The sequence below is a fragment of the Anser anser genome, assembly GCF_964211835.1.
Source record: "Anser anser genome assembly, chromosome: Z".
Taxonomy (NCBI): Eukaryota; Metazoa; Chordata; class Aves; order Anseriformes; family Anatidae; genus Anser; species Anser anser.
In genome coordinates, this window is record NC_139723.1 from 87404815 (window position 1) to 87465762 (window position 60948).

Consider the following 60948-nt stretch of genomic DNA (forward strand, 5'->3'; position numbering starts at 1 on the left):
CGCAAGGGGCACGGGCTCTGTCCCCGCTGTGCGCACGCAGCGCTCCCTCCTGAAGCAGAGGTTTCGCCCAAAAAGTGCACTTTTCACCTGTCCAGATGGGGAGAGGTTTGGGATCCTTGCCCTGCACGCTGGCGCTGCCCGACCAGGGGTTAGGTTGGGAGGAATAAAGGTTTGCTGGCCATCGAGGAACCGATGGCCGCGTGAACCTGCGGGGCCCGATGCCCTCTGCCTTCCCCGGCTCCTGGCAAGGAACCGTCAGATCTCCCCGCGTCACTGGGACTCGCTGTAAAGCGAGGCACTGCTCAGCAGGAGCAAAAGGTGATGTGAAGAAACTCTTTAATGATTCAGGTTTGATCTGGAAATAGAAGCCTTTCTTAAAAACGCATTCCCAAGCCCCCTCCCTTTCTTTTAAAGCAATGTTTTTATAATTCGAACCAGTTCTGAGGGCTCCGGTTACACATCTGCCTTCTGCATGTGATGTTGCAGTCCATCTTAGCAAGCAGTAAAAGTACAGGTGTTTCGGTTTTAAAGTAACCATTTTAAAAATAAACTCCGAATGGGGCCTCAGATGATTATTTTTTACGGCTGGCCCCGCTCCCACTGCAGCCCGTCCGCTCAAGGGTTAAGCGGCGGCGAAGAACCGCTCGTGACTTCATTGCTCTTCCATCTGGTGGGAACCCTGAAAACCATTTGTAAATTAATTTTTTACTTTGAATGCATGCTGCCGCATACAGTCATTGCTGGATCCTGCACAGACAGCTTGCACTGCTGCTTCAACATGTCTCCAGCGACAAGCTCGGCTCCCACTGACTCTGAATGCAGGAGAATAAAATCATTAAGTATGTATGTCCATTCTGCCCGCATGCTTCTCCCCATACTTTATGCCATAATTATCATCACATTAGTTTAGTAAATAATGTTGACACATGGTTCCATAACAGCTGTAGAGTGTCCATCTGACACCCGCGCAATCAGAAGTTCAGCTCTTCGAGAAAAAGGACAGATTGAGCCGCAAATTTCTTCCTCTACACTTCTCCTTGCCTGCCTTCGGGAGGCTCGCGAGGAGGACGCGGGTTCCCCGCTAGCCCTGTCACAGATGAGAAAATCTATTATTTCCTATTAAATCCCTTCAAATAATCCATTCATCTGATCTTTGAGAAATGCAAAGCGCTCATTAATCATACAACTGGTGAGCACTGATTTACAGATTAATCTAATTAGACCTCATTTGTTTCAGGTGAAAGCAGCTATATTAACAACCGCTGCCCAGCGCACAAAGCCCCGCACATGTGGCTCCGTGTAGAAGTCAGGATCAATTACAGGATTGACTTTGTGGAGCTCGCGCTGCTCTAGTTGAGGGTCTGTCAACATTTCCATTACAAATTCAAACGCTGCTTTTAAGGGATTTATTACTCAGCCAGAACATCGGGTTGACTCTTGGCATCCGAGATCTAAGCCCCGAATCGCTGGGTATTTAGCAAAACCACTCGACCCGTTGGAAGCCCCCGGAGGGGGCAGGGGCAGGGCGAATCAGCGGGGCTGTGGTGTCTGGTGCGGGGCTCCGAAGTAAGGCTTTGTCTTAGCAATGCCGATTTTGTTGAATTAATTTCTGGATTTCAGCCCCACGGGCAGTCTCCGACTCACCCCCACGGGGACAGGCCCCGGCGAGGCGGCTTGCGGGCTGGGGACAGGCCCAGGTACCGCGTCCTCGGGTACGGCTGCGGGTGCTGAGCTGCTCCGGAGCAGCCAGATGCCACCCGCAGCACCGCCGTACTCTGAGCATTTGCTGAGTGCCCGCTGTCACACGAGCTTGCCCCTTGCTCCTGGGGAATGCCCCGGCTCCCAGGTGAGCAGAGCAGGCCCTGAATAAGCCCTATTGTTCGGACTTCTGTTATGTGGCCTGAAGAAAAAAGGCTATCGGTGGCGCTTCCAAATGAGCAATTTGTATTTTTAGCCTTTTAGTTTAACAGATGTGTGCTTTGGACTAGCCACTAGATTAGAGTGGAAACCTGAGCATTTAACTGACAAGGCAAAAAATGCTAAGCCTGTTTGTGGGATGCAGAGAAAAAACCTGCCAGGGAAAAAAAAAAACCACACCAGAAATGCTTCCTATTTATTTTCATCAGCATCTAGGTAAATACATTGTAATGGGAATATTTAAAGACCTATAATCTTATTTACATTCTAAGCATGAATGCAGTTCCCAGTACATTGCAGACATCTGTCAGACAAACAGACAAGACTCTGCAAAGATATTTAAAACGCTCTTCTCTTAAACAGCAAGGAAGCTGTTTGGGGATTTTGGCAGGATAGCTGGGATATGACATGTCTTTTTTTATTCTTTTTCTTCTCCCCGTAGCAAATGATTTCTTCAGCTCCTTACAAGCAGGCTAAAGAAATTCTGTTTGATAAGGTATTTACTATGAAAATTGAAGTGATAACTCATGGACCGATCTAATTTGTCAGGTGTTTTCACTTCGAGGGCTGTCCTCTACCTCAGGTATATTTTAAGGGTTTTTCTTCCCCCTGTCATCTCAATACAGAAATAGCACGGCACAGGGCAGTCACGTCAAATACCGTCAAACAAAGTTAAGTCTATTTAACGCACCACATCCCGAGAGGCAAACGGAGGGCTTAGCACGCGGGGAATAAGCTCGCCTTTCTGCGGCCTCTTTCGCAGCCCAGCCCTCTGGAAGCTGGGAGAAGCTGAGAGGAATTTGCCTCGTCTGTGGCCAGGAGGTTTTTGTTCCTGCGGCCTTTACCTTCCATGGCACAACCACCAGCACCTCCTGCCCGCTGGGGGGATGAGGACCGGCAGGGGGGCATCACTGTTCCCCGCCGCGCTTCTTCTCGCTGCAACAGCTCAGAAAATAAGCGCTATTTTGGCACCGCGGCTGTGTGTCCCTGCTGAGCCCTGTGCCAGGCCTGCTGTGTGCAGAGGTTCCCCAAGGCCGCTGGCGTGCCCACAGGGCGCTGGGGTGCCTGGGGTGGCCCGGCAGGCCTGGGCTGCTGACGATTTTGCCGCGCTCCTCGAGATCTCCTCGGCGCCTGTTTTCGGCGGCTCGACACAATATTGCTGCATAATTTGGAAGTGTCTCCTCTTCGTTTTTTGGATGCGAGACTTAGCAACAGGGAAAGGTGCTAAAGAGAGACAAAACTTGTGTGGGTGGCTGGAGATTAGCCATTTGGAAATCCACCCTTGTCTTTGTACCACAAGCTGTTCCCCTGCTTCCACTCCAATTGCTGCGCCCGGGAGCAGCCGCCGAGCCCCGGGGCGCTGCCGGGAGCGGTGGGGCTGACGGGCCCCTCACGTTTCGGTGTCCCCACGGCGCCGACCGCCGGGTGCCCATCGCCGCCCGCGCTCGCTGCCCCGTGCTGGGACGAGGGATGTGCTCAGCCTGCGTGCCCCGCGCTCGCCAGCCTCGTTGGTATGAAACCCAGAGCTCCTCTTGTTAAACACCGCCGAACGTTCCCTTCATTTCCAAAGACAAATATGAACAGAAACACAACCAAACATGTACTGTATTAAAATCATTGATTCACAATATTTAAATTTCCAGCTAGCCTCCAATTAGCAGGCTTTCCAATATTTGAACAGAAGACCATTTTAATGCAATTACAAACACATTTTAGGCATCTAAATTTTTTGCATAATTAGTTCCCCATTAAACTATTTATGTAGCCCTTTTTCCATCAGAAACAGAGAAAGCAGAACAATTTTATTCCTTACTGTTACAATAATTAACTATGCAAGTAGAACAGCATATTAATAGAGTATAATTTGTTTACATTTAAAAGAAAATTGTGTTAGATTAGCATAGCAAAAGACTATTTCCATATCCAGGCAGTAATATGCAGGCCTAATAGCAATTTACAGTGTAGTTAAAGAATATTATTAATAAAGTAATACAGTGTAATTCTGTTTGCCCCCACCATATTTCACAATGTCCTTAATTACAGCTAATTCCATCGAGACTAATTTGGGTGTTATTAAGCAGTAGACACAGGAATCTTAAGCGCAACCTTTGTTAATCACGAAGTTGCAAAGTTACCAGGGAGCCCCCTCCCGCAGCCCGAAGCTTCATTGTCACGGCCACTTGTCCCCTGCAGCAGCTGGGCCCCCAGTACCCCGTGCCCCACTCCCCAGCGGCACTGCTCCGCTGGTGCTGCTCCTTGTGCTTCCTTGCACCCACTCTTATAACCGCTTTCTGGCTCAAAACTCATCCAGCCAATACATTGCCAGAGTTTCAAGCCCGGTAGAAGCAGGCTATCGGCTCCCCGTCCCTTCTTGCAGCAGCGCGAACCCTCTCCCAGGAGCAGCCAGGTCACCGCAGACGGTGCTGGCACGAAAGCGGCTGTTCCCAGTGGTGCCTGCTCCGGTAAGGGCTCTTATTTGTGCCGCAAGCTCAGCTCAGTACATGCAGTGTGTGTTTCCGCTGTGAGTCAGCTCTTCATCGTGAATCATCTTTCACAAAAAGTCCCCTGCATGTCTGTGCGTTCTTCCTGCCTCTCCTGCCTGCTCCCACCTGGTCTCACCCTGCTTCTTGCACCAGGGTCAGGCCACCCAGGTAAGCTGGGGTGCGGCAGAAGTATCACAGGGGTGACTTTCTGCAAGGGCCCAGCCATCTCATTCTTCCCTGGTGCAGGTGGGAGCCGTGGGGGCTTGGAGTTTATCCTTTGCTTTAGGAGGAGCTGAATGTCCCTGCTGCCCTCGCAGCAATGTGCAGTGGTGTGCTGACCCCAGCCGTGCAGGAGACACCGTGGGTACCCACCGCATGTGCAACGTGGGCCTGCATGGGGTTTCTCGCCTCAGCGGGCAGTATGAGCTATAGCTGAGTGATGATGAGCTTCAGAAGTGCAGCTGAAGAGCCACGATGGCGAAAAGCACCTCAGAAATAGGGACGGGAGCTGTCGGCTGGCCCACAGCAGCACTGACCGCCTGTTCTCGGCGGTAAGACAGCTAAAAGTAAAGCGATCAATGCCACAGCCACACACCAAAAAAGCTACATCAATGTGATCTGCTATTTCTGTTTAATGAGACCTCTCTGTTGCACATGGGATAAAAACCCCAGTAAGGTTAGCCGGGAGAGAAGACGGTGGCGGTGCCTGGCGTGCCGGGCAGTGCTCGCCCTTTGGGGTGGGTCCCGGGGGGGCTGCGTGCTGCCGGGGCTGCTCTGCGCTCTTGTGCTTCGTTTAGGCAAAGCCTTTTACTTCCTTGAGCAGCTGCCCCGAGTGCTTAATTGGGTGAGGTGGGTTTAGCATGGGTGTTGCAAGAGTCCCAAGAATTCCCCCAAATTCCTTGTGTATTTATGATAGGAGGGACATAAACCAACAACCCATTTCCCTCCTTCTCTCTATATATATCCTCACAAAGGCAATGGAATTACAGGGAGAAACATTCCCTTTGAGCATGGTTTTTGCCCAGAGAAGGTTATTCCTTCTATGGGCAATCAAGATGTTTTCTATTCCCATATTTAGATGCACATCAATGCACTGGATTAAATTTCTCCGCATGCCAGTATGCCCCAGCATATGTTTTCAAGGCACAGCGTACACATCCCATCATGCTAAAATGATTTGTGGCAAAATCGCACAAAGCCCAAGTAAGCGATTTCTTAATTGCGCTCTTGAACTCAATTACACTCTTTCTCTGCAGTCGCTGCAAGCCGGCCGGGGCCGCTCGGCTGCGGGAGCCCCGGGAGCAGCTCCGGCCTTCACCTGGGCCTGCTCCAGCTGCCGGCCACCACGGCAGGGCCTGAGGGGCTGCCGGGGCCCGACGGGCTGCTGGAGCCCCACCGTCTTTCGGTGACAGCAGCCCCGGGCCGGGCACTGCTCCCTCACGGGCCCTCTGCCCTTGGCAGCGCCGTGGGACTGCGTGCCGGGCCGGCCCGTCCTCTCCGCCAGGCTCCTTCCAGGCAGAGCTGACGGCCGCAGGGAGGGGGCTGCGGGCAGCTGTAGGTGCAGGGAGTTTCGTCTGCACAGACACAATTAATTTTGGTGAGCTAAAAAGCGCATGATTAATGCCTTGCGAGTTAGGCGTATATATTTAGTCATCCCAACCATCCAGATAAATGACCTTTGTTTCAACACGAGAGCCAAGCTCCCATTCAAGTACAGGATAATCCAAAGCTCAGATAAACTCTTTATATCAGAACTGCCGTTATCTGCAGCACATTTCTCTCAACATAGCTTTTAAACAGTTTTCTCTTTTTCCTTTTTTTTTTTTGTGTGTGTGTTATTATCTTACTCTAAGTAGAATTTTCCAAACAGAGCTCTGAGATGTTCATCTAAATCGAAGACCAGAGAGACCACTTGTAAACATGGTTCAGCAATTACTTGATTCACCAAAAATGAAAAAAAAAATTAAAAAAAAGGAAAGAAAGAAAGAAAAAGCAGAAAGAAAAAAGAAGAAAAGAGGAAAAAGAGGAGACAGAGAAAGAGAGAAGCCATAGCTGTGTCTTCATATCCTGCAGATGGCTAATATTCATATGTAACTGTCAGGCGTATCACAATGCCAAGCTCAAAAGCAGAGTGCATCAGCTTGTTCTTGCATCTGAGCCATTAAACCCAATGGGTCTCGCGCAGAAGGATCGCAGGCTGCACCCGGAGCTGGCAGCCTTGCACCTGCAGCCGCTTCCAACAGCTCGGAGGCTCCGGAAAATGGGAGAAGCCTAAGGCAGCGTGAGGCTGGGGGAGTGCTTCCCGCGCTGGGCTGTCAGGAGAGTCTGCTCTGGGAGGTGGGAAATTCAGGAGAGGAGAAGAGTTTCGATCCATCCCCGCCTCCACCTTTAGGATTCCCAAATGCTGCCGCATTTTTCAGTGCTGCCAGCCTCACCTGCCTGCAGCACGTTGCACAGGGGGGTTCATTTCTCTCAGCCTCCGCTTTGTTTTATTTGTGGCCCTTGCTTTGGTGACACGTGAAGTCAATAAATCCTGCCTTCCTGAAATAATGATAGTGAAATAGAGAACGGGACCAATCTGGTAACAGGAAGATAGAAGAAAAATAGAAGAAAAACACACAAACGCTTTGCTGCAGCAAGAGGACATGCTTCCTCACTCCTCCAGGGAGAGGATGCTGTCCCAGCCTTTGTTTCCTCCTTACATTTTAAAACTGTCTTAATATGGGCCTTAGACCTTATTTCTGGACTAGTGCTTTATCAACTTCCCTTTGTATATCTCCACTGTGGAGAAAATGCTCATGTTAACCAAAGTACGGTCATCCAGCTCATCTTCAATGCCACCGTGGCCTTCCTTGACCTTGTGCCGTGAAGTCACAGCACCAGACGGCTCAGTAGGGTGAAACGCTCAGGATGTGGGCTAGGAGGATGCTGGGGAATTCCCCCTCTCTGTCCCTGTGGGCCTCCCTGGCCATGCTGGCTGTGTTGAGGAGCTGCTTTGTCCCACCACAGTGCAGGTGGCAGCAGGAGCCCTTCCTCCTCCTCCTCCTCCCCCTCCTCCTCCCCCTCCTCCTCCTCCTCCTCCTGCTCCTGCTCCTGCTCCCAAGGCACAGGGACCTTCCCCAGGCGGTGCTGGTCCTGCTGCCCACCCGCAGGCGGCAGAGCAGGGCGAAGCAGGGCGCAGGATCCACGTGGCTGCAGCCCCAGCACCGCGGGTGTCGGTGCTGCGTGGTGTGGGGACGCTTCAAGTCCCAACATTGCAGGGCTAGCAAAATATTGCTCATTCCTACAGCCCAGATTTCCCAGGGTTCGAAGTGGCTGCTGCAGCCCCACCTCTATCGGCTCTCCGGTAGCCGCCAGCTTTTACAGGAGCCCGACACCATCTTTCTCCAATAAATTCTCCTAACAACGAAATTTTAATCGCACTCAAAACAATAGGCGCAATTTTCTTTTTTTTTTTTTTGCTTTTCATAGTGCCCTGTGTTGCACACATCCAGCACAAAAGCCGCCTTTGTGTAAACGCTGGCAGCATCTCCGCAGCCGGCAGGGTCCCTGACACCCTCTCCACCTGCACGGGCGGCCAGACAGACGGACAGACACCCGGACAGACCCCGTCCCAAGGTGATGTGTGCGGGCAGCCACAGCGAGGGTGGGCAAGTCCCCGGCAAACAGCGAGCACCTCGGCTCTTGGACACAGCCTTCGAGCTCCCCGTGTCCCCTCCTGCTGATCCCAGTTGCACCATTTTCACGGGGGGAAAAGTCCCACCACAGCAGGGCACCTGGGAAGTCGCCGACACGAGAAACCCCCATCCACTGCTTTGAAACCTGAGCGGCCAAATGCCCTCGTGGTGCAGCACACCGCGTTCGGTGGGGCTTGGCCGGGGATGAATTTGGCCTCACACCTCTTTGTCAGCGTGAGTTACTGAAATAAATTTATCTCTGTTTTCAAGTTCTTTCTCCCTCTCTTTAAAAAATTATTTCTACGTTGTGATGCTAAAGGTTTGCAGCCGTCATAATTGCAAAAGTATAAGAATTAATGAGGAAAACGGAGAGCTAATGTCCACATTTTGTCTTTCACAGGACTGAATTGAAATTCATCACGTGGCTTTGAAAGTAATTTATCTGGATTGAAAACATGGAAACAAACCAAAACCAGGAAACCCACCTCAGCTTCTTCTCAGCTCAGATTCTTAGGGTATTTTATGCCCTATATTTTTTTCTTTTTTTCTTGGTGTATAAAGACTTAGAATATGGATTGGAAAGGTTGAATATGTGTTGAAAAAGTTGTGGTTTTTAATCTTTCTAGTGGATCTAGTCAACATGATTTCTGTGGTTTGGGATTTCTTTTTTTTCAGGCAAAGAAATGTTGGGAAGACTGGGTTAAGTGTTGCCTTTTTGCATCCAATTTACGTTACAAAGACATTTCTAAATAATGTACGCCAATTGATATGATACTTCAGCATGCATTTTGCCACTGTCTTGTGGGCTAAAAAATTGAATTACCTTTTGGTAATTTGATACATCCTTAATTAGCATCGCCGTTTAATCCAACAGCACAGTAACATGACAGTGTCTCTTCTCTGGTGAGAGCAGATCTAAAGACATACTTAGTCCACATCTTTCTCATTTTTTTTTTTGTTGATGCACCACAGCATTTTTTTTTCTTTATAAATACCTAGGTGTGATTCAAACCTTGCCTCAAAAGGCAGAACCACTGCAAATAGCCACTGCTCCACCAGGTGCTAAAGCACATTATGAAAGCCATGCAATGTGTCATGAAAGAGTAATTTGACATAAGCTTAGGAGTCCAAAAGACCTTTCTGATGGCCACAGATAAAAAATCCGACACAAGTAATATTGGCGAGGGCTTAGAGACCCAATCCTGCAAAGAGCAGGTGCCCGCAGATAACGATGCTGCCTGGAGGGGGCTGCTGCCGGAGCGCTGCGCCTCTGCCCCTGCCCGAGGTGCACAGGTCACAAATCCTTCCCTGCCTCCGCTTTTACCCACCAGCCGTGAGTCTGCTGCTGCACCAAGTTATTCTCGTCTTCTGTGCTGCTCCAGAAGTACAAATAAATCCAGGCGGAGGCTGGGCTCTTTAGAAGCCAGCGATGTGTTAAGTAGTCTCTCAAATGCACACAGGCACTTAGAGAAAAGCAGTTGTTTATCTTGCCCTGTTCCTTCGTGGGACAGAGCCTGGAGGCCCAGCCATCCCCAGAACGGTGCTGGGCAGGATGGTGCTGGGCAGGGTTATTTCAGTGCCGCCTGCAGCAGGGGAATCGAGGGGCACAGAGGGGCTGCGAGCACTCGGAGGCAAGTTTGTTTCCCGCTGTACGGCAGCCAGAAAAGCAGGTGATTCCCCAGGCACCAGGTTGCTATGAAGAAAATTAATAATTAATGCCGCAGAACAATTAATGCTGTGGTGGTTGGAAGCACTGCTGTCGCGGGTGGCACTGCCGTTATCAGGGGGACGCAGCGCCGCAGCGGCTCCTGCCCGCAGCGCCCAGCCGTGGGGTGGCAGCTCTGCAGGGAGGAGGTGATGCTCTCCTCTCCTCTCCTCTCCTCTCCTCTCCTCTCCTCTCCTCTCCTCTCCTCTCCTCTCCTCTCCTCTCCTCTCCTCTCCTCTCCTCTCCTCTCCTCTCCTCTCCTCTCCTCTCCTCTCCTCTCCTCTCCTCTCCTCTCCTCTCCTCTCCTCTCCTTCCTGGCCCCGTGTTTTGGCCGCTGTGTTCCATGGTTTTGCTGCCTGTGGCCTGTTATTTCCCTGGGAGCTGGAGCCTGGCTGACCCATCCCCAGCAACTCTGTGCTTCCCCTGGGGAAAAGGGGGACCCTAGCGGGATAACTTCCCCCCTCATTCAGCATTTTCTAATAACTGTAATCCTTCCTTCCCTGTAGAAGGTTTTTCTGGATGCCAGCATTGCAAGTCTCTTCTTTCTTTCTTTTTTCTTTCTTTTATTTTTTTCTTTTTTTTTTTTCCCCCAAAAGATGCTTTGAGATACGCCGATTCCTCCCAGTGCCAGTTAAAATCTGCCTCTGGCAGCAGCACTTCCCCAGTGACATTTTCAAATGCCTGAAGAAGAGTCACCGCACCGCCTGTCAGATTTCCGCGAGTGGACGCCATCAGCAGCGCGACAGAACATCTTTTATTCCCAATAAAGATGTGCAAAATTATCAAGCCCAAGTTAATGTGTAGGTTGGAAATACTTGTCCCGAATAACGGGATAGTTTACAACCCGTCTCTACTTTTGACATGCTGATATCCTCAAATAGCAACAATAAAGCTTCTGTCTTCTTTCAAGATATTTGTCATCTTTTGATCTTAAGCCAGAAAAAATTGAATTCTGGGAGATCAAAACTACAAAACTGATAGCTTATATCCTCAGCAAGTGCTTATCAAGTGTAATCCAGAAAGATGGCACATTTCAAAAGTGACAATGAATAAAGTTCAGCTCCCTGCAAAAAAAGTAAACAAACTTCAAACAGAAGTAGCTTTAGCAGTCCGTGAATTTCCTTCTAATACTGTGCTAAATAACGGCTCTTTTCTCTTAGTCTGACTCGCAGGAATTTTCAGTGAAATTAAGGCCACCAAAGCCGCATAACGCATGATTTCAAGGAGGAGATGCCAAGTGAAACACCGCGTAAACCCACCCCGCTCTGCCACAGCCGCTGCCCTGGGGGCCGGTGGCCTCTGCCCACCTTGCTGACCCGGTTCTGTGCAAGCGGCACCGTTCGCTATGGGACAGCCCGTTTGGAAATCCTTGGGCTAAAACACGCTGGGATGAGTCCTTCCCCTCCCTGCTGGAGGGGTGCTGGGCTCGGCAAGCAGCCTGGGGACAGCCGCTGGGGCTGTGGGTGCTGCCCCTGCCCAGCCCCAGCCCCGCTCCTGTCTCCAGACTGCACGGGCCAGCCCTCGCCCAGTGGCCATCGCTGGTCCCCGTTCGCTTCTCTCCTGCTGACCCCGGTGTCCGACCGTTGACTGCACCTGGAGAGGGTGAAAAAAAAACGACATGGGAAAACGGCATTAAAAAAGTCTAAGGATTCTTGAAACCCTTTTTATCAGCGCTAAGGCTACGAGGCAGACAGAGGAAAACAAAGTCAGCAGTGGTTGTAAATTGTCTGGAAACCATAAATTAAAATTAAAGAGTTCAAATATGATATAAAATCATTTAATCTGGATGATTTATGCTCATTCTCAGATGCAATTATTTACTAACGCTTCTGTTTATTGCTCTTTTGACTTTTTTAATTACTGTATTCCAAAAATTCAATTACCGAGTGTAGTATATATTTCAAGCAATAGTATTGTAAATAAAAAGAGAACCAATTAATAATGTGCTTAGTCTAGCAAAGCTAAATCAAGTGTAATACAAAGTGCCTGGGAACTTGATCAAGGGCTGAACGCTGATAGAGAAGACCCCATCCCGCGGCGCAGGGGCTGCACCCGGGGGGCTGCGCTGGGTGAGCAGGAGCCTGGGCAGTGCTCGAGGAGCTGGGACGGATGATTGGGGTTTTGGGTGCTGGCCACCCCACGGGCTGCCACGGGCTGGGGCAGTGCCCCGGTGTCTGTCCGGTTGTCGGCAGCCCTGAGCGTCCCCCGTGCGTGGGGACAGCTTGGGGCAGGGTTTAACTTTGGGAATGTTTTCATAATAAATGTTTTTTCTTTTTATCTCGTTCTGTCAACAGACTTTGACATTACTAGAAAAATCAATTTCTAGTCACCTCAGGAAGATTGTTCAACAAATATCTCGTCTGAGACCTTTGCTTGTAAATGATATTTGCTTTCTCTCTCTATAAATATATACACACGCTGGTACAACAGAGACAAAGGCGAGTGTTTATGCTGCACAGAATGCTATAGGTGGGCCCAAGCTGTCTGATATAACATTGTTATGAAAGAAAAGCCTGACAGAGTATTTTAAAATAGGAAGAATGCATTTTTCCATAGCCTCTTTCTCAGAAATGGCTGAATTTTTTTTTTGACCCTTGGTGCACGTGTGTGCATGGGGATGGGGGCTCGGGGACCGGCCCCGGCTGACCCCAGCTCGCTCCCATGCCTCAGGTGATCAGCGCTGGCAGCGGCCCCTTTTCACCTAAAAAAAAAAAAATTAAAAAATATTTACTGCCTTGTGTAGAGCTAATTTCTCTTTCTGCATCATGTGCCCAGTAAATCTATCATCCCGCAGTCTAGCAGCTCCAGTATTTCACATGTAACACGGTACGAGAAGTAGTGATTTGTGAAATGCGATAGCTGCTCTGTCTGCAAGGCTGCAGCTCACATAAAACTGGGGAGTTTTAAAAGCCATAAGTAAAGCTTCAACCAGAACAGGAGAAAGAAAGTGCTCTCCAAATCTTCTTCTGTCCTCAGGACAAAAAAAAGAAAAAAAGAAAAAAAAGAAAAAAAAAAAGCCTTATAAACTGGAATTGATTCTTGTAAAACCTTCATAAAAAATAAATCCAAACATTTAGGAACATCTGTTGTGGAGCTCAAGATTTCTTTGAATGAGTCCATCCTCGGAGGTGTGTGACTGGGCACATCCTATAACAAAGCACCTTCCTACTGGATTCTGGTCTTTGCAATATTAATTAGGATTAATTTTTAACTCATAAATAATTGTGTGATGTATGAGAACGGCATCTCTGCAGCGAGCCTGTCGGGCTGAGGCATGTGCAGGGGTGGGCGGTGGGATGCTGTAAGGTTTTTCCTGCTTGTGGTGCATGTAGCCATGTGTGTAGGGGACACGGATGGGACGCAGCCCCGCAGCCAGCACGGCCCAGCCCCTCCGTGTCCCTGTGTCCCCACGTCCCCATCCCCTTCCCTGGGGCCAGCTCTGCGGGGAGCCACCCTCACGTGGCTGGATGGGGACACTGTGAGCCCGGGGCTACGTGGAGCTTGACCCCAAACCCAGCGCTACCCACAGCCTTACAGCAGGCACACATCACTGCCGTATTCAGGTGCCCAAATCTCCCAGGTTCCTGCTTTTGGGGGGTCTGCAGGGTGTCAGACCACGGGAGCAGAGGTGGGTTTCCTGCACCTCCTATTTATTAATGGGAGTCATATGGCCGAATCCCTGCGTGCCGCGCTGCCCCCTGCATATCCATATGGTCCCGAGGACTCCAGTACGCCGTGTGTCTGAAGGTACTGAACGGCTTAATTAGAATATTAAACTGATTTACAGTTCCTAAATAATAGGTATCATTAAGCTAACTCTGCTCAAAAAGGGGTTTGACACATGTACACTTCTAGCTATAACATATGGAGCAAAATCCCGAGCAGTCAGCAAAGAGGCGCAGCGGCAGCTTGAAGCCGGACATCGCAGCCCCGCAAGATGTATGGATGCAGGAGAGCAAAGCGAGCCGAGGTGAAGGGCATCCTGCGGAGAGAGCAACCTCAGGTGCTTGCTACCGGTGCATTTTGTAAGGACAGGGGAAGGGCAGCGCATAGCGCCGGCGGAGGTGGGCACGCTGGGTTTGTGTAGCCGTGGGGCGCATGGGCTGCCCCAGGTGCTTGGGGGGTTTTCCCCCCGAGGAACAGCTGATCCCATAGGCAGGGTTGGCACAGGACAGTGAGGTGCACCAAGGGCTGCCAGGGAGCAAAAAGAGAATTGTTTGCAGAATTTCCCTCTCCCTCGCTATTTCTCCCCAGAACTGCTCACTCCTCTTTGGAGTCCCGTCACGATGCAGAAATGTATTTAATTTTTTCACACACATTAGCTAATGCCGCATCAGAAGACAGCAAGACTGACTTTTTGAACATTTCAGCATGAACATTTATTCTTCCAAATTAAATTTTAAAGGTTTAGCTCCTCATGCAGAATAAGCCCCTAAGGGATGTTTGCACTAAAGGAGAAATTTTTATGGAAAAAGTGTTTCTCTTCTGAACTTTGAACAGAAACTAGAAGAGAAACCTGGAAGGGGAGGGGGAGGGGAAGTGTCACCGACTACTGGGCCTTGGTGCAGAATGCCGAGAGCCCTTGGATCCTCATCTTCGATTAGAAAATTTAACATCGAGGCCCTGCATTTGCATTGCGTGCCTGGTAAAACCCAGCGCTACCAAGGGGGAAAATGGAAAAAGTGAATTTTAGCAATGGTTTGAGGATGTCTAAGGGTGGAGGGGGGGGGGACTGTAGGGTTTTCTTTGTGTTTACACGAAAACCGTTCCAGATGGTGGTTAGGAGGAATTTACACCCAGACCAGATGCAGCCTGGTTCGTCTAGACTTGTTTCTGCTGCGGGACAGACGCAGGAGCTTGTCGTAGGAAAGAAGTCCCTGAACCAAGGATTTCATTACAAAAAGTTATTATCAACTAAATAGTAAACGTGCTACCTGGCTAGAAGAAAGTATTAAAAGATATTTACACTTGAAAAGAAGTAATTAGTAGTAGTTCAATCTCTACAGAAAGTGCCGGGACAGGACAGAGGAGTGAGTGTAAATAGATAGAGACAAGAGAGATTTATTATTAAATTAAAGTCACTTAATTACTGCAAATGTTAAATATGCAGTTTTCTGACATTTAAATGATATTTTTCACCAAAATTAAAATGAATTGTCCACTCTGAATTCCCACTTCTTAGACAGCATGTAAATGTCAGTCCTAAATTAAAGTTAACTAGGATCGGTGTCTGCTATCCATTTCAAAAAAAAAAAGAAAAGAAAAAAAAAAAGAAAAAAGAAAAAAGAAAAAAAAAAGATTTAATTAGAATCAATAAAGCACTTTTTATTGAAGTTTCCAGCCTGTGCTGGATTCCGAGCACACGGGAAGCCGCTAACGCCAGCCGCCCGAGGATCTTAGCAGCTTCGGGTCAAAGGCGAGCGCTGCCGCTCCACCTGCGCCGGCTGCGGGGCTCTGACCCCCGCCAGCACCGCCGAGCTGCTGGACGGGGACGGGGACGGGGACGGGGACGGGATGGGGATGGGGATGGGGATGGGGATGGGGATGGGGATGGGGATGGGGATGGGGATGGGGATGGGGATGGGGATGGGGATGGGGATGGGGATGGGGATGGGGATGGGGATGGGGATGGGGATGGGGACGGGGATGGGGACGGGGGCGGTGGCAGGGGTGGGGGTGCTGGGAGGAGCGGATAAGTGAGAGCAGACCCTCGGCGGGACCAAGCCAGCAACGCCGCGCTGATTTACACCAGACGAGAATCTGCTCCCGCGCCTTTTTTCTTGCTGTGTGTTTTTGGATGGGCTCCATTCAAGCTGTGAGGTAAGCACACTGCCTTTTGACTTGCAATTAAAAACACTATTTTTAACTTAAATACATCCTCTGAACTCCTCAGAGTGTTTTCATAAAAAGAAATCAAAACATATCTACCCGTGCTTTCAGTTAAAAATGATGAAAAGCCCTTTAATCCGCAAATGTATATATGTTACTAGGGCTTTGATTAAACAGTCTGTCCCTGTTCAGAACGTTTTTCCCCAAATGTTCTGCTGACTGGAGGTGTGCTCGAGCACACATGGGCACGTGCTGGCCTGGGAGGGCGAGCAGCGCCCCGTCCTCACAGCTCTTCCTTCAGGCACAAGCTCACCTACTCACGCCGACATTTCAGCAGAGCAGCTTTTTCATGTTGCCAGTCCGCTTTATTTTTTTTTTAAATCATTTCTGTGAGCTGCACAACTACTGTACTCATAATCACCGCTGCGTGGAAGTGATTATATTAAAGGCCTTTTTACAGTGCATGCACTCAGATCGAGATGTAATATGCATTTCATATCCCCTGACTCCCTGTCCTAAAATAGAGACAAAACATTCTGTAATGTCAGATTGCTTTGAATTAGTTTTAATTTGATTAGAAATATCCCACAAGGCTGCCCTCGTACGTAGAGATTATGTATAATTAATGCTGTGATCAATTAGATCTGAATTGTTAGTCCATCAAGAAGCAATAACATGGGCTCTGATTTTCAAAGAGTTTTCCCCTAATCGTCTTGTTCTAGGGCTCTTTATGATGAGACACAAAAGCTCCTAAATTAGGACAACACGGTCCCGCACACATTCAGAAGAAGCGTCCCCCGGCTTGATGCTGACGAACACATACGGGATGTGGCAGGCCAGCCCCGACTCCTCGCACAGGGATCTGTGCCCAGCCAGCCCTGCTGGGGCCCCCTGCTCTGACTCCATCACCGGTGCACTTCCAGAGTGTTTGTTAAAGATTAAAATTCATTTCATTTCCCCTCTGTCGGAGGCTGATGCTTGTGGCGCGGCCTGACCTGACCCGAAATCCTGGTGCCGTCCCCAGGTCCCTGCTGCCCGTCCCCTCGTGCCAAGGCGGGCGGGCAGCTGTTGGAGGTGGCAGTGGAGGGACACGGTCAGAAGCCACCCGATGGCATGGCTGGGGCAGGCATGAAGTGGGTGATGAGGACAACCCCGTTTTCTTAATCAGTGAACCCACATGTGGAACCCAGTCACGCTGTCGGGTGACGCAGCCACTCGCGGAGTCCTGTCCCTGTACTGCAGCAGCCGGCTGGTGCAAGGCTTCGTGGCCTTGGCCGTGCCTGCGAATGCTGCTCTGATGTCCCTCATGGGCTCCCCAGGCCTTCTCGTGGCTGGGCCGTGCCGGCTCCTGTCTGACCGGTGACCGCAGGGCTGGCGGCGAGCGGGGCAGCCCCAGTCTGGACAAACACACCGCGAGCGGCCTAGGCCGGCCAGCAGCTGCTGGCAGCGCACCCCAGTCGTGTGTCAGACATTTATGACTTACGAAGGGCAAAAGATGATCAATCCGAATCAAACATCGTACACGAGTAATTCAGTCAGCTCCTCTGGCAGCACGATCGTGCTTCTGGTGCACCCCACACCCCTCTGTGGCGAGTGCCCCCTCTTGCTGCCTGCAGCAGCGGCTCGAGGTCGGGGATGCGCGGCGGGGAACGCGCCCGGCTGCCTCCCGCGCGTTTCACAAATGCAGCAGAAATATTTCATCTTGGATTCACAGATGGTGGAGGAAGCCTACACCTGGTCTCCGCTGGGATTTAAACCTGTGACCTCGGAGACGTGTGAGAAAAATATGTCAGCACTCTTCCGCCGAGGCTATCACGAATAATGCGCCAAGCTGCCACACGGCGAGCAAGGTGCAAGATCGCCCTTCTGAAGTTGTAATAAAGTTGTGTACTTTAAAACGCGGATCAAGGTGGGAATTGTTTTCCAGTGTGCTACACGAAAAATCTCTAAATAATTCATAGGAATTTATTATTCAATGAGTAATTCCTACAAAAGCTAAAATCAGGCAGTTGAAGCCCTCAGGAATGTTTTCCTCCTAACTGCTACACATGTCAGTCTGCGAGCCGAGGTATGAATATTTTAAGTACGACAACTTTTTTTTCCCTTTTTAACAGACTGTATGTGTCACTGCAGGCCATAGCCAGAACTGGCCAAAACTCTTAATTTACACTCCATGAGGAATGATAACGTTCTGACACTTGCTCCAGGCTGGAAAAAAAAAAATGTATAAATGTTTTTAAAATTTCTCAGGAAAAGGGGTTTCCCCACCGACTCTTATTTTTTGGACTCTCCTCTGTTTTTCAGAATTTCACCTCAGATGTTGTTTTAATTTCTGTGTGCATAAGACATGTACTGCTTACACTGCACCGCTGATCTCAGTCGCAGGACCGTGTGTCAGCGTTGCCTGTGGTGGTTCCTCTGTGTCCGTGAATCTGCAAATTCAACGCTGCGTGTTTGGGAAGGTCTGGCCTTTTGTGAGGAGCACATCAACCCAAAAGATCGTGTAATCGGCTGTGGATTCTGGAATAAAACAATAAATGAGGCTTTCAAATCATTTTAGAGTGATGAAAAGTACATTGTTCTTGGGAGGATAAAATGTTTCTATTGGTATCTATTTGCAAATTTCCTTGATGATTAATAAGCAGGATGCAAACAAAAATAATAATAATAATAATAAAAATGCTATACTTGATTCTATACTGACAAACTAAGTGCTAGTATGTCACACCATTGTGATAACAGGAACACAGAAGAAAAGCATTAGAAAAATTGAAATGTTTAAAATAGCAGAATAAAACTTTGAATGTACATTTTTGTTTCCAAATGTTTTTTCTTTATAATTTATTTTTGCCAAGTGTGATGTCCTGACAAAAATGGTTTTATTCAAACTGTTCTTTCCTGTAAGAAACAATTTCAGTCAGCATTTTCCTGCCCAGCCTCAGTCACAACGTGTCGTGCTCTCAGAGCTTGCTTAAAATAGGCAATAAAATATTTCACTTGAGGCTTTTGAAGCTTGCAGCTGGTTTAAGAACACCTTTCCGTGGTGCAGTGCTAGCGGCTGTGGGCTGCACCCCGCCACCAGGGCCACCCCGTGCAGGCAGGACCCCGGCACCCAGCTGGCCCTGCAGCCCCCGCACCGCTTTTGCCTGCGAGGAAATTCTTTCCCTTTTCTTGTTTATTTGCTTCTTCATTTCATTTGTTTTGGTGTTTTGGACAGCACGCACAAACGGCATTTAATCAAGCATTTCCTGATTATGTTTTTTTTTTTTTTTCCATTTTTTTCCCTTTCTCTTTCAAACCCCGTCAGAAAGGCACTGCCCCGTGCTCGTTTCTCACGGCCTGCTGGTGTGCCCAGGCAGGCTTCGGGCCCTGAACCTCCAGGAGCCGGGGTGGTGCTGCCCTTCGGCTGCAAGGTGCCGTGGCCCTCACAGGGCTGCTCTCAGCACCTGCCCTGGGTCCTGCAGGAGCTCGCCCGGCATTTGGTGCTGGCAGGGGACGTGCCACCACGTGCTGCGGTTTGCTCTGGGGGCTGCTGCTGCAAGCCCAGCAGGAGGACAACCTGCCTTGCTGAGGGTGGCCCTGCCCCAAACGCCCTGAAATCGCTGCTCTGCGAGCAACGACATATCTGCTGACGTGCAAACGTATCGGGTCGTTCTGGGGGAGATGCAGGTTCCACGTGTTAGAGGTGGAGGTGCGGGAGGTCCCATCCCGAGGACACCCAGTGCCGGAGCCCTCTGTCACCTCCCTGGGTAATTCCCTCCTAGGGGGAAAAAAAAAACCTCCCGGCACACACACACAGAGCCACTTTTCATTATTTTGTGTCACTCATTTCTCATTTGTTGCTATGCATATTGTGCCATTATAACAGGAAATTACATTTGCATCTTGTGTGGCACAAGCATGTTGTGAATATCATAAAAACACATATGGTCATAAATGGTTTAAAAAAAAGGCGATAAAACTGACATTTAGAAAACAGCTTTTGAAAAGAGAAAACATGTTCATAGAGCTTTTGTACATTTCTTCTATGTGAAAAATTCTCCGGTCCCATTTCAGAAGCTTTTTAGGCAAACTTCTTAATTTTTTTCTTCATATTAGTTTCAATGGTTTGGAAATTCTACTTTGTCTTTTGAGTTCGAATATCCTAAAATTGCACAAAAAAAAAATCTGAACAAGTCCAATGAGCCTAATTTCGTGTTGCAAGTAGACTTTCTGTTTTCTATGTAACTGCCGTGCACATGTCTGATTTTATTCAGGGGTGCGCGGATTTGAACACAGTTTTAAGCACAAGTCTTTAATTTCAAGCAAATCTGGAGGGTGGTGGAATGCAGCTGCAACGTGTTTGCGTGCTTGGGAGCGGGGTCCCAGCCGTATTGACGTGGACAGGTTGGCTGTGGGAGCTGAGCTTGAGCCGAACTTCCCTGAATCCTGCCAGTGTCAAGGGCGGGTTAGTTCATATCAGCATCCTTTCGTGGAAGGCCCGAGGAACAGCAGAAGTCAGTGCACAACATAAGATGGCAACTTTAAGAAAGAAAAAAAATTACACAGGGAAACGATGTGCACTACGAGTCAGAGGTCTTGGATTAAGAACTCTGTCTCCAGATTTATTCACGTGTTTTTCAGCCATTTCACGGTGCCCCTGACTTTTGCCAGGGCACACCCTCGTGCTGTCCCTGCCGGCCCCTGGTGCTCGCCATGCGAGGCCGTGGGCTGTGGCACCACCGCTGCTCACTGTCCCCCGAGGTTTTGTTTCTCGGTGGCTGGGTACATAACCATCTTCTCGAAGCTGTTTTTGCCATCAGTCAGCTGTGGCTCTTGGTCCAACTTAGTGTCTGAGGGAAGATTTCTGCTAGTCATTGCGCTGTGCTCACAGCAGGGAATTCATTCTAATTTTCCAGGGCTGTAAACTGCAAACCTTTTATCTGTAGCCTTTAACACGATCTGTGACAAGCAGATCCGATGTTAGCATGCTATGCTATAAATCCTCCTGAAATGTTCCTTTACACAGAAATTATGGTACTGATTCATGATCCAAATACGGATTTTCAGTGTGGGCCTTGCCAAGCCGCCAGCTCTACCTTCTGCTTGAAATGCTCATGAGGACTGTCTACCAAGCAAACGAGCTTTACACCAGGGGAGGAGGAAGCCTTACAAGCAGCACCAAATCTTCTGCTTTTCTGACCAGTCGTGGGAGAGGGCTTCGCTGCCACGGGGCCGTGTCCTCTCCTGGCAGATGCGGCGTGGCAGTGTTGGGAGGCAGGCGGCTGCACACGCTGCCCAGCGCCAGGACGCTCACCTCGCACGTTTCTGCAGGTTTCATGCAAACTGAGCCTGGTGCCCACCCCTTGAGCACCGGCTGCCCGCGGGTCCCCCTGTCAGGGCAGGGGCCGATGGCACCGTGGGGACCCCCGCCAGCCTTGTGGCAGCCCAGTGCCCGCAGCCCCGCGCTCCCGGCGGCTGCACCCAGCTGGGGCTCCTCCGGTGGCACGAGGGGGCCAGCGGTGTCTGCGGCCTCCAGGCACCTCATCTGCCCGACTGCGGCCCTGCCACCCCCATCCTGCGGCAGGAGCGATGGGGGAAAGGTGAAGCCCCCTGCTGCTCCGCCTGCGTGCCTCCGGGCTGCCCGCAGGCACCGAGGGAGCTCCTTGGGCAGGGAAGGCTCCCGCACCCCCCGCTCCCCTGGAAGCGCACCAGCCTCTCCGAGCCGAGCATCTGGCCTCATGTCTGAGACGCAAATAGACATGGGGAAGGCTGGGAGTCTACACTCGGGTTTCTAAATCCACAGTTAGGCACACACTGACAAAGTTGTGACTTGCAGAAGCACAAGGTAGGGAAAGGAAGAAATTTCAATCCCCGTGCCAGCTGCCTGTTTATCCGCTGCTCCCAGCCCGGTGTAATTCTTCCCCCTAGTTTTCAATAACGGAATAGTTGACATTCCTTTCAGCTCAGAAACTGCGACTGCAGAGCCGTCCTGATCCTCCTGCCTCAGAGAAACACCCTTGCTCTGAAGCACCCTCGCCACGGAGCACGTTAGGTTGAAAAGGAGCTGGTGAAGGAAACAAAGGGGAAGGAGGAAGGATGGGAGCGGGGGCAGCAGCCAGCCCTTGGAAAGGCCTCGGTTGCCTGACGTGACACAGATGTCCTACACAGCTACATGTGAACCATCGGCTCCTCCGTGACTCATTTCTTCATCTGCTGAATGGAGGCAATTGTTACATTTCCATAAAGCAAATAAAATCAGCAGACACCCACGAATCTGCCTTCTCCCCATCTCCATGCACTCCTCCCCATCCTTTTCACACAGTGCGGCTCCGCGGCGACACCTCCACCTCTGCCCAGTGCTCCCCAAGTCTCAGCAGCCTCCTCCCAGCCCCGTCTGCTGCCCCGGGCACGGTGCCGTGGGGAGCAGGAGGGAGAGGAGCAGGAGATCGAGGAGGAGGAGAAGGAGGAGGAGGAGGAGGAGGAGGAGGAGGAAGAAGAGGAGGACAAGGGTGAAGACGAGGAGGTCAAGGCTCAGGAAGGAGTCCCGTGGAGAGCGCAGTTTCCCCACTGCTCAGATAACAGAAAGGGGTTGCAACGTGTCAGTGGGATGTAGGGCAATATTTCACCTCTTTTAGCCTCCCACAGCTCCGCTTGTATCAGAGCACGTAGGATTTTACCCCACATTTATAAGAGGTGCTGCTCAGAGCCGGCTCGGTCAGCTGCGCCTCGCCCTCATCTGATGTGGTCTTCGCGTCTGCATTTTTTTCTGCCATTCAGCCTGATTTCTGATTGCACATTCTCTTTTAATATGAATATGAACATTTTGTACTTCCTGAATTTAGATAGGTGTCATATTTGTTGCTGAGCACCCATAATTTTTGGAAGAGTGTTTGTACTGAAAATGGAAACCTGTCATTTCTCTGCAGCTCCCTTCTACATTTAATTACATCAGCTATTGTATCTGAATGTTTCACATCTCCTCTGTTAAATTATGATAATGTTGCTCAGATTAAAACTAACATGCATATCAAAAATTCTATAACCGTATACAATTTTCCCCATTCTTTTTAAAATTTCCGCAGGCACTGATCGCTCAATGGAGTTGTACCTCTGATCATAATAAACCATCAAAAATAGGTGACTGATACAGAAACTTGAATATTAAGTCCCCATTTAAGCAAATCGCTTTTATTCACCCTCTGCCGAGAAAACCTAGGAACTGGAAGCACTGATATTTTGGAGCCAAACATTCAGCATTTGATAATTAGCATAAATTAAGTGGGTGGGAGAAAGAGAGAGACCTGCGGTGGGGACAGACGTGTCCCTGCCCCAGAGCAGCGCTGTGGCAGACGCTGCCACCGGCTTTGCCAGCGACCGTACCAGATTACAAACAAACAAACAGAAAATTAAAACATTTTGGAGCCTCTCGTGGAGGAGTTCATATCGTATTGTTTGTGGCAAAGCCGAAGTGTGACCCTTGATGTTTTTTCCTGCAGGATGCTTTGTAAGGGGCGTCGTGGTCTTGTGGTTGGACTCGATGACCTTGAAGGTGCTTTCCAACCTAGATGACTCTATGAAGACCTGAACAGCGCTTGTTTGGGTGTGTATGCTTTGAAAATGAGGTTGAAAAAAAAGTCCCAATCTTAGTCATATGTTATGTCCAGTAGACATACGATCTGTATTTCCAGGGAGCCGAGGGTTACTGCAAATCATCCCAAGGTTCACAGCGAGCCTGTTCTTCTTCTTATTTGTCTTTTGGTCATCCCCAATTAAAAAATGCCCTTCCTGGGCAAAGTAGTGCTCGCTCCCACATTGGAAAGTTTCTGTGCAAAAAAAAAGCTAATTATTCACCACAAAAAGAAGAGGCCGGCTCTTAGTCCGGGCCCAGCAGCCGCGGAGGGGCCGGTGTCACACCGCCGGGGCCGGGGCTGCCGGCGGCCGCCTGGTTGTCACTGCTGGGTGGCTTCGGGAGGCTGCGGTGCCGGGGTGCTGGGGATCTGTTGGAATAAAGCTAAAAGCACAGTCCCTGCAGAAAAGTGAGCGTGGTGCCCGTCAGCTCTGCCGGCGTGTGCAGGGTCCCGATGGCAGAGGCACCTTTGCAGCTCTGACCAGCACACAGCAACAGCCCGAGCCACCTGCCATAGAAAATCAAATAAAACCCAGGCTTGCTTGCGTGTTCTGTCCTGTGGCCTTTACTGGCACATCCTGACAACGCTTAGCTGTTCAGGCTTCACTGGGGAAAAGGCCTGTGAATATTTGTCCATGCAGTCACTGAAAGCAAATTATCAATTTCCAGAAAATTCCCCAAACGTTTTCCTGAAGGAGAAATTCACAGCTCCAGCAAGAGGCTGGCTGTGTGAGTCATTCGGTGGCGTTGCTATTTCCTGACGGCTGCCTTATGCAATCCCTGGTGTCAGCGCCGGCTCTGCGGGAGCTGTCCCGGGCCGGGGGGCACGCAGCCCCATCCCTTGGGGCGGCCGTGGGGCTGGCGCGAGCCCCCGCTGTTGGCTGAAGCCATGGGTTTGGCGGCAGTGGGACCTTTCTGCAGGACTAAGGGTTGCCACAGCGCTGGGCAGCAAGCCCCCTGCCCCAACAGCTGAGGGCACCTCCCCTCTCGTGGGCATGAGGCGAGGCCAACGCCTGCCCCCTGCCCATCGCTAGCAAAATGCTCAAACGCTGCAGAAACCAGCTGATTCTCCCTGCCTTTGTCCCTGCTGTGCCACAAAGATGGATCTGTCTCGCCGACACTAACAGAGTCCTCCAGCTGCCCTCCCCGCTTCCCTCTCGGTATTTTTAAGAATTTAAAATTAACACTGTATGACTAAATCCAGCCCTGGGCCCAGAGCCAAATGTGCAGCATGACACTCGGTGCAGAGCCGTGCGCTGAGAGCGCCTCTGCCATCCAGCAGCACCCTCCTCCTCCTCCTCCCCGAGCACCCAGAGCACCAAGGGGCTTCTGGTGTGCGCAGGGCAGGGGCTGGGGGAGCAGCCCGGGCTGTATGGGAGCAGGAAGGGGCCCTGGCACTTGCCAGGTGCCGTGGAGGTGCTGGGGATGCTCACGAGCAGCCCCGCCGCACGACTCGCAGCCAGGGGACCCCCAGCGCGGGAGCTGCCCCCGGCGCTGGGACACGGCCACCACCCAGCCAGGGGGAGAACCAGGCGGGGGGGGAGAAGGGGCGAGCGTGGCCGGGCTCGGGGTTGAGCGTGAGGACACAGCTGCGTCCCCTGGAAGGACCAGAGGCGGTTGCCTTGTCATGTATTAATAGAAGTTTTCTGTTTTAAATAACAAACACGGTAATCAACTTAGGTAACCTAACTGATTCTGCTTTGTTTTTTCAAATGCCCTGGAAATCGGATCTAAAGCAAAGACCCAGCAAGGAAGATGAATCATCTGATCAACAAGCAGAGCTCCAACCCACCCGTGGGCAGGCGTACCCAGGGCCTGTGCTCGCCAAAGCCCCGGCCCCACGAAGCCACCGCAGTGCCACCCGCCCCGGCCGTGCTGCAGGCCTGGGCTGCACTCGGGTGGGAAAGGGATGCAGGAATGGGATGCAGGGCTGTGCCATGGCACAGGGAACCCTCCACAGGGAAACTGGAACCAGGGTTTCTTCCATTTGTCAGAGCTTGGGACTGGGAGGATTTTAGATGATTTTTTTTTTTTTTTTTTGCCAGGAACTTCTCTTAGTAGCATAATGCAGCAACTTACAACCTAATAATAGCATCATAAATATTTATTAAAATACAAAAAATAATAAAGCAGGCAAAACCACCGTGCCTTACAACAAAAGCAGTGGCACTCAGTATCCCCAGAAAGCCACCACGCACCGGAGGCGTGAGGCTGAGCTGTAGTCACCCTCGGGCCGCGTCCCCTCCCGCGGCCAGGGAACGAGGCTGTCACCGCCACGGTTTGCTCTCCTCTCCCTTCGCTTTGGCAAGGAAGGCAGCTTGTGTTGTGGAAAGGGAGACACCATTTCTCCTTCATACAGCTCGATTTTTGGCAGGCCCTATAAAGTGGCAGGGCAGAAGCCTCTGCAACTGCCCCTCTCCGCCCTGCGGACGCGAGCAGCACCACCGACACGAGTGAGAGAAGGGAGCTCGCTCCCCAGCGCACAGACACATCCATTTTTAAAACCAGGCCTTCTGTGCTCTTTTTTTTTTTTTTTTTTTTTTTTCAGCTGTGTCTCTCCAAACCAAGCAAAAGATGTTCTCAGCTTAGTGGGATTAAAAAAAAACAAAGTACGGTAGAAGTATTCTGGCAGGCAAGGCGGCGTTTAACTAAAATGGTCTGCCACAGGCACATCTGAAATTAAGTTAGGCTTTAATGGCAAACAAAAACGGGAAATGGCTCTGCAAAAGAAAAAAGCCAACCACCCCAAACCCCATCATTTTTCTGGTGCCGCGAATCGCCTGAGGAGAGGCAGGTCCCCACGGCCACATGGCCGTGCGCTGTGCAGCCGCGCGCGGAAGGCAGATGCAGAGGATGAGGACGGAGCTCTTCCTCCCCGCACGAGGACAGGCAGCCCGGCCGGGGGCAGGAGGAGGGTGCGATGCGCAGCTCAGCGGCTGCTGCTCGGCTGTCCCCGTGCCAGTGCTGCCCGCTCACTCCGTTATCGGTGGCTTTCGCTGCTGCTCATAAGCAAAGCGCTCCCAATTCCTGTTCCAGAATTTGGAACTGGAGCAGAGAAACAGAAACGGGATGAAAATGACATGAGAGAAAAAACAGAGAGCACTGGTGCTTTGGAAGCCTGTTCAAGCCTATGATCTCCGGTGGTGTCTGTACTGAGAGAACAAACCCATGCTGGGCTCCGGGCGGGGGGGCAATGCCACCGGCCGGGCTGGGTGGCACGGGCTGCCCGCAGCCACAGCACCTCGGGCTGGGACCCTGCCCCGTGTCCCTGCCGGCTCCCCGGGGAAAGCTGGCAGTGCCGCGGCAGGGATGCAGGAGCCTTCCCTCCCAGGGAGCAAACCCCAGCCTGGCAGAAAACGCGCAGTGTGACGCTACCGTCCCCCACCTGGAGGCTGCTCCTGCGCAGGAAGCTAGGTGCGGCCTTGAAACTGCCTTTTAATAGTTGTCAGAGAAAGAGAAAAAGGCCGTTTTTTACTATCCGTTCTGAAAGAAGAATTCCCTTCAGTTCTTAAATGACGCGAGGAGCCACAGCACAGCTTTTCCCAGCTCCTGCCTCAGAGGCTGTGCGCAGCGCCCCGAGCTCTGCTGGGGAAGGGCCAGGGGGTGATGCTCCGCCGCGTCACGGTGAAACTGCACAGGAAGAGCTTTGTCGGTACACAGGAAAGCGATGTCTTCTGAGACAGGCATCCCTAAGCGCCAAGCAAGTGTTCAGCCAGTTATCGTGGTATCTACGGAGCATTGTAATGTTTCCGTCGAGGGAACACGAATTCCTGTTGTGTTTTGTTTTGTTCCTTTCCAGAGCAATGTTGTTTTTATAATGGTGTCTCAGGAACTTCTTTTGGACATCTGCAACATTGCACTTTCCCGGTTACCAGCCAAAGCACTTTTTATTTTTTTAAGCACAGTAAGAAAATACTTAATCAGACACATGCTGACAGACAGATTTGCTTTATCTTCATTGGGAAAACCCAGTGGAAGCAGCATTCCCGGCGACGGAGGAGATTTGGAGAGGGGACGGAAATGGAGCGGGAGGAGGCTCGGTCCCAGGCTGATGCTAACAATGCTCTTTCAGAGGTTCATAATGAACCTATTGAGAACACGGAGTTATTTGGAAAAATCCTCAACTGTGAGAAATATGCGCATGTTGCAGTTGAGTCACAAGTTGGCACAAGTGACACCAGAACATATTTTTTTAAGTGTACTTTTCTTTTACAGATTCAGAGACAAGGAACCATTATCATCATTTAATTTAATCTAAACCCCAGAATAGCTGCATCCAGCACAGTCCTGCTGCCGGGCTAGAACAGCCCTTTCATAAGGATATCTGTCTTGATTTTAAGACTTGAAGGGACAGACTTTCCATTATGTTTCTTGCTAGATGCTTCCAATGGCTAAATTTTCATCCCTGTTGAAAATTTGTACCAAAACCTGCTTATCTCTAGCCTGAAAGTATTTGGCTGTGACTTCCGCCATGGATCTCGGTAGCTTCCTGCCCGCAGGATTAAGAGACCCGTTCAAATCTATTCCCTGGCAGATATGTTAAGGCCTCTGGTTTCTTGTACCCTTCCCCATCCTCTTTGTTAAATTAACAGGTTTTCCACACAAAATATAGCTGCGAATATGCAGGATCTGAAGAAGGGTTTGTGCGCCTCAGAGCTGGGCTGGTTTTTGTCAACTGGAAAAAGCGATGGGTATGCCCTGAACCTTACCTGGGCTGCGCCATGTCCGATGCCCTGGACAAATTGCATTTTTACTGGAAAAAGTGGTTTCTTTACAAAGCATGTGAAACCATGCTGTTTTTTGAACAGTAGTCATAAAAAGAGGTGAAGGAGAAGGTATGTGGTTTGGTTTCTTCTTGATGTAATCATCTCACCCATTTTTCTCACATTTTTTCTCATATTTTCTCATATTCTCATATATATGTTCGTATATATTCTCATATATATTCTCATATATATTTTTCTCATATTTTTCTCATGTTTTTTCTCATATTCAGCCCTTCTGGCCGGACGCAGCCTGGGTGTCGTTGCACCAGCACCTTGCTCTCTGCAGGGCCGCACCGGCTCATGCACAGAAGGGCCACGATCCCAAAGCCAGCTGAGAAGTTCCTTTTTGTGTTTTACCTCCCTCTAGGGAGATTTGGATGTGCCGGCATGGCGACTGCCCTCTCGACGTGGCACTGACCCCTGGCTGCCTCGCAGGCTGGGCTTTGAGCAGCCGATCCTCCGCGTCCCACAAGCATCTACCCGAGCGCGCTGCGTTTCTGCTGGGGAGCGCGCGGTGCGGGCGGTGGTGACCTGCCAACGTATTGTTGTGGAAGTGCTGATCAGATCAGGCACAGATGGGCGACACAGAGCTGTCATAATCAGCCTGGATTTGAAAATGTTATAATTGGGATGGTAAACAAGTTCACAAGGGCCCCATTGAGGCAAGGGATTGCCATGGTAACAGACCAGAAAAGTCTGGGAACGAGGAAGGTATCGATAAGTGGGGGCAGCGGGAGGGAAGGTGCGGCGGGCGCCCCGGGGACGCTCCTGCGGCGCGGGTCCCTGCGGGCATGGCAGCGTGGAGCAGGGCTGGGTGCGGGCCACCGTGCCACCGCCACCCTGCTCTCCGGAGCGACGCCGCTCCTCCAGGCATCGAGCTTCCCCAGGACCCGGCAGGCGCGAACGGTTTCAGCCTGCGGGCCAAGCTCGGGAGAAACCCGCGGAGCACGTCGGCCGCTCGAGCCCTCTCCCGGTGTTTCGGGCTGAGATTTGAACTTGGAGAAGCGCGAAGGAAGTAAAAAAGCTCCCTAGTGCTCCTGAGCTTATCGACTTTGTTTTTATCCCAAAATAATATATTTTTAAAAACCTTCTTTTATTAATCAGCTCTTTATCTTTCATAGGGCAATATTTTTCATTCCGAGACAAATGCAGCAATTTTCCTCACTACGGTAAAACAATAAAATTAGTTTATAGGCAAAAAAGAAATGTTAAGGGCCCAGTGGCACTGAAACCTCATTAACAAATCTTTTTTAAGTGGCAGGCTTGCATCTTGAGTCAATGGACAGAAAAAGCAGTTGCACATTTCCAGATAATCAGGAGCTGAATCTGGTAATCAATCTATTGAGTTGGAGCGGACTTTTTTGAAGATTTGGTCTTGTTGCTTTTATGGTGAAAATGAGTGTATATATAGATAGCGTTTGATGCTCTGGGGTTACTTTAGAAAGCAATGGTAAGGTTGGGAAGCAAATCTATATTTTCAAAATCACATGTAATAAAATAACAAGAAAGGAAAAATATTCTTTTGGGGTAAGCGGCCCTGATTTGGTGGTTGTGCCAAACATTTGGGCTGCATGTCTGCTAGGCTATTGGCAGATGTGGGGGCAGTGCTGGATCTTCTCTACTCGCTGAGGCCGTGGGCGTAAGTTAACAGCCAGGAGCGCCTGGACCAGGGGGAAGGAGCCTCCTCATTGTTCCCATCAAGTGAAATAAATAAGTCAGCAAGGCAGGTATCACACTGACAATAAAGTTCCTTGCTGTAGAGAGTAGCAGCGACAAGGAACGCTATAATTTGTCAGAATTGCAATATAATATGTGGCTACTTAGTGCACTGAGGGCATGGAAATGGAGCTGGAGAGAAAAACAACTTTTTACTAGTACTTTGTATTTAAATGCATCCTTGACGGCACTTCCACTGCCCCCATGGGATATTACTCCATGATATGACTTTTCCACCTGAACTTTTTTTTCAGTGAATTTATTACACAAAGAGTTTAATTATAACAACAACAAAGAAGTAGGAGGAAGATACGAATCTAAGCACGTTTCCAACCAGAGGAGAAAAAAAAATAAAGAAAAAGAAAAAAAAAAAGCTTTAGGACTGCTTGACACCTTAAGGAAGAGTCTAAACACTGCTTTTATTTGGGTGGCACCAACTAAAAGGAAAGGAGAGTCTGACTCCCAGGCATGTTTTGCCTTCGCTCACTTGCTGGAACAGCCACTAGAGCTAATGAGCACTCCCAGATTTCGTACCCTCTGGGAAAAGATGTCTCCCAGGAGTTACACAGCTTATTTAGGAAGAGGCCCTTGAAATACATCTGCATTCATCCTGGAAATAAATAAATTTGAATTCAGAGCAGTTAGATTTTTCCAAAAGTGGAGAGCGAACACATGTGGGCACATTGTTATTTAGCAAAAGACTGCGAGCCCAGATTTTTCCATCACTATCATAACCGTACAGCAGCACTATTTATCATTTTTCCAGTTGCTGCATTCTGTTCCAATCACAATGAATTGCTATGAAAGATCTCTGATAATAACTAGCCACTAAGACCTATGAGACTTCATTTATTATGGCATAATATACACATTACCTAACTTGTGTTGGACCATATGGAGAGCTCTCTGTTGAATTTGGCGTAGTTACTGGGGTGAAACAAGGATGAATTTTGTTCCTCATCCTCTTCAATTATGCCATAGATTGGATCATGCAGCAAACTCCAACAGATCATCTGGGCATAGCAATCAGCCCTGAGGACCACATCACTGATTTAGTCTGTGCCAATAAACACAGTGCTGTGTGCGAAAACACTGACGGGAGCGCGAGTGGCGCTGAACAGCACCGATCCCTGGAGCAAATCAATAGGGCTTAACACTTACCTAAAGCGAAGGTCTTCTCTGCAAATGGGAACAGCCTTTTCACTTTGTCACCTGAAGGCAGAAAAAGGCTTTGGGAATATCATGCTTGTCTCTGAGCTTATGGGGAAGATGGGTGATAAGATCAAAACTTACGTAAACCAAGGTCAGTTCAATCACTGCATTTGAAACTGCAGGGAATTTAGCTGCAAAGCTCAACTCTGCAGGGGTAAATCCTTTGATGGCACAATGTGCAGTGTAAATAAGCTATAAGATTATCCCGTCTCTGCCTCTATGCATATGCATGCACGCTCTCACCTACATATTCTTTCATTTCTCTACAAACGTGTGTGCATGTATGTGTGTATCTACATATGCCCACATACACAGAATCACAGAATCATTAAGGTACACATATCTGATGGGCTGTAGGAAAAAAAAAATGAGTAAGGCAGATTTGTTTGGGATCTTACTGTCTGCCATTAGCAAACCATGAAGTTAAGAAACGCAGTCCAGTCTGGTGCCCATAATTACCACGGAACTGATTTTATTTTATTTTTTTAAGTGGAGTTGAGATGCCCAGCACTGCTCAGAAGTGCTCAGCAGTTCCTCGGGACTGAGCCTTAATGGTACCAGTGCCTGGATATTGCATGCCACATTTACATCAGAATTGCTGTGCCTGTATTCAACTCTACCCAAAATCTCCCTGATAAATAGTCTCTATTTAACTAAAATCTCCTTTTTGGTATATAAGGACTAATAGAACATGACATTTATTATTCAAAAGAGGTGGCAAACGAATCGAGACATTGATTCGATGTGAATAGGCAGAATACGATCCCCCACTCCTGCCTCCGTGCCTCTCTCTCTCTCAGACATAAATAATAGAACGGTTCCCATTCCCATTCCATTATTGCTAATAATGAGTTATGAGTAAAGCGCACCATGTCCCTCGAAAAAGGCAAGATATAGCTATGCTTATGGTTGATTATTAGAGGATAAAATAAAAAGATTGATGCCCAAAAAAAAGTCTAATTAGTGTTAGTCTATTGGAGAGGAAGCTGAGCATGCTGCTCTAGCACTGCCAAATGAAATTAAGGCCCAATTATTGATAAATGAAGAGTGGTTTGTGCTGGAGTCTGGCCTGGAGTCGAGGAAATACATCTGTCATTTGGCCTGCACAGAAGTCATTCATGTGTGACATAGCATCCTGTGCATTTATCATGCATCTGTAGATTTTTGTTTTAATTCAGTTAGCTGTCTAACTAGATTCGGTGCTGGATGCCGCGTACATAGTCAGAATTTGGACTGACAGATGCAATTCGAGTCTGAAATGGTGTGTGACACGACTAGCTATCCTGCATATTAATTATTATTGAAACCATTGTGGCCAAAACTTATACACTAATGGTCTATTTTGTTATCTGGTTTTGTGGCTTTTGCATTTAACAATTGCCCGGCGGCTCCGGGGCAGGTAAGAGACAACCCAGATCAATGGACCATTGTTGTTAAGCGCCCTTACTGTTACCACGAAAATTGGAAACGGAGGCGTTTGAAATGATGTAAAGAAAATGCCTCATTTTACCATTATGTAAACTGCAAACTCTATAAACGAGATAAGTGGGGTCAGGAGCTGAGTGGTGAGATACACTTTTCATTAAACTTAAATTGGTGAAATAGTTTATTAATTCCATTGTCAAATGCAAATGGAAAACAAACGTTTGTTAAGATGATAAAATTGCAGCGCTGGCGCGATTGTTCTGACGCCGGATCGGCGCAGTCAGCTGCGAGACTTATTTATCCTGTTGCACAAAAGTTTGGTTTAAAGTTCATGTAATTTCATCATCATATTGTGGGGAGAATTGAAAATAAATGTCACCTTCAAACGGAGAGAGCTAATGGAGTTTTTCAAAAGTTCTCAGGAAGCCTTGGGCAGGGAAGGTGCTCAGGAGGCGCGCGCCTGGGCAGCCTCCCCACCCGTCCTCCTTGGCCTCTTCTTCCCCTTCCTTCAGCCATGCTACCGGTGCCCGAAGCCTTCCAAAGCCTTGTCACACATTTTTGCGTGGGTGAAACCACCGTGACTGGAAAGCACCGAGCCCCATTCCAGCACGAGCTCCAGCAGCCTTGCTGTGCCTCGCTCACCCCACAGAGCCACCGTGGTCCCGCGGGACGGGTGCTAACATGGGCACTCCGGGTTCCCCTCCGGAGGCCTGGCTCTGGGTGCATGGGTCTGGGTTGTGCCCAATGCTACTGGCTTCAGAAGTGCCAAAAAAATCTTCCAAGGATCCGGGTTTGGGTGCTGATCTGCTCGGCACTTCAACACATGGGGATCACTCCTTTAAAATTAAACTTTAGAGACAGGCACCTGATACGTCTTCCCAAAGTAGGCTTCTCACTGTCACAGGTTTCAGTGCTTAGCGGCTTTTGAAGGACCTGGTAAGATCTTCGACGTATCTTTTAATACCAAAACATTTTGGGAAATCTGCCCCACTTCTAAGTAGGGCAGAGAATGTCTTATCGTCTCAAAGAGCTGTAAACCGATTTTCTAGATGGGGAGTAAAGTTTCCCGAGGCACCGTATGATCCATATTCCCCAGTCCTATTTAACCGCCGCTGTGGCCAGTCCCAGCTTTGGGGGGGGGCTTTCCGAAAACCATGGTGTTTGGTCTGGGACTGACTCCGGAGGTCAGTGCCAAGGTGATGCAGTGCCTAAGTCCTTCTTACTGCAGAACAGCACGCTCAAAATGCCCGTGAGCTCCAGGCCTCTACCCACTGAGCTCTGAAGGAAACCCTGCTCGAGGTCGGAGCCCAGGTGGAAACCCAGTGGCAAGAGCCCCCCAGGGCCTGTGTCCGCACAGGCTGCGGCCGGCAGCGCTCCTGGATTTCCCCCCAGTCTGGCACACAAACCCTTCATTTCCCTTCACAGTAATCCAGTTCTTTCTTCACAGTTAAGGCTGTTGCGAATGAGATACTAATAGAATTTTCTACCTCAGATTTACAACATTTTGACCAATATTAGAGCCACTGAAAACTAACAACAACAAAAAAAAATCCTTTCTGGAACGTGCTTCTCCTTGTGACGTTTCCCTGGATTCCTCTGAAACGGGGATTATGCCACTAGCTGCTATTTTCTGTGTACTTCACACGCTGAGCAATGTCGTGCCTCCAACATAGGCGAAGTTTCAAATATTAAAAATAACAATGAAGTACAATTCCTCTTACTCATCCTAACTCGATTTGGGGCCGCCAGCACGAGCCGCGTGCCATATGGAGATTTGTTAGCCACTTCTGCTCAGAGACGCAGCGCTTCGGAGGGGCGCGGACGGCGCGGAGCCGCCTCCCCCGTCCTACCTGCGGCCACCCCCCCGCAGCCCTTCCCCACCCTTTGCTGCAGCCCCAGCACCGCAGCGCAGTTTTTGCCTTTCCCTTTGCAGCACAGCCTCCTCTTACGGCACACTGCTGCTGCCGGGAGTGCTCGTCCCCTGGCCCTTGGTATCTGCTTGTCCCAGAGCACGGGGAAGGAGGAGAGCTGAGGGCAGAGGTCTGGTCCCCAGGCGCTTGTACCTGCCCAGGGCGCCCCAGAGGCTCTGGCCCTTGGGGATTTAGGAGCTGCGCCCGTGTGAAGCACTCCTTTTGCACCAGCCCCGGCGGCCGAGCTGCCCAGCCGCTCGGTGACACCTGCACGAGGCAGGGACGAGGTGGGGGCAGCTCGCTGAGGGCAGCATCTGCCCTGACGCTGCAGATGAGCACGGCCAACCTTGTTTGTCACCGCCGTGTTGTTCCACCTGCGCCGTGACCCTGTAACTTCCACAGAAAAGCAATTTTTGCTGCCAACAACAGTTTTGTGTTTACAAAAGAATATGCAAAGCAGTGCTAAGTAGGGAATGACATTTTCTCCCTCACAAAGAGACAGATTTCCTTGCGCTCGCTCTATGCATAACCATATCCCCACGGCGTCCCGCGTGCTGCTCCCAGCCCCTGGAATGGTTTTCCTGTAAGTCACGGCGGCAGGAGATGCTGGTTTGGAGCCAGCACTACGTGGGCTGCCTGCTGAACGCTCCAGGCTCTGGGCATGGTGGCCACAAGGCGCCGTCACCATGCTGAGCATCATCCCTCGGACCAGCGCAGTTTTAGAGCAGGGACACAGCGTGCTTTCACCGGCGCCGAGTAACGAGCTGCATCACACACACCAAATGGGAAAGGCTGGCCTTTTTCCTTTTTACTTTTCTGTGAGAATATTTGTGCTCAGTGACACCCCAGCATATGCAAGAGAAGGCCAGTGGTGGGCTCCTGCTGCCAGGCGACCCCTTCCTCGCCCCCATCCTTACCCCTGCAGCAGCTGTCCCTGTGCCAGGGCAGATGAGCAGAGCTCACTGCTGTCCAGAGCCCCTTTTTCCCCTTAAACCTGGCCCCAAAACCTGAATGGCCCCTGCCTGACCCTGGTTGCATCCCTCCCCTGAGCGCTCAGAGAGGAATACAGCTTTCTAGAGCCTTCGAAGGGAGGATTTGCAAGCACACCTATGGGATGGAGACGTCTGCTGAAAGGCAACGGAAGGTGGCCACCAAACTACCCGACACTGCCTTATAAATCCCAGAGTTTATATTTACAGCTCCAGCCTTTAATTTGGCCTATTCTGATGAAAATGCAGCTTTGTGTGCTAAGGAAGTGGCTACACAGTATGGCCAAGGTACCCTTCAGCCAGACCTGCTACATAGTATAGAATGAAAAGAGGAAAAAAAAAATAAAAAAAAAATATATATATATATACTTTTAAAGAAAAGAACATCAATAAAACTTATTTAAAAAAATAGGGAAGAAAAAAAAAAGAACACAACAACCCAGTCATGGAAAATAAACCCAGGAAAGCCGAACTACACAGACACAACAATAGCTGCAGGGCTGAGACCTTGTAAAGAAAGCTCATGCCTGGAGTAAGGTTTTACAGTGAGTTTTAAACCACTTTAAAATGTCAAGTTTGGTTTTTGACGTGGTTACGTTTACCCCATAAAAATAAAGTGATTTGAAGACCCTTTGGGGCCCTGGAACGGCTCCCAATCTTGCTATATAGACTTTGCTTCACATGTTGGTTTTAGCTGCTTATTGCCTTTTGTGATACTCTGGTTATTAGGTTAGATCAGCAGCACTTCCATTAAAAACCCCTATTGATCATATGCAATACCTGAACGGTCGGTAGCTTTTATGTGAAGAGAATAAATGATATATTTGTTTCTAACTGTTAAACTGTAGGGTTATCGAGGGACTGAATAACTGCCCTTAATATGGCAATTATTTTTGCAGGTACAGTACTTGGTAATGTTTGAGCGTAATTACCTGGTAATCTGGTATTTACTACGTAACTGCAAAGTGTAATATTTGCACCTTGTAAAATAAAACAGGCATTTAAAAATATTTAATACTTTCTGGCTTTCCTTTGTGTCTCTGCCTGCGTTTCCCCCACAACGCAGCGCTGCCGCCCCTTTCCTTCCCCAGCCCCCCGTGGCTGGGACAGGAGCAGCACGGCGGGTCCCTGCCTCGGGGGCTGGCCTCCCCCCGGCCCCCACCGGTGTGTTGGTGGGGCTGCAGCCCCCAGGCACCCCGCACCCCGCGGGGACTCGGCACGGCCACCCCAAACCCTCGGCAGCAGCCCTGGGAAGGGGCGAGGAGGGCCGCAAGCAGAGGGAAACCATTCCCGTGCTGGATGCGGAGCTGCCACTCGGCAGCATCTCTGAACCCCGTCACCCCCCGACTGGCAAGAGATGCCCAGGAAGATGCCCGGCTTCCCAGCGCCCAGCCCGGGCGCTCCCCGCGGGCAGCGAGGGGCAGGTTGGAGCTGCCTCCTGCCTGGGGGAGCGCTGCTGCAGGATTGCTAAACTGCCGAGTGCTGTAATGTGTTATGACATAGATCAGCTGTTGTTTTCCAGTCTCAAAGGAAACCTTGTGGAATCTCATTCCTTTGACTGTATTAAATTATCTGCAAATGTTGTCCTTTAAACACAAACTCAAGGCCCTTGCGCTGAACATTAAACATGGATTGCGCGAAGGGTAAAATCTCTTTAAAGCTATTGTTTCTTTGGATATTTGGTTTACCTTTAGTTTTAGAACAAAGTAAATTAATAAATGAAGGGTTAGGAGAATTGTTACTATAGCAATCTCCATGGTAACATAAAAAATGCCACAAACACTCATCTTCAGACTCCAGCTCCTGCGAGAGCACGACTCTGGGTAAAACGCAGGGACGGCTCTTCCTCGCCGTGATGCTGCACTGAGCCAAATTCCAGTTGTCTTTCAGATTGCACTCGAGAGAAGTTACTGCCCTCAAATAAAAAGGAGTATCTTGAATCTCCACAAACCTCTCAGGAAAAAAATAAATAAATAAATAAAAAGGAAAAAAAAAAAAAAAAGACTGTTTTCTTAAATAAACCCTGGGGAGCTCATGGCTTTAGAAAATATTTCTGACCTGAAATCAGCGATGCAATGGGAACGGTTCTTTTCCTGCTGAGGAACCAGATCTGTCTTCAGGCTCTTTGGGCTTCCTAATAACTTTCTACTGGGTTTGCATAACTCCTCTGTTGTGAAAGAGCTTAGCAAACATCAGCACAAGGTATTGCATTCAGATTGGCACTGCACTCACATTTTTCCTCCATCTCCTCATGTCTCTGCAAAACGGGATGACATTGGAGCCACTCAACTGTTACCAGAGGTCACCCTGCCACCGCTCCGAGTGGCGCAGGAGTCAGTGAAAACGGGCCGAGTTTTGGCCGCAGAACGAAAATTAAAGACACCTGCTGAAATAGCACTTGGCCTAAAAAATTAACCAAAAGAGTCATTCTGGGCTAAATCCTGATATTTCACTCTAATGCCCTTGTTTTAGGAGAGCTGTCCCCGGAATGCAACACCGGCAGCCGGAGTGCAGGTGGGTGGGCGGGTGGTCCCCCCAGCCAGCCTCCTGCTCCCTTAAACCAGCACTGCAGCTAAGCTCTTACAGCTCCACGGGGCACTTTTAAGCTAAATTCCGCAAATCAGTACAGGAGCCTGCGTTACTCGGTGCTGACGGCCAGCCTTGCGGCTGCTTTTGGGGAGCTAGTAAACAAGGTCTCGGGGAGACACCCGCCTGTGTGGTGCTGCGGGCATTGAGGCTCTTCTGAAAGGCCAGCAGTGTCTGAGCAAGGGACAGACAGGCGGACGGAGAGGCAGAGAGGCCTTGGGGACAGGAGGGGAGGCCCAGCCCCAGCCCCCACTGCGAGGAGGCAGAGCAGGAGCTGGTCCCAGAGGTGCCGGCCGCAGCGGCTGCCCCTGCCCGCCCGGCTCCGTTTGCTTGCACTTCCCTTGGTGCCAGCCGGGCAGCACTGAGCATAGACCAATTCCTTATTATTTTTGTGTTCTTCTAGCCCTTTGCAATAAATAGCGGGGGCCTGGGAATGTTTTCAGAAGCAGAGTTGTGCCATTTTCCTGCCTGTAAACTTCAGCATAGTTCTTCCACTTTTACTAAACATTTACAGAACGGTATTTGTAAACTGGGTGTTCACGAAAACCATGGCCCAAAGCCCAGCAGGTCCAAGCACAGGCATTTTCATGTGCAGACTGCCGGGCAGGATCAGGCCCAGGAGCTGAGCGTTACTGCCCGAGGCCTGGTGTGAGCGGTGCCTTGCAGCCCGCATGCGGGCCCGCACGCCGTGCTGCGCCCTTGGGCCCTTTGCAGAGCTTAAACAGCAGCTCCTTCCTCCCAGGGGAGGCCAGGGGAGGCTCCCTCTGACTCTGCAAAACTGTCGGAAGAAAAAAAGCCCCCAGTGTTGGTCCCGACAGCAGGTGGTACGCTGGAGTTGCTCCCCAAAGGTGAAGCTCCCCTCGAAGAGCAGCCACACGTGCCTCTCCCACAGCACCTCCTTGTCCTCTCTGTGGCAAAGCTGCTGCCTGCCAGTAGGGATTTGAACTTTCCGAGTTAAGCTATCAAAATGCAGCTTCGCAGCTCCACACAGGGAGTAAGCACACGGAGCTTCCACTTGTCTTTATGCTGACGAATTCGTAAAGTAACACGCTGCTGGAGCGCTGCTGGCTCGCCCCAAATGAAATGATGTGGAGGTTAAACACTGCTGGTAATACTTTATTACAACAGGGTATAAGTGGCAAATTAAAAGAATAAAATGAGCACTGGTGGCTCCGGCAGGGCTATGCACACAGAAACAAAGAGAAATGTAATGAGGTTGAGGGTGAAAGCTTTCTTCTCAGCTCTGCAATTGAAGTGTTCAAAGAGCAAACTGTGGAGCAAGCTGCAAGGGTCAGATCTGGAGAACAGCCACGTTCCGTGTCTCAGCATCCGTTCGGGGATAAATTTGGCTCTTAATCAGGGCTGACAATTAGGCCGTACAGTTAATATTTTTACAGCTGTTTTATTAATAACACATACAGAGCATCCAGCCAGGATTTGTTGGAGACACCTCAGGAAAATGAATGATGTAAATAACAGATGGATGCAGAATATTCTTACAAACAGGCACAAAGATATTCCCATCTTGTTTAGAAGGAATTTAAATAGACAGATTGTAGATAAACAGGCAAACTGAAAAGAGGAGAGAGTGGGAATGGGAGTGGATAGCTCGCAGAGGAAGCGCCGGGGTGCCAAAGCGGCGGCAGGGGCACGCTGCCCCCCGTGCTGCTCCCCGGGCACGCCGCTCGTGGTGCGTGGCCTTCGTTGTGCAGTCCTTGCCCCTGCGTTTGGTGCCCGCATCCCCTGGTGCACGTGGGTCTCAGTCACCGCTCCCTAGCCGCAAAACGGCTGTCCTGTGGATAATTTCAACGTCCCTCCCATGATTTTACCTTTGAATCTCAACTCCACTAATTACACGGCTTCACATCCACGAATCTCTTTGAATTTTTGTACATGTCGATAACAAGAGAGAAGGGAGTGGCGGGCGTGATGCGGGGGAGCTTTTGAAGTTTTGGAAATGAGCCTCACTAGAGGCTGTCACAGGTGATGCACAGCTGCAGGGCAACGGACACAGTCATTTAGAGGGGCCACCAAAAGAGCACAGGTGGGAGGAAGCGCGGGGGCACATCTGGGACAGGGGTGAGCCAGGAAAGCACTGCCTGTCCCTGTCCCTCTGCTGGAATTGGGGTCTCTGAGGAGGCCAAGCAGGTCGGGGGGACACGGCCCCAGGGCTGTGCAGGACGTGCAGGGCTGCCAGCGCCAGGCCCGAAAGCACCACCCCGATTCTGCTGGCGGAGCTTTCCTTCAGGAAGCAAACTCCGTTGGCCCAACAGGAGCAATTTTTTTTCGGCAGAACTACGTTAAGCAAAAGGTGACTTTCTCTCCTGCAAGGTGGGAATTTAGGTGCACGCTCGGAGTTCAGCACACGTGTAAGTGCTCTGCTGAGCCGTGGCTTTGATTAGTGCCTTTCTCGGGGCAAAGAACTGCCAAATATTGTGTGTACAATACAAGATGATAAACATCACTAGTGTATGATACACTAATGCTTTGTGCATAAATGGTAAAACAAAATCATTTGGCACCAGTAGCCAGTGAATCATACGGATTTGCAGTTGGATTTGTACGTTGGGATTTTCTTTGGAGCTTTGCAAGCAGATCCAATGGTTAACAGCTGTAATTGATTGCAGTTGCTGAAGCCTGAGTTACCCGGTGCTTAACGTGGGCCGAAGAGCACAATATATCAGTGATGGCAAGAGGTGGACACCAGCGCCAGGCAAGGGCAGGTACACGTTCCTTTCGCCATGCCCTCTGCCTGGCAGCTGCCCTGTACAGCTCACACGCTCTGCGCACACCATGTCCAGGCCGACAGAGAGCAGGAGGAAGCCCTCTGCAGCTGGAGGGGTGGCCGTGCCATCACAGATCTCTTCGGCAGCAGCAGCTCCTTCCAGAGGTGCGGCGTTTCCTGGCGTCCCCGTTTCCGCAGGACCCTGAGTGCAGGGCCTGTCAGCAGGGTGCGCAGGGCTGACCCGGCGGCTGAGGAGCCGCTCCCTCCTCCTCTCCAGCAGCTGTTGTTCACTGCAGACTCCTTCCGCTGTGGTTTACCAGCCCTTCTGCCATGAAAGGCTTTCTTAGCAGTTTTGCTCACTGAAATGACGTGCTCAAAATGATACGGCATAAGCCGTGGATAGGGTTGCACTGCACCCTAGGAGAGACAAAGCTGGGCAAGACAGACCTGTGAGTGGTCCTGCTCTTACGCCCTTCCACTACAGCAGATTTGGGGTTCGTAACTGTACCAGGACCCCACATGCAGTGGTGCAATGAACGCAGCAGGAGGGCGATGCTGCTCCTGCTGCTGGCTTGTCCCACCCAAGGAGCCCATCTTTGTGCATTGGGTTTGGCTGTTGAGAAGATAGGGTCAGCCTTCAATGCAGGAACCAGGAACAGAAAATGCTGCAAAAATATTTGAGAAACAAAGTGAATGAAAGTAGACGAAGCTCCCAGACCTGTCAAGTCCAGTCCCCAGTAATTATGTCGACACAAATCCCTTTATCATGCTTATCCAGCCATCTTACAAGTTGGTACACTTCTTTCCCTGGTGTCTTCCAACAGCTTTTGCAAAGACACTGCTAGTGTAAAGGTTAAGATTTTTTTTTCTTCTAGTTTTCAGGCTAAACTTAGAGATCAGCACCAGCTGCAGAGAGGCATTCTTGTATGTTCTCTGAAGGCTACCACAGTACCAGGCCCCACACTGATACTACGGTGCTGGTGGTGCCATGACTCCAAACAGATGCGTTACTAAATAATGCCGTAGGCATTAGGTGGGGCATAGGATGCTCAGCCGACGGCACCGGGGCCACCCCATCCCATCCCGGCTGCGGATGGGCAGCGCGTGTGGCTGAGGTCTCACACCCACATGCTGCAGGGACTGCGCTGATCTGAGAATCGTGATATCTGCAGGTAAGTGCATATGATATTCTCACCCAAGCATGCATTCAGCGGAGAAACATCGCTCTAAATAGCAGTGAAGTCATCAGAGTATGGAAAAATACGGAAAGCAAACATATTCAGGAGTTCTAAAAATCAAACTGTGATAAATATCAGCATAACAAGCCTCATTTGGGAACACACCGTTCTCCCAGAGGAGGCTGTCTGACTATCAGTGCCTTTAGAAACACACTTTCTCCAGGGCTGTGTACTGAGCACGGGGTAAGATAAACACGAGTGCCTTTTCCCAGCCTGCTCATCTACAGGCATCTAAATTAAGAGATTGTGTTATCAGTGATAAAAGTTCATTGAGGGTTCATTTCAGTTGGTTTGAAGGTTTTTAAGGAGAAGAATAAACAAACAGCAATTAGCACCATATTTAACATCGCTGACATTTTGTGGAGCCTATTTCTATCACGGGTAGAGGAAGATCTGCTCCGGAGATCGCTGTGTCTCAGCACGGCGTTACACTTCTGCCTCCAGGACCTCGCCGGGCAGCGGCAGGGCTCGCACGCCCGTGGGCAGCGCTGGCTCTGCGCGGCTCCGGGGTGTGCAGCAGCTGTGGCCGGGCTGCCCGCGAGCCATGGGCACACCAGTGGGACCCCAGCCCCAGCACCCCGGGGTGGGCTGGCCGAGGCCACGCTCCCAGCTGGTCCCCATGGCGCTTGGCGGCACTTCGGGGGGGTCTGGCTGATGGGCACTTCGGTCTTCCTCCTGGAAACGGCTCCTCAGGGCTGCCGCGAGCACAAATCCAACCCGTTCCCCGTGTCAAGCTTCAGGATTTCACCCACTTACTGAATCACCGCGCTACGTGCGGGCTGTGTAATTGCACTTTGCTAGCTTTAACACCAGGCACCCCTGCTCTGAGCTTCGCCAGAGCCCCTCGCCAGGTAGAGCAGAGCTGCGCGACGGAGCGCGCGCCAGCCACCCCTCTGCCAGGCATCGGGACCGTCGGGTGCTTCGGTGAATAGATACAGGATAAAAAGTAGAAGCAGACAGTCTATTGTGCTTAGCTACTGATGTGCAGAGCTCTACAGTACAGACGTCTTAACACATAAATTTAACAATTATTATTGTGTTGCCCTTTTCCAAGAAAGGGTAAAGGAGATTTGTAGGAGCACTTAACACATGTAAATCCCCACCTCTTTAAACCAAAGCAGTGTGTTAAATGGGTCCATAAATATCATAAGTATTCTGTCCTTTTAGAAATCATACCTTTTTTTTCCCCCTTTCAATGCAATTAAACCCATGCCTTATTATAACACAACTCTTGGGAACCAGACATTTAAAAAAACTCCAAACAGGTGTTTATTGAGAAAGACAATGATCTTCGTTGGGTTAAGCGTAAGTAGAAGTCAAAGACAAAAGGCAGTCTGCATAACGCACGGTCCTGAATCACAATTTGGCAGTTTTCTGCCAAAATTAAGTTAAAATCTCATTCAGCCACGTCTCTCACCTACACGCGAGGGCTGAAATATTCAGCTGGGGCTTCTCTCTCTTCTTGCACAGCCCCCGGGAGCGCGGGCGGGATCTCCCCAGCTGCCGGGTGTCCGTCCCGCGCTGTCACCAGCATCGCCCCGCGGTCCTCGGGAGCACCCCTTCACCCCCCGGCAGGGACCCAAGCCCCTGCTGCAGATCAGCACAGGCTCAGACAGGAGTCACAGGATGTTTGGTGAGATTAAGCCCATGGTCACTGTGTGCACATGCAAACCAGGGTTCCCAGGTGTTTCTCTGACAATTAAAGTTTTTGCTTCCTTACCTTCAGTGGCTTCTGACACACCTATGGGCACCACCACCACTTCCCTGGTAGGAAAAGGGGCCACCACCAACCACCCTGCCCAAGGCAGGCTCCTGGCCTCTTGGCCAGGACTGAGTGCCCTGGTGGAGGGAGATGCTGGCCCTCCCTGGGGCTGGTGAGCCCCCGGCGAGCCCCCAGCCCACGGATGGCAGGCAAGGCCCTCGTGGGCCATTTCCACACGGGCGCCACAGCTCGCTGCTCGAGCTGGTCCTTGCAGAATACCTTCAACACATTCATTGTGATTGAAAAGTGCCTAATGTATAATTTATATGTTATGATTGCTGCACAAAGCCCCAGTTGTAAATTAATGAGGTTGGACGGTACTTAAATCCCGTATTCTCGAGTTAAAATTCACTCGCTGGCCTGCTCCTTTTATGATTCCTGTCATAACTCTGTGGTGTTGCATCACTGCCAATTCAACTACACTTTTACCAGTACGATGAATAAGGAAAAATGAAAATCGCATTTGGCACTTTTAATCAGATAATTATTTTTAAGAAACTAGCAGGAATGTTAAATACATTTTCCAGTTTTTTTCCATCTGTTCCGGCTGACGTGCAAGACTGGTGCTCTAATAACAAGGCAGATCTCACGAGCGCGCCTCATAATGAGTATTTCAGGATTATTCATGTACAAAGATATATATGTGGTATCTGTTTGCAGGACATCTGGCTGCAACATGTGCCTCGTTAAGTTACACCTGTAAATCTGAGGTCAATGCCTAAACCTGCAAGGGTACAAATAACGAGCCCCATGAATGGGGTTATTAACGGTGCCAGGTGCTGGCGGTGCTCAGGGCCGGGCAAGGCGCTGGTAACGGCCCCGGCCTCGGCGGCCGGTGTAGTGTGTCAGGAAGCAGGAGCGGGGCTAAGCTCTGCTGAAGCCGTCCTCGACGGGGCCCGTGTTCTCCGCAGCCCGGCGAATGCTTTCTCCGACTGCACGTCGGTAAAACAACGAACTCGGTGTAATTCTATAATGTTTAACTTTGTTCAGCTAAGCTGTGCGTTGTATAAACCGACTTGAATGTTTGGTTAAGGTTCAAAGCCAGCCCAAATACTTTCTATTCTGTAAGAAATATTCACTTGCTTTTTTTCCCCTTGGCGTGTTCCGCACTTGGACAAACTGAGTAAATACATAACGCAATCGAGCAAAGAGCAAGTGCCGGTGTGGGAGTCTTCCCAGCCCTCGAGCAGCAGAGCGGAGGGGAATTTTCCTCTCTTTGAGGGACTTTCTCACAGTTTTTCCAATACAAGCTGCAAAGCAGAGCGGACAGACAGCCAGGCGAAAAGTCGAGGAAAAAGGTCACGCGCACCAACACGCGAGGGATTTCGTCTGCAGTCCAAAGGGAGAGCGCACCTATGGTGTAAGGGCGAACACAACAAGGGAAATGGATTGGAGAAACAGTTGTAGGCATTTGTGGAAGCATTATCTGTAGGCTAGACTTTAAGGGGTATGGGGGTATCTAAACACGCAGTCCTCTCATGGACTTTGCAGCTCCCTCTGACAGTGAGAGAGCTGTTTCCCCTATTTTCCCTAGCTGGGAATTACAACACAGAGAAGGTTTGTTGTTTTTGCTGAATATTTTTTGTTTGCTTGTTTGTTTGAGAAAACGGTTTCTGGAAAATGACTTTCCTTGTTAATTTTACCCTTTCTCCAGTGTTCATACTCAAAACAAGCCATTTCGCCCCCTCCGGTGCTCCTGTGAGCAGCTCTCACTGTGCCTGCGTGCTCTCAAACGTCGCAGCTGAACCGTACCTCCCGGCCGAGCTGCTGGGACTCAGAGAATTACAGGCTGCAGAAACTTCACCCTCACCACAGCCACATGAAACTAAACACGAACAAACAGGGGAACATCCCCTAATTACCGGGGGGCATTCCGGGGCGGCCAGGCACTGGGGACGTCGGGTGCCTTTGCTGAGGGCAGGCAGTGCCTGTGCTGAAACGGCCCCACCGGCAGCAGGCACGCAGCAGCAAGCCGCGGCCGGGGGCACACCACAGCGAGCTGCCCGGGTGCTGGGCTCCGACACCCAGTACGCGGGGATTGTCCTGGGCTGGGTGCTGGGCGCCTCTGTGAGCTGCCTTCCCCCGGGGCGCGCTCAGGAGCCTGGGGAGAGCTTCTGGGGCGGCTGGGTTCCAGAAACTTTTAAAGTTTGCCTTTCCACCAGCGAGAGGAGCAAGCACAGCAAAGTGGACTTGGAAGGGGGAACGTCTCCTATTTAATTTTGCAGTTGCTATAGTGATTGATTAAATTAAAAAAAAAAAAAAAAAAAAGCAACTTGTAAATTCAAAATCCTAATTGTACTGACAACAATCTAAATGTGGTTAGAACAGTGAGTCACACTCCAGATTATGTGTCTCAAATAAGGTTTTAATTTAAATTTAACAAGGCAATTATTGTACAGTATGTTAATTCAGTATCATTTGATTAACAAAAATGTGTTGTTTGAGCTTTAACACCTATGGTATTTAGTTAGATCTATATCTATTACATAGTTAAACCTCTCTGGCATACGTGGTGCTAATAATTAACATACAATAAGCGTGCACATAAGTGTACCTTTCTAGATTTGTTGGATATTTGTGATGCAGTAGCTGATTATTAGATATAATTCTGTATATAGGGGTGCAACGACAGCGGAGGAGGAGCAGAGGCGGCAGGTATGGCCAGTGAGACAGGCTGCCGGAGGGGGCTGGAGCAGATACGGAAAATTAACTTTGATGATCAAGGATCCAAAGATTGTGATAAATGTACAAGATGAGAAGACTGAAGTGTTAATGGATATAGCGGGCGTATATATGAAAGGGCAGGAGGGGAATGCTGCCGAGGAGATAATAGGAAACAAGGGCAGGCAGGGGACAGATTGTGACTGATTGGGCTTATACGACAGGGACACGCTTGTGGTTTTTGTTTGGTGTTTACTTCTGGTTACTGTCACAGGTTTCGCTGAAGAGCTCCGCAGCCCACAGCCTGAGCTGTTCCTGGCTGCTGCCCTGGGGCCAGCGGAGGACCCGGAGGAGTGGGACGTGCAGGGGGCAGGGGGGGAGGCCAGCACAGAAGGCTGCCGGCTGGAAGGACAGACTGCTCCCCTGTGCGCCTGGCGGTGGGCTTCGTCACGGGCAGGTCCTTCCTGGTACCAGCTCAGGGACCGAATGCACGTTTCAGCTTTCACTCCAGACCCCTCTGGGTCCCACCAGAGGAACCGTTGCCACCATTCAAGCTGGAGGAAGGTCTTCTACCCGCGCAGGGCACTTAAAATCCAACAGTGGCACAGGGTAGCCTGAGCCAGGGACCCCTCAGCTCTGCAGCCACCAGGAGAGCTGCCGGGTGTGATGCCTGCCACCAGTTCTGCTGCAGGAGGAGAGCTTTCCTTCTGCTGGGAAAGCCACTCCAGCCCGGCTGGGCTCGGTGAACACCCCAGGTTTCCTAGACGCCATGGCGCAGGACGTTCCCCCACCCACCCACACACCTCTTCATGCGTTTCATTAAAAATCTTTGAACACCGAATTTTGCACTAAGCTGAAATCTGAAAAAAAAATAATAATAATAATGGTGAGGCATAATGAAAATATTGAATCTGGTATTGAGTTCAGTACCGCAAAGATGACTGCACAGCATTGTTTTATTCATTTTCACATCTAATCCCATAAAAGCTTCTGTTTCTTAATATTGGAAGTTGCCAAGGAATTCAAGGCCTTCTTCCAGAAGTTAGGTCAATACACAAAGTCTTGATAATGAGTTGTTGGTGACTCAGCTCTGAGACTTGGCAAGGGCGGGAGGAAGTTTTCGGAGCTGGCTCCGATCCTTCCTCCCCACAAGATCCCAGAGGGTCATAATGACCAGCTGCACCGCTGTCTCGACCCAAAACTTGCGGGTTATCTGCAAGTCTCTGTCTTCTCCCACAAACTTCTTAACGCATATGGAAAAATGCATGAGAAGACCGGGAGCCACCAGGGAGCCGAGTGCCATCGGGACACGGGTGACATCCACATCTCCGGCCTCCTGGCGAATGCAGACAGCACCACCTCAAAGCTGCCTCCGGGGCTACTCGAGGCAGAGACCTGGGCGAAGAATTGGGCCTTTCCCTCATAAAACCTCCCCAGATATGGGTTTTTTCCTGGCAAACAGAGGGCTGAGGGGAGCGAAGCAGCGCCATCACACGACCCCGGGCCACATTTCCCCCTACGGGGCAGCACCGACTCCTTTAGGTGCACAACCTGCCCCAAAGGCCCCAGGACATTCCCTGCCCTGCCAAGCCCGGCCTGCAGCGTTAACAAATGATAGTGCATTTTCAGCACGAGGTACTTTTACACTGCTAATTGATTTTGAGCCGTTTCTGATGGATATTTATCTTCAAATAAAGCGCGCTTCCTTTTAAATCCATATTCTCAAGCCTCTATATCTATGTCTCATCTCTAAATCACAAGCTTTTACCTTCAACACAAGCTTCCAAACTGGTGGACTTTGGGGTTTTGCACTGGACTGCCCTCTTTCTACAAAAAGGAAAGAGCTAAAAACACGTTAGTGGTAATGGTTTACAGCACCACCGTTGAGTGCTAAAGTTGTTTTCCTATGAATATAGATTACATTTTTTTACATAGCAAGTAAACAGATGCATAAAGATGCATTATTTCATAAGCATAAAAAAACCTGCTGCAAGTATAGTGCTTTTAATTTGTTTTTATGATTACTTGTAATTAATTAGCATCAAAAGTAAATTATCAACATAGCTAAAAATTGAAATTGTACCAGCAAATGCAGGAATGATTTCGCTGGTTTATCTTTATACTAAGGTGGAAAAAAGAAATTATCCTGTTTTTTTTTTAACTATGCTTAAATTAAAGTGTCAAATGCTAGTGGCAGTACAGCCTAAAAATGTACAAAAAGAGAAATAATATTCTATAATTACAAGCTGTGCGGAGAGCATGCCATGCACATAAATATTTAAGGCAGTTCTAACAAGTTTGGCTTATTATTAAAGTTGTGTTTCAAAAAGAATTTTTAGAAATCATGTTTACACTTTATGGAGCAATTTATGAGGTCACTGTTCATGCACCTCATCAAAAACTTCAACCTTCAACTGAAAGCCATAAAACGGAGGCATTTTGACAGGATCTGGAGACTTTTAACAAGTTCTTGCTGCTGGGCTCGGCAGCCCTCCCCTCCCCGGGATAAACGGCAGGGCTGGTTGTGCTTTGGTCAACCTAAACCAAACCAACGGGCTGCAAACCAGCGATCTGCCTGACCCCCATCCATTTCCCTTGACATTTACTGCCGCGTCCCGCCCTGCCGTCAGACGGTTTACACAATCCTTTGGAGGAAGGACGTGGAAACGACAAGAGAGGTGGCTGTCGGGGGGCGGCGGCGGTGCCCCCCCAGCCAGCGTGCGGGAATGCAGCTGATCCCCAGCTCGCCCCCGGCCCGCTGCCCCGACTTCAGAGAAAGTCAGCAGCAAGGGGAGAGGAAAAATAAACAGGCTGGTCACGGGAACGCTCTCCTGCTCGCTCGGTAACTCTGAAGCTGGTGTTCCTTGCCTGTGCTCACTGGGTTACGTTAGGAGGAACTTCGGTGAGCAGTGTACCTGGGAGCAGCACTGGGATCCGCCTTTTGTCAGAGACAGAAAACACAAAACCATCATTTCCCCACTGTTTCCCCTCCACCTAATCAGAGGAATAGAGTAGGTTCTGTGTGGGGAAACGCTAAACACAGACTTTAATTAAATCACAATCAAAGTAACTCTGCGTAAAGCAAATTATGCCGGAATAAAATACTCAGGCACAGGGTAATTTGGGAGGCGTTCTTAATGATTTCCTCCCCTTCTCTATGGCCCTTAATCCAATTAATTAATGCTATCAGGCTCTGGGATGCCCACAGACAGCAGGACGCTGAGCTGGGTGTTTCAGAGGAGGGGTGTGCGTGGTGGCGTCCCGGGTCAGTGCAGAGACCTCCACTGGTGGCCAGGGTTTACTGATAACTCACGGCGGCTTCTTTAAGCAAATCCCCAGGCTACCAATCCTATTTCACAAAGGCGTGCAGACCGCTGAGGCTTTGAGGTGAGTGCTCTGCAGTCTGACAATCTTCTTGGTCTTCCAAAACCAGCAAAGACTTGGGGAAGAGAAGTAGTTCTTGGAGATATATCCATAACTCTGTTTCTGTGTGTGCATCTCCAGTATTTATCATCCTGGAACCTTCCTGTGAGCTGCAGAGGCTGCTAACCCTTTTTCAAATGAGCGTGGTGCCTGATAAGCTCTTTTTAAACACCACTTTTACTATTAAATGCCAAATCTAGAGCTCCATGCCCTGCTTCATTAGTTATTAATGAAGCAACATATTTGTTCAAAATTTATGATTGTTGATTTGCTCCCATCATTGTATGAAATATTAACACAGCATTTGTACTTGCAACCATTTTGCAGACATTAGATTGTGAATTTGCATATTCATGAATGCTCATAAATGTTTAAGGAGACAGCACAGAAAGCATGTGAGCTGTCAGGGAGCCAGTAAAAAGGCATATTTACAGTGTTAATAAGTAGTTGAGTTTATAGGACAAAACGGCAAGTAACAAATTAAATGAATTTCAGTTTGCCTGTTGCAACAAACTACAGTAGCTTTTCCTCCTCTTCCTTTTACTAAGCTGAGTAAACTTCAAACCCGCCTGTGAAATTCTCCGTCGAGCAGCTCACGATGCAGCTGAGACGTCTTGCTGCTTTTGCTAGGACTTCAGCTTTTCACGACGTCGCGTTTCCATCCAGCAGCATGCACGGAAGACATCTGTGCTGTGCAGTTCTGTAATTTGACTGTCTGCTTATCTGCTGCCAACGGGAGATGCAGGGCTCCAGGGCTGCGTCCTCGCCGGCTCATTAGCGTGGCATAAGGCAGCGCTGGAGCAGGGAGGCTGCGGGGCTGCGTGCTGCGCCAGGAGGTCCTCCCGGGAGCTGCAGGCTCCCACCGGCCTCTGCTGGCCCTGGGAACGTCCTTCAGGATGAGACCTTCGTTACCTGGGTGCGCGCACCTACAGACAGATGAGCCTGGGAAGCTCGGCATACCTTTGCTTGAAAACCGGGCTTTGTTTCATAAAGCATAGGCGCAAACATTTCATACCTACGAAGTGCGTACACCTAAAACTGGCTGCTAAAAGGAAATTAATCTTGTGTAAATCTTGGAAACTGAGGCCGCCACTTTGCTGACCTGATTAAAGTTTTGGAGGTATTATTGCTAGCCAGGGAAGACAGTCATTATTTAGAAGAGCTATATTTCTAATAAAATGCTAGATTACTTTTATTAAATAATCATTTCATGTTTATTAACTTTTCTTTAAAGCAGGACAGTGATTCATTGGCAAGACAGAAAAACTTCCTTTTCTGCTTACTGGATTTTTCCCCCCCTGCAAAACATAAATCATATTTTGTGTGAAGTGTACATCCTTGCTTTGAGCTGCCCATGTTTTAATAGCATAGCTAAGTCAGTTATTTTAATCTCTGGTACTTTATAATAAATGCTTTTTATTGATTTTTGTTGTACACTGCCATGAATTGAATAAACTGTATACATGAGCAGCTGAGAGAAAAAGGCTGAAGGAGAAAATGCGATCAGCATGTTTCAAAGTTAAAGGTGAAAACACTATGGTTAGCACTTTCTTGGTCAGCAGCTCCCTGGGAGTGCCATGAAAAGCAGCGAGCATGATGTACGTGTTATTCTTTCCTCTTAAAGACCCAGAACTGGAGTCATTCTTTGGGGAGGCCAAGTATGATGTACTGCAGATATTTCTTCAAAATGCAAATAAAAAAAAAAAAAAAAAAGAAAAAGAAAAAGATTTTCCTTGAAAACAAAAGGATCAACGTGTGCTTTGTTAATCCTAAAATTTTGAATTTCAAAAATGACATTTTTGAAATGTACTGCTGGGAAAGAATTACGGATCGTCTCTCTCCCACTCATCTTTGCTCCAAGGCCACGCAGACAGGGAGCGGAGCACAGAGCGCCAGGCACGCAGCGGGACTCGCTGGGGGGCAGCCGCACGGCGCCCTGCCTGCAGCCCAGCCTCGTGCCCCGGAGGAAATGAAAGCTGCTCCGGCACTGTGCAGAGGGCTGAGGGTGGCACCACGGCTTTGTCCCTGGGACCTGCCCAGGCCGCGAGAGCTGAGCAGCTGGGACGGGTGGGAAGAGCACGAGGGGACGGGTGGGAAGAGCAGTCACCAAGCTGCAGCCCAGCCCGCGGGTTGTTGCCCCGGGGATTGTTGTCCACGCCAACCTATTTTACAAACCCTCCTTCCTTGTATCCAGAGGAGAGGGAGCTGCAAACCTGGTGTCTGATGGTTTGCCAAGAACCGTATAGCACATAAATAACTGTTTCTTTAGCCATATTGCTTTCCCCAACCTAAAACCAGACACTCCCTCCCGTGGGGACAAGTCTTAAACACCAGCAGAAGAACGACACTGGTTTATTATTTCCCTGAGTCCCCTCTCTGCAGATGACCTATAGAAGTGATTTAATGCAGAGCCGCTGGAGTTCCAACACTTTCTCTGTGCTCCTCAGGCTGAGACGAGCTGATTTCTTTGGGGTGTTATAACTATGACCTGCTCCATTAAGTAGCAAACAAAGTACAGCTGGATATAGCAAGCTCAGCTTGACTCTTAGCTTTCACGTAACCTGCTTGATTAGGAAAAATGTTGTGCCCTTGTCACACAGCTCCTACTGTAGTCTGAAAAGATGGGTATCCATTGATTTCTGCATAATATGGATTCACACTGTCTTTCCACAACAGCATGTTTCACACCCTAAAATAACCTGGCAAAAACCATTATTTTTCCTGCTGGTTTAGCTGTAAAAAGTGTTACTACTCTAGGTAATGTGCTGCTTATTACACAATTACCTGAAGTGCTTTACAATGCATTAATTGCTGCTTGATTTAAACATTTCCCATTTAGGAACCAAGCTATATCATTGTGACAAATTACAAGTCAATAATCTGGTTACTAAGAAGAGGAAATGAAGAAGCTGGGCACTGCTTCATTAAGGGAAGCAGACCATTGCTAAGTGAAATACCAAGCTGATGCTATTATCAATATTGTGATGCATGTACGCTGATGCATGCTGCAGAGGCAAGCGGGAAAGCAGAAGGTAAAACTGATCCTCTTGTAGTGATGCACTTGGCACTCAAAATAATGATCGTGAAGACCTAACGGTGAATTAATTCAGGCAAAGACTTGTTTCCTCATCAGGGCTTGTTCTGCCCTCAGCTGGGAGCCCAGGCGTGGGGTTCAGGACGAGGTGGGTTTTCCAGGATGCCGGTTGCCACAGCAATTGAACGTCCCTTGGCTGAACCTCCAGGTTCCTCCCTGCTACGGATGTATGCTACTTTCCATGAGAAGTCACAAAAAAATGAAAGCTACACGTCGGGTATCTCCTGCTTAAAGAACCCGTCTCTTCTGCAGGATGCTGTGGGTCTGCTGCTGGAGGCAGAAGGGAAGAGGACCTGGCGCTGCTGGAAAAAACACCCCAGGCTGCTCTTTACAGTTGATCTGCACCCAGAAGTGCAGGTGGAAATGTGCACAGCCGGTACAGTCAGGGACTTGGCTGGGATTTTGGTGTTGCCAAAAATGTAAGTGTGGTACCCCCCCACTTAAAAGGATTCCAGGTATGACTGTATTGCATTATTTCAATTTTCTTTCCTTTTCAGGGTCTCTGGAGGTCATATTTAGAAGCTCTACCCTGCTGTTATTAAAATCCGCTATGCTTTTATCATCAGTTGTCTTCAGGGGCTGGGACTGTTAATAACACACTGAGAAACCTCGTGGTATTACTCCCACAGTCAGAGGCACTTTTTTTTCTCAGAATTGCTCAGCATTAGCCTAGCTCTGTCTCATCGATTTTAGAGGGAGCAGAATGAGATCAATGCAAAGAAAATCCTACCATTAATGTTTTGACTTAAGCTTTGTATCGCTTCTTACAAGGGCATGCACAGAGATGTCATATTTTAAAAGCACTAATGTGGGAAAAATTAACACGAGTGATTTTTAACGGAGGAGTAATCAGTAGAAGAAAACCCGAGCGTGGAAATAAATAGAATTACCACATAAAAAGCAATCCTAAGTAGAAAGGACAAGAAAGGAGATAGAAAATTGGAGAATAAGGATGAATTATGAGACTCGGTGTAGCAGAAGATGATACATGAGACACACGTATTTGACAAGCAAGGTGCTGGGCTGACACCAGATAAAGCAGAGGGGAAAGGGAAGCCAGTGGGACTGAGGGTGGAAATTGAGAACCGGCACTGATGTTCTCCAAGTCAATTTGAGGTGCCTGCAGCACGTTTTCCCTTCCTGCAGCATCCACCCCACATGCACGCCACTGCAGTGGGGAGCTGGGACCCCTCGGCAGGGGCAGCCCCAGGGGATTTCTGAGCCCAGACGCGAGGTGTGATCAGTCCCTGCATGCCTCCCATGGCCAGAAACCTTACCAGCTGGGCGAGGGCGAAACACAAGCCCTCCGCAGCCCTCCAGACTCACAGAGACGCTGCCCTGAGTGAGGCGAGAGCTCTGCAGGCCCCTGCAGCCTCCCGCCTCCCTCCCTCGGCCCTGCCCCAGCACCGCTCGGTGGCAGGGCCTCCGCTCGCTGCCGGCACCCGGGGGCACGCGGCCACGGCCATGGGAGGCTCCTGCCACCGGCCTCCTGAGAGCATCGGGCCGCTCCTCGTGCGGGCCCGAGGGAATGACGGGCACAGGGCACGTCTCTGCCCGCACTGAGAAGCCATAGGCTGCACGCTGCTGCAGAGGGAAGGGGAGGAATAAATCATCGGGAATGGCCTTAGAAAGCCAACCATCGGGCTGACTTAAATGATGATTGATGAAGCTACTGACTGGAAAAAGATAGTCTTGCCATTAAGCCGTGGGACTGGGGCTCAGGAGAGCCAGGCTGTGCTCTTCCTGGGCAGATGGACTTCACGAGTGTCTTCGGGCAAGTCATTTAAGGGCAATTTGTCAGGATGAAGGGATAAATCATCAGATATATTACTACGGTAATATTTATGCAATAAATATCTATATGGTTAAAGTTACTTATTCTGTAGTTACAAGCACGATTTAGATTTATATGTTTAACCATGTACTTTTGTTTCTAACCCTGCAGTTCAGCTGCCGAGGTGTCCAACGTCCTTTCTACCAACAACACAGTTCAGGCCTTAATATTCCTCCGTTGCAGTTTTCTCCTCTGCCCAGAGGGGAAGGGGTCTGCCCCTTCACAGGGCTATTTCAGGACCAAAGTTATTACTTAGAAAAAAGTTCAAGATCCACAGGAAGAGATGAAGAGGCAAAGCATTGCATATTTCACAACAAAATTAAAATGTTCATCAAGTGAGGGGAGAACAAGGCCTTCTCAAGGAATTGCTCTCAGGCCACCACCTCAGTGACTACGTAAGCAATTCACAAACCTCTGCAAAGTGAAAGGAGCTAGGACATAAAAGAGCTCAAAACCATGCCCTGGTGTATACATTCTCCATATGTCTGACCTTCCAGAACGACACCAGAGTTGCTGGACTGCCACCCCTGGTGACAGGACGGCAGCATTTTGGGGGCTGCCAGCGCCCGTGGCCTGTCCCAGCCAGAGCCGAGGTACTGGGCCTGTGATTTCAGCTGTGAGCCTCCCTCAACCAGCCCTCTGGTAAACTGCCACGTTTGCTGGTTTTGTAACATAGATTAAGACCGACTAAGGACCTTGGGCACAACTATTAAAGTATTCACTTGTGAAACCCAACTGGATTAAAAATAGTTTTCCCTGGAGAAAAAAAATCCCCATCAAACAACGGAGCAGGGAAAACTGCAGACCTCTGACCCTTCTTCTTTCTGGTGTTTCTGCTCCCTTTCCATCCGTGCTCGCAGCCCCCAGCCCTGCTAACCCCTGCGAGCTGCCGCGGGTGGGGAGGCCCCAGCAGGGTGCCCGTGGTGGGACAAAGCCATCGTGCGGCAGCACGCACACCGTGACACCGCGCCGCGCCGCCTGGCAACACCCGGGCGAAATTCTGGCCGTTTTGAGGTCAGCGGCAGATTTTCCATTTACTTCAGCAGGGACAGAATTTTGCCCGAGGTGCCTGCAGATGTTCAGAGTGATGCCCCAAGGCCCTGCAGATCACCATGCCTTCACTTTCTACCTTTCGCATTTCCTTCTGCCTCGCTGCCCGCTGCTGCAGCCTGCGTATCTCCCAGCCCCACCTGCCTTGACGAAATAGCTCATGGGTGGCCAACTTCTGGTTCTTGAGCCATGGTTGAGCTACAAGAAAATTGAAGGCAGCTTTCATACCAAAATTTATAATGAGGCTGTTTGTGCACAGAAGCTCCTGAGTAATCCCGATTTCCAGCTGTGGGGGAAGCCAGCCAGCTCGGACCCACAGCGGACATGTGTGGTCCACCCCTGGATGCAGCTGCACGTCAGCCCAGTGCCATCGAGCAACACACGGAGCTCTGTCTCTCCCGCCCAGCCCTGACGTTCTCTGTGCAGGAAGACCTCAGCTCTTTGCACCTTGGAGGGCTGGAGGATGCGTCCCGCAGCTCAGCACCATGTGGGGACCGAAGGGAGAGAGGGTGCCATCCTTGAACCAATGGACATCTGCTAGCAGCTTGGCTCCAGTGCTGGCGTGGTGGCTGCACTGCCCGCGGTGGTCCCCATGGTGCTTCCTCCCTTTTTGCATGCATACAGCAGGGCCGAGTTTCCAGAGCTGCCCGAGCTTTTTTACCAACCATGAATTTATACAGAACCAAAGAAGATTTCATGAAAATGTGAGTCACTGTGGAGCTATGATGAGCAAGAATTTGAAGAAGATTTGTAATTTATTGGCCAAGATCATAGTTCAGTAAGAGGGACCCTTGATACTGCATTTTGTCTATCTCCCAAAGTATTTTTAATACTTAAATAATTAAAGAGCTCAAATCCCATTTACAATAGCATCATGGAAATAAAAGTCATTCAAATCCAATAACAAATATGTTTATTTATTTTCTTTTGAAAAAGCGTGCAGAGGGAAAGAGGTAAGAATTTAAGATTCTCTAGAAAGACTGAAATGTTCTAGAAAGACTGAAATGAGTAAAGAATTTCCTAACTAAGAAGTTTTATTTTTATACTTTCTAGCTGAGAGAATCCCGTGATGGTTTTATGACTTGCAGAACCACACTTCCACAGGACGTTTCATCAGGATATTCTTCTAGTGGAGATGTCCAACAGCTCGTTCAGAAGAAAGTTTCTTCTTCTAGGAAGTTCTGTGACACTTCTGCAAAGTTTCATACATCAAGATAAATCTGGCCTTCCCCTCTCATATCTTCCTCCCTCCTTACTCAAGGTTCGGGCCGAGGCACCGGGGTCCCTGCTCTGCTTCTTCTCCCCGGAGGAGGAGAGGGGCCTGGCTCTCGCTGCTGGCAAGGTACTCTCGTGCTGCTCTGCCGGAGTTTATCTTCTTAAACAGTTCTCCTGGCAGCCCAGCCTTGTCAATCCTGCCGTAACGACACACTATTAGTCAGTGCATGTATCTGCACCCCTCCCTTCAGGGAGAAATATTTGTGTAATAAAACTGTTTTCAGCAAAATGTGAACCAAAGTTGTTTTTTTTTTTTTGAAAAGAAAAAAAAAAGAAAAAAATCCTGGTGCTTGTGTTTCAGTCACAGGCTGATAAAATGGCTGTTTCAGAAAGTGCTACAATGTGATGGAGCCTGAAATTACCGGAGTCATTTCTGATGAGGCTGCTACACATGTAAATAAATTGTCATGGAGAAATACTCTCAAGAAATTCTTCACATCCAGACAGTAACTTTAAAAAGCCAGAATCACCAGTAGGTATTAATCAGTATCCGAGGTCTGCAAATATTTGCTTGTTTCCATAGCGATTGGTAAGCCTACGTACAAAAAAATACCTTTTCTCACATACGTTATCATCACTTCCTAATAATATAATCATAAAACCATTTCTCAGGCCAGGCTGAGAGGAGAATAAACACCATTAATTAACAGATTCATAAACTAGTGGAGGAGGAGGTGGCAAATGAGGAACTGAGTGTAACATGCACATAGGAGCAGAAGATGATGGCCTGGGCCTTTTTCATTTCTTGAGGAAACTTCACAAACTCTTAATTATCTCACAAAATACTATCTGTCTTTTTTCCAAAAATAAAACTTCTGACAACTGTTCAAACCACGCCGCACTCTCACCCACAAAACACACATTTAAGTAAAAATATAAAGCCATGGCTGTGAAGTGTCAGAGTAATTTATCTGAAGTAGAAAAGTGAGACTTCTGGCACCGCTCTCGAAATCAACTGAGAAGTTCTCTGCCAGAGAGGGATGCTGCGGAGCGCTTGTCTGGAGCTACGGGGAATGTGGCACGTTACAAGAGAGTAACATTTGGCCGGCTAGTAAATTAGTAATGTAATTTGCACAGCGCATACAGGATTCTGCACAGGAACAACAGTTGTCTTAAATAATCAGTCCTGCGAACAACAGGCTCCTGCTTATAATGGAGCTTATGTTTCCCAGTGCAGCCAGCCATACGACTGCACGGTCGTATTCGAATTTTTTTATTTTTCTGACAAGGTTGGTTTATTTGTGCACACACACACGCGCATGCATTCACGTAAATGCATATACGCACGTGTTTGTGTGTGTGCAAACGTAGAAACCTGGAAGCAACTGAAAGACAACAAGGAAGAAATCTCACTCCTGGGCCTGACAGAAGCTAACTGAATGCACGCTGAAAATCAAACTCGGCCTGCTGTGGTACCAGGGCACCGACGCTCGTGGTGCCTTGTCGGGGACGTGAACTGGAAGCTGTGTGCCTCGGAAAGGAGGAGCTCTTCTCTTGAGCCACCCTCTATGGTTGCTTGGAGAAGTGTCCAAAGAGAGAATAATTCCCTTTTAGTTTGCGTCTCAGTAATGCCCAACCTCCTGTATCTTCAAAACTGACCCCATACGCGTTGTTGGTAGTTCTAATGAAGAACCGAGGAAGAAAATATTTCCACACACACACTCCTACTGATGGAAGCTCAAATCAGATACTGCTGATTTATTTTCCGGTTTCTGCAAGTGTCTTGTTTTATCTTTTGGAGGACAAAATGCGTTTTCAAGCCACAGGACAAAAGTTAAGCAGCATTATTGAGACAAAGAAGGTCCCCAAACCAGGAGGATTTTAAAAACTGAAGACGGTATCTACACAACTGAACCTGCACGAACCTACTTACTTATCAGGGAGGATTCACGGTGCCCGGTCAGTGCCTCCGTGTGAAGGCAAGAGGGCATCCCTCTTGCCAGCTTTGGGAGGAGGAGGAGTGTGTAGGTCCTTCTTGCTTCCCGGCTGCACAGACACCTAAGCTTGGGGTTTTCAGAATAAATCTGAGAATTTCTGCCACTCTGATGCCGTTATGTTTTGCAGCCTGAGACGAGGAGAGGAGCGTGGCTGGCCTCTCGTACCGGCGTGCTCACGGCAGCTGGATAGCTAGCAACAGCTCTTGTTGATTAATAACATATTGCCATCTGTAAAAAGAATTGAACATATATATATGGGCTGCAACATTTAGCAATCTCAAATGACATCTGAGTAATGTTGATTTTGTTTAGATGACAACCTCATTATGGTGCATAATTGCTAAGCAATCTCCTAGTAAACACTGGGTTAAAAACTACTGGAAGATGCTTGTTCCTCTCATTATTAATTAGCATGTGTCCACTCCGCCAGATCCAGAGCCCAAACTTCATTTGTTATGTTCAGCCAAATGCATGAATAGCTTTTGAGTAATTATTTTCCAACATCATCTAATACCTCTCTGCACATCAATTAAAAATCCTCTTAACAAGGAACTGCATTTTGTTTGAGATCAAATGCCTAGTCCAAAGCTGTATCAATCATGTAGAGCTAATTAGTGGGTCTGCTTTATATCATTTGTTTTACTTTATTATTCTATTATACACTTCCTAATGAAACCAATTGAACAATTTTAAAATCTTTGTTCAATTAATTGAAGGCTTAAAGGCCAGCTACCTAGGCAGGCTTTTTCTGCTTTAAAAAGCATACATGGAAAGAAGAAAAAAATCCGTACACGGTTTATATCTGTTTGTTTTATGTGGTAAATGCTCTACAGCTGTTTTTAAAGGTTTATCACTACTTTTATATTGCTTGCAAATAACTTACGGCTCACCAGACCCTTGAAGCCCTTTGTTCACGGTCACGTGAATTTGGAGAAAAGGCTTGAAAAAGGGGAGAAAGATCTGCGGGAGCTGGTCTTGAGAGCAGGGCTGCCACGTCCCTGCATTATTACCAGTCAATGCTGGCTTTTTCTGAGCCAGTCGCATGGTGTTCGTCCTCACTGCAAAAAAGGAGCTGTGAAAAGTGTGGTCAGGGGAAATGCTTGCTAGCAGACGTTAACCTTTTAATTCTTTTATATTAGAAAACCAGTGGATTAAATGCGATGTGAGGCTCTAAAAGGTTGATACTATCTAACTTCTCACATACGAGTAGTTTGGCAGAAGCCATTATGGGCACACCTGTACTTTAGACGTTCGAATAGAAGCATTTTTGAAAAAATGAGGTTAATAAGTAATATTAATATACCTTTAATCACTATAAACGTATGTTACACTGCACTATAGCTGCACAGAGTGTCTCCCCTTCCCACGTACCGTGCCTTCTGCATTCCATGGGTATTACAAGAAGCACCTTTTGACCCCAGTCCCAACGTGCGCACCATGCCCAGGACAGCTGGGGGGACAGGTGCCGCCGTGCTAACACCAGCGGCGGGCGGGCTGCTCTTCTCCCAGGCTGGGCTCCGGCACCCAGACACGGAACTCGCCCCCTTTTCACCAGCAGCTCCCGCAAGCAGGCTGGGAGCTGACGGCCGGAGCCGAGCAGCGCTGACTTCGCTGTCCTGAGCTGCCGAGCCACAGCGCTCTCAGCGCCGCTGCGTTTTCCAGGTACCGCAGGGAGGGGAACCCAGCTGGCAGGCCGGCTTTTCTGATGGTACGCGGCCCAGAACAAGTGGTTCCTGAGCACCCTGAAACACGGCTCTCAGGCTGTGGCAAGAGCGCAGGAGAGCTGGGCAGGGGGGTTAGGAAAGATGGGAATGCATTCATAAATACATTTAAAATCCCACGAGGGAGGAGCGCGACAGGCCAGGTCTGCCTGAGCACACACCTTCTCACCTCCTCCCTTTTGCTGGGGCCACGTCCGCTGCCCCTGGCAGCAGCTGTGCCCCCATTTAAGCCTTTCACCAAGGCACTTCCACGGGAAACATTCCTGGATTAGAGAACCGGCACATTACTAGCAGCTCTGCCTGCTTGGGAGAGATTCGAAAGGGCAGGGTGGGTTATAATGTTGTCTTCTGCGGCTCGCAGGGGCTGCAGGGTCACCTCATAGACAGTGCCTTACTGGACTGAA

At 49.3% G+C, this 60948-nt stretch overlaps 2 long non-coding RNA genes across 4 annotated transcripts; one reads left to right on the forward strand and one right to left on the reverse strand.

The window, feature by feature from the left end:
• Window positions 1-9472: 9472 nt before the first annotated feature.
• On the reverse strand, window positions 9473-37544 carry LOC310889065. Its single transcript, XR_014576349.1, has 3 exons — window positions 37297-37544; window positions 17972-18131; window positions 9473-11375 (listed from the first exon to the last, which is right to left on the reverse strand). It is a non-coding gene; the product is annotated as an uncharacterized lncRNA (long non-coding RNA).
• Window positions 37545-49416: 11872 nt separating this feature from the next.
• LOC310889866 lies at window positions 49417-57115 on the forward strand. Of its 3 annotated transcripts, none has more exons than XR_014576856.1 (3): window positions 49426-49597; window positions 52980-53146; window positions 53225-57115. It is a non-coding gene; the product is annotated as an uncharacterized lncRNA (long non-coding RNA). The 3 variants fall into 3 exon arrangements; XR_014576857.1 differs by lacking the exon at window positions 49426-49597 and adding an exon at window positions 52536-52894; XR_014576855.1 differs by having other exon boundaries at window positions 49417-49597; window positions 52980-57115.
• The last annotated feature ends 3833 nt before the right edge of the window (window positions 57116-60948 follow it).